This window comes from Lissotriton vulgaris, chromosome 3_1, assembly GCF_964263255.1.
Source record: "Lissotriton vulgaris chromosome 3_1, aLisVul1.2, whole genome shotgun sequence".
Classification (NCBI taxonomy): Eukaryota; Metazoa; Chordata; class Amphibia; order Caudata; family Salamandridae; genus Lissotriton; species Lissotriton vulgaris.
The window spans coordinates 1,506,930,930-1,507,003,018 of NC_141689.1; positions in this window are offsets into that span (position 1 = coordinate 1,506,930,930).

Consider the following 72,089-nt stretch of genomic DNA (forward strand, 5'->3'; position numbering starts at 1 on the left):
CGGTTGATTCCCTAGGTGTATGGGTTCAAAAGTGCATGTAGAAACAGCTGTATGGACAGTTGACTGTGTGCATGAGTATATTAGTGAGTGAATGGATATTTCAGTTCTACATGTCAAAGTAAGTACATATGTAAAGCACACTCCATGTGAGAGTTGACATATATAAATAACTGAACATAAGAGTCAGTGAATGTGAGAGTGGCTGTATGAATCATTGTGAACTTGTATCAAGGATTGTATAAGAGAGTAAATATGTGTTAGTATATGTTTGAATAAGTAAGGTGTGTATAACTGTATAGTTAAGGAAATGGAGATGTGATTGATTCTTTGCATGACTGAATAGGTGTGTGAGTAACTCCATGGATGTGTGACAGTCTGTGAGTGCCTGTTTACACTGAGTGTATCAAAGGTTATATTAGAGTCTGAAGATGTATTATCACATAAATGATATCATCAGTGATGTAATCAGTAATGTCAAATGAGATGTCAGTGATGTCATCAGTGATGTCATTTGAGATGTCATCAGTGATGTCATTTGAGATGTCATCAGTGATGTCATCAGTGATGTCACTGACCATGTCATGAATGATGTAATATGTGACATCATTAGCAGTGGATTGCGGGTCCGCGATATATAGTTAGTACAACTAACTATATATGGAATTTCAATGGTTTTGTGCAAATAAAATAAGGTTTTTTAAATGCTAATCCCTAACTATATATGGTCTATAACCTATGGTTTTTTCAGTGAATATATATATATATATATATATATATATATATATATATATATATATATATATATATATATATATATATATATATATATATATATATATATATTCACTGAAAAAACCATAGGTTTCACACCAGTTATAGTTAGGAATTAGCATTTAAAAAACCTATCAAATTCACTGAAAAAACCATAGGTTTAACACCAGTTATAGTTAGCTGGAAATTTTACTGACATAAAACCATTGAAATTCCCACGTTATAGTTAGTTGGACTCACTATAACTTGCACGTGTAATGCACTGATGACACCATCCAGTGAATGTGTGTCTTTCAGATAAATAAATATGTTTTATATATGTATCTTAAGGTCGATGGAAGAATATTTGTTTAAATTATTGTCTTAATGGATGTTTTTTTTTAAAAAAATGATTGGATATCTGCCTTATTAAGTGTATCTTAGTGAATACATATATTAGCGAGTGAAAGTAGGTCAGTCTCTCTGTCATCAGTGATGTCATGAGTGATGTCACTGACCATATCATGAGTGATGTAATATGTGATGTCATCAGCAGTGCATTACACGTGCAAGTTATAGTGAGTCCAACTAACTATAACGTGGGAATTTCAATGGTTTTATGTCAGTAAAATTTCCAGCTAACTATAACTGGTGTTAAACCTATGGTTTTTTCAGTGAATTTGATAGGTTTTTTAAATGCTAATTCCTAACTATAACTGGTGTGAAACCTATGGTTTTTTCAGTGAATTTCATAGGTTTTTTAAATGCTAATTCCTTTCTATATCGAGTTTCTAACCTTTTTTTTTTTTTACAATTTGCTGTTTTTTTGTAAGTATTCATTTTTTTTTATATAATTTTTTTCTTTTGCGCTCTGGGTGCGCGCTTCGGGAAGCTTTCAGCTAAGCTCTCCGGTAAGCTTTCCGGTGAGCTCACCTGAAAGCGCACCCAGAGCGCTACTGTCGTTCGTGAAAAAAAATATGAATGAAAAGTTAATAATAATGCAAAACATTTCGTACCATACAAATAAAATCTGTTTTTTTTTATAAGGAAAATGATTATGCATTTCTGTAAAAGTTTGATGACGTCACTTCGGCGCGCAACGTAAGTGCCCTCTGAAGCGCCTACGTTCGCGCCGCGTAAAAGCACCCACAAGCGCCTACGATCGCGCCACGTTTGCACCCCGGAAGCGCCTACGATCGCGCCGCGTAAACGCACCCGGAAGTGCTCCGGAGCGCGCAGCGTAAGCGCGTCGGGTCATGTGACCCTAAAATAACACTTTTCATTGGTTGCTAACAGTTTTTTTTTACAAAGAATGAAATCCCCACCCATTTCCTTCACTATTGCTTTGTACTTGGAGAGAGCAAGAGCTGTTCTGTGTACTATCTTCATCTCCTACTTTCCTGATCTACAGCAATGGCTGCAAGAGAGTCATCCAGCAGTGATTCCGAGGCATTTTTAGAGGAGGACCCTCCTAGGCAGAAGAAAAAAATCCATTTCATCTGGAAATTTTATAACATCCCTGAAGGACAAAAAAAAGTCAACTCTCCAAAAGTAACCTGCAAAATATGTGGTAGTACTTTATCCAGAGGCAATCCTCTGAAAAAATATAGTTTTGGAAATGCCAATTTAATCAGGCATGTCAAAAGAAGACACCCAAACAACTTTGCGAGGGAGAGTGTCAGAGAGCTGGCACGGAAATTACCCACAGATGGCGGCAGCACCTCCACTGGTGGATCAACACCTTCGGGACCATCCCGTAGAAGAATGGTCCCTAACATACAGCCAGAGTTTGCAGGCATCAAATTTCTGTGCACGGAGTGTGACGAACTGCTCTGCTATGGGGAGCAGAGTGTTGAACTCATTGCCCTAAAGAAACAGCAACACCGCTGCCCTGACAGTCCCTAAATTTTCACATTTTTGCTCCTGTTGAGCCGCTTTGGAATCCCTGTTTTTTGTTTTTCCCTTGACAAAAATCCCAAAAAATTATAAAATTGTTTTAAAAAGTCAAAAAAAATATAAAACAACAAAATCAAAAAAAAAGTTCTTTTCAGAACTACCTCAAATTTATAAAAAAATGCTATTTTTTTTGTGAAAAAAAATCTGTCATTTTTTATCTCCATGGTACGCTCCCCAGTAAGCTCCCCGGTACGCGTACAGGGTGCGCCCCCCGCGGAAATCGATTTTTTTTTTTTTTTTTTTTTTACCCGCGGGACCCTTTTATGGCCCCCACATCAAAACTAGGGGGTCAGAGGGGGTCTACTCTTCCCCCTTATGGTCATTTGCCCCCTTTTTTTTTCAAACCCCTTGTGTCTCGATTTTACCGAGACACAAGATGGCGGCCGCTCCAGACTGTTTAGAATGTTTACAGACACCCAAGAGCCAATCAGCTTTCTGTGCGCAAGTCGCGTGTCGCGCCTGGAGCGCTCTCCGGTGCGCGCACCGGAGAGCGCCTATAGATATATATATTTTTTTGAACCTAAATTACTCAAAATCCACTGGAGCACATATCTTGAGACATAGCAAAGGCACATCGGGCTACCAGTCCCTACAATTTTGCCAAGTTTGCTGTATATCCATTCAGCCGTTCGAGCTAAAAGTGAAATCGACCGCCCTAAGGAAATTAGCATGGGGAAAACGCGTTTTGGGACCCCCCTTTTATCTCGGCCCCCGCTTGACGTATCCCCCCCAAACTTTCAAGGAAGAACCGGAGCTCAACGAGGCCATTTTCAGGAAATTTTCAGGCAGATTCGTCAACCGGTGCCAAAGTTATTCCAAATAGAATTTTGAGATTTAACATTGAAAAAAATCCTAACTATAACTACCTACTGGCGACCGCCAGTAGGTAATACATATATATATATATATATATATATATATATATATATATATATATATATATATACGAAACACCACCACGCCACTTCCAATCCTTCCCTCGGATCAGCGAAGAGATAACCAGGAGACGGACAACTGGATCAGGTTACAAATTCTTTTTTTAGTTCAGCTGGTAAAAAGTGCATAACGCGTTTCGGGGTAAGCAAGCCCTTGCTCACATGTATATATATATATATATGTACACACATATATACAAACATATATTTGATGTTTTAATAATGTACTTTTACAATGTATATGACTTTACCACACATGCATTGCCATTATAATGGCATGCATGATAAAGTCATATGCGTTGTAAAAGTTTTAGAAATTATGTCTTTGCGGAGTAATAGTACCGCGTTATAAAAATTGTGGAGTGATGGTATGCGGGATGTTGGTTTGCGGAATATCATCACATATTCGTTGTATCCATCTTGGGGTGCCGTCATTTGATGGATACCTGCTGAGTCTTAACTTATTCATTAAATCCCTCATAAATTGTTGTAGGTGAGTCCGTAGGTAGGGTTGAATCTCAAGTTTCTCAAGCGTATTGATAGCATTCACGCATGATTTTTCACCGCTAAGGCCTCTTTATCCAATATAAAAGACAAAAGTTTGTTGATCAATTTAATAGGGACTTAATGGAGGCTTTATTTGCATCCAAAAGTTCAGAAGGCTGAAGGTTAAAAGTATGTAGGCTCTGTGATAAATAAGATCTTCAAACACTTGTAAAATCGTATTTTCTAAGTTCTTGCCAATACAATACGCAAGAGTGCCGGGATCAGATAAAAACAAAGTTTGCAAACTTTTTTTAAAGCGGACTGTCTCGCTACGTTTTGGCAACTCAGGCCAAACTCCAATCAGATTTTCGCATGACCAATGTTATTTGGGAAGTGTGGAAACTTTAATGCATATTGTAACTTTATGCCCAGCTCTGGCAGATGCTCGGAAGTCTATCCTTAAACCGATTTTTAACAAATTGGGAGTGAGAGCATGTAGGAATGCAATTATTGCCTGTTTAAGTGGGGCCGACATTAAACGTATTCATCTCTTTGTTAAGTTCATCAATATTGGGGAAAAAAATGTCATATAATTGATGGTCCAAGCAAATGAATTCTGTGGTATAAGAATTTAGGAAAACAACTGGCTTGGCAATAACGCTTTTACATTTTTTTAATTCTTTTTGAAAAGGGAGATCGTATTAGTTATTCTATAATATAGTATTTAGTATTGCCCTATAACAGTGGATGCTATATTAAGGCATTGCCAGTGTCATTTAAATTCGCTTGTATGAGTTTTAATCAATGTTCACGTTACTTAATTTTGATTGTAAGGATTTTATTTTAGACTGCATAATGCATTTCGTTCTAGATACAAGGGTGAAGGGCTGTTTGAAGAACAATGTTATACGAGTTTAGGGTACTAGTAGCTTAATCTAATCTTAGGAGTCTGTTGATAAGTATTGAAGAAAATTGCATTTTGTTTTGTTGGTGTGAATTGTTAATGGCTAACTACTGATATTATAAATGTGTTTTTACTATAAGCCATTTCAGCTCATAGGTCGTATTACATTAATTGCTGTTGCTGTCATAATATCTGCAGCTAAACACATGTCACTTTAGTTAGGTGCTGCTAAAACAGTATTTGCTACTAGCATATGTCACTTTAGTAAGCATAATATTCTTTATTACCGCTTACGAGTGGACAATAGCAAAACATTTGCAATTATAATATTTGCTGCTAACACATGTCACTTTAGTTGGATGCTGCTAAAATGTTATTCACTGCTAGCATAAGGCACCTTAGTAAGCATAATGTACTTTAATTTTTAATGTAAGGTTTAAAATATTGTGTAAAAAATGTCATTTATCAACTCATAATTGGTGGATCTTCCCAACGATGTTAATAGTTTTGTGTATATATGCTTGTTTGTTTTTGCTTTTTTGTAATGATTTTAATTAATCAACAAATAAATTACTACCTACCTACCTATTTGGGATCTTAAAAATAGATGTAAAAGTTTTGATTTGAAGTTTTTCCAAGAGTTTGGAGTACTCACCTCGAAAGATGACTAATCCATAGGCCAATGAAGGAATCATCTTACCCTTCATGTCTTTTACTAATGGGTCGATTCCCATTCGGGAAAAAAAACGTCCGTACGAATCGTATCCGGAGCCCTCTCCGTACGATTCGTACCCGTTTGTCTGAGTAGCTTAGTACGATCCGTATTTCGTGAATCCGTCCGAATCGTCGCGATCCGTACGTATTGCAAGGCTGAATCCGTGAACTGTACGACTCGTACACATGCCGTACGATCCGACGAGTACGATCCAGAACGGGGTATGAGGACGCGATTCGTACGGCCCACATCAGGTAAGGGCGATTCGTACGGAAAAGCACACAATCACATACACACCGTACGGATTGTGGTATCATCCACATATTGGAAATATCCATTGGATCTATCCGACTTTAAGTAGATATTATCATTTCCTCATTTCTTAGCTCTGTTACCTCTGTTAATGGAGATTTTTCTTTGTGGGGACTTTCATTCCCCATACGATGATAGTTTAGGTCACTTAAAATGGTCATGATTTTCCATTGTTTTTTCTCCTGGATAAATTGCAGGGTGGACCTCATATAGGGCCCAATTCACAAAACTAACTTAAGCCAAATTCCTAAACTTACTACCATTTTGGTATTCACAGAAGGCACTTACTCATTTTGGTATTCACAGAAGCCACTTACTCATTTCGGTATTCACAGAAGTTAGGAGTTCTCATTTTAGGACTCCTAAAAGCCTTCTTTGAATACCGAAAGTCTTATAGTTAGGATTTTTCTCAATTTAGTAGTAGTAAAGTTAAGACTCCTAACTTTAGGACTCCTAAATGCCTTCTGTGAATACCGAAAGTCTTAAAATTAGGATTTTTCCTAATTTAGTAGTAATAAAGTTAGGACTCCAACTTTACTACTACTAAACTGAGAAAATCCTAATTTTAAGACTTTCGGTATTCACAGAAGGCATTTAGGAGTCCTAAAGTTAGGAGTCCTAACTTCTGTGAATACAGAAATGAGTAAGTGTCTTCTGTGAATACCAAAATGAGTAAGTGCCTTCAGTGAATACGAAAATGGTAGTAAGTTTAGGATTTTGTCTTAAGTTAGTTCTGTGAATCGGGCCCAGAGTCCGGAAATAAACATGTTCCAGCCAGATTCGGAGATCTTGGTGCTGTTTGACATACAAATACCATTCTCCAGGTCGTTATTAGTTCCTCAAAATCCTTTTGTATTATTTGTCTTAAATGTGTAGTGTAGCTTTGTCCATATATTCTCATGGTGAGCCTTTTTTTCCTTCCAAATATCCTGTTTGTATACTTTTCTCAAACATTTTAACACCTTCAGCGCGGCGCAGATTCATGCGCTGTGCTGAAAGTTCTAATGAGCCAACGGGCTCATGACGGAACGGTTCCGTCATGAGCACAGGCCAACCGACGCTCATGACGGAACCGTTCCGTCAATAGCATCGAAGGGGTTAATAAACGCTTTCTAGCAAAAATAGAATCTCAGTGTGATTGTTTATATACTGTCCTTATTGCTTTATTAAGAGCCTTCTTTTGCTGATAAGGTTTATGCGAATACCACCTGCTGTATGTGGATTTAATAGGCATGCCCCTAACTATTGTTTTAGCTGGGAATTTTCATATTAAAGAAATGCATAATTGAGACCAAATGTATTTATTTATTTATTTTATGGTTTTATAGAGCGCGTAGTCACCCGGTGGGTATCCCAGCGCTGAACCTTTTACTCGCAAAGGGGAGTAGTCAGGAAAAATGACAGCTTAGGGGAAGAGTAGGTTTTTGAGGGCCTTCCTGAACCGAAGGAGGTTTGGTTCTGCTCTGAGGCTCAGAGGGAGTGCATTCCATTTGTTTCCTGTGTTGACCGAGAAGCGGCGGCCACCTATGCGGGCCTTCTTCACCTTGGGGATCGTGATGAAGTTTCCGTGCTCCGAGCGAAGAGCTCTCGTGGGTCTATAGGGGGTGATCCAGTTGTTTAATATGGGGGGGACGGTGTTGTGGAGTACCTTGTGGGCAAGACAGAGGGCCTTGAAAGTGACCCTTTCCCTGATAGGGAGCCAATGTAGCTTCCTAAGTGCGGGCTTGGCAGATGATCTAGCCGGGGTGTTCGTTAGGAGTCGGGCTGCGGCATTTTGAGCTTTTTGCAGAGTTTGAAGAGTGGATTCTGGGGAGCCCAGGTAAATAGCATTGCTGTAGTCCAGCCTGGATAAAATTAGGCCTTGGATCAGCATGAGACGCGACTGAAAAGGCAGTAGCGGGATTACCTTCCTGCAAGATTTAAGTAGTCCGTAGCATATGCCGGCCGTCTTTCTTGCCTGTGTCCTGAAGGTAAGGTCGGTCTCCAGCCACACTCCGAGACTCTTGACCTCCTTCTTGGGGGTGGGGGGTTCACCCATGCAGGCGGCAGATGTTAGAGGGGAGGTTCGTGGTTTTCTGTCCTAGGAGCAGGATCTCCGTTTTGGAGCCGGTTAATTTCAAGGCAGAGTCACTCATCCACTGATGTACGTTGGAGAGGCAGTCGTGGAGATTGGAGGGCTCTAGCTTGGGGTGGGAAAGTGTCACCACCAGTTGTGTATCGTCAGCATAGCTGACGATAGTGACTCCGAAGGGTGAGACGAGTTCCTCCAGTGGGGCCATGTACACGTTAAACAACGTGGGGCTCAGGGATGAGCCCTGTGGCACGCCGCACTGGAGGGGGATGGAGGGGGAGCGGCTTTCGCCTTCCCATACTTGGTAGGAGTGTCGGGAGAGAAAGGACGAGAGCCATTTCAACGCTCTGTCCTTAACCCCAATATTCTCGAGACGTTGGGTTAAGACCTGGTGACTGACCGTGTCAAAGGCCGCGCTTAGGTCTAGGAGGACCACTGCCACTGATCCTCCTGTATCGATGATTTCTCTAGTTTTTTCTACTGCTGCGAGGAGAGCAGTGTCCGTGCCCTGACCTGGTCTAAAGCCTGTCTGTGAGTCGTTGAGGAGTTGGTTTGACTCTAGGTAGTGTGACAGTTTTTTATTCGCAAGTTTTTCGGCGACTTTACCTATCCAAGGGAGGAGTGAGATAGGTCTATAGTTGGAAAGGTCTGCCGGGTCAAGAGACGGTTTCTTAAGAAGCGCTTTGACGACAGCCTCCTTCCAGTTTGAGGGGACCTCTCCATGTTCCAGCGAGATGTTAATGAGGGCTGTCAATTGGGGAACTATGGTCTGCGGGATGTTTTTAGCGAATCGTATGGGGACTGGGTCGCTAGGGGCTCCGCTCTTGGTTGAAGTGAGTATGGCCCTTACTTCCTCTTCTGTAACTGGGCCAAGCGACTCTAAAAAGGGCTTGTCGGGTGGGGGCAGCTGCTCCTTGGCTCTCTCTATGGAGTCTGAGTTGGCGGCAGGGAGGGAAGTAAGGATTTTTTTGATTTTTTCGTCAAAGTAGGTGGCCAGCTTGACGCATTTTTCCTCCGCTGCTTTGGGGTCCATGGGTTTCTGCGGGGGGTCAGGGACATGGAGGAGTTCTTTGAGGATGGAGAAGGTCTCCTTGGCTGAGCAAGAGGAGCCTTTTATTTTTTCCTCGTAGTAGGCCCTTTTGGCGTCTTGTAGGGCTCGTTTATATGCTTTCATGGAGGATTGATAAGCACTTTTCTCTTCTATTGACTTGTTTTTCCTCCAAGTGCGTTCTGACTTTTTGCATTCTTTTTTAAGGGCAGTGAGGGCGGGTGTGTACCAGGGAGCGGGGTTGATTCTTTTTACATGTTTTAAAGTGCTGGTCAGTGGGATGAAGCTATCTAAGGGTCGGACTAGCCAATCCGCGAATTCTCTGTCCGCGGTGTTTGGGTCCGTGGATAGAGGGGCGATGGTTTCACGTAATTTGGCTTCCCATTCCTCTGGTACTAGCTTGTGCCATCGTCTGGCTTGTATCCTTGTTTTTTGTTTGAGCGCTGGTGTCGTTTTGAGTGACCAGTGCATAAGGATCAGCATATGGTCTGTCCAGGGTAGGGGAGTGGGGTCCTGGGCGTTTAGGTTCTTAATGTTGGATAAGATAGGGTCCAGGAGTTGACCTTTCTCATGGGTGGCTTTGGGATTTTGGAGATGGAGATCGGCTGTGGTGAGGTCAGCAAGCAAGTTGGCTGCGGCATTGTCCGTGGGGTCCAGAAAGTGCATGTTAAGGTCCCCTAGGAGGAGAAAGTTAGAGACTGAGATAGTCTTGAGTGAGATGTGGTCCATTAGAGTACTGGTGAATTCGCCTGGGGAGCCTGGTGGCCGGTACACTAACAGTCCCGAAAGGGTGGTAGATGGTGAGATCTGGATGGTGAAGTAGCAGTTCTCGCAGTCTTTTAACGGTTCCACATTCAATTCTACATTTAAGATGGTCCTTGTAAAGTATGGCTAGGCCGCCACCTCTACCGACTGGTCTATTCAGACAACAAATTTGGTAGCCGGGGGGTGTTGCATTGGCCACGTCGAAGTCACTGTGCGGGGTCAGCCATGTTTCAGTCAGAAACAGTAAATCTAACATCGAATCCTGGACGAGGATGTTAATTTCGTGGGCATGCTTTACTAAGGATCTGCAATTCAGAAGGCCAAGCCGAAGTCCTTGGTGGCGTTCCGTTTCCTCGGGTTTATTGCAGAGGATGCATCCTACGTAGGGCGCGTCTTCCTTGAGGACGTATTTGCACTGGGGATGTTTTTTTGGATTCCAGGCAAGCAGTGAGCCTCGGGTGTATGAGATGCGTTTTTGCAAATTGGGCATAGTGGCTAGGCCTGAGGCCGTCTGGGCCCGGACGGGCCCAGACGGGCTTGCCTTTGGCGCGCCTTCGGCGCGCTGACGGCGCGCCCGCTGCGCCCGTCCGCTGCGCGTCCGGTGATTGCACATCTTTTGAGGGAGAGAAAAGGGGCGGGTGGGCGTGGCCTAGGGTAGGCGTGGCCTCGATTCCTCGCCGTCAATGGCGGCAGGATAGTTTGCTTTTTTCAATTGTTTGTTGCAGCGAAGATCGCTGTTTTAGGCGTTTCGATAGCCCGTTCTGGTGGAGCCAGGCAGGTAGGTGCAATTTAAAATCAAGTATTCAGAAAAATAGTGACACAAGAAATACGGTTTTAAAAAGGGTGATCTCCCGGCTTCCGCCTCAGGAGTAAAGCAAGTTCTGATATCGTGGCGCTGTCAGCAGCGTTTTATACTGAGTTGGGCGGGTGGGCGTGGCCTAGGGTAGGCGTGGCCTCGATTCCTCGCCGTCAATGGCGGCAGGATAGTTTGCTTTTTTTAATTGTTTGTTGCAGCGAAGATCGCTGTTTTAGGCGTTTCGATAGCCCGTTCTGGTGGAGCCAGGCAGGTAGGTGCAATTTAAAATCAAGTATTCAGAAAAATAGTGACACAAGAAATACGGTTTTAAAAAGGGTGATCTCCCGGCTTCCGCCTCAGGAGTAAAGCAAGTTCTGATATCGTGGCGCTGTCAGCAGCGTTTTATACTGAGTTGGACGGGTGGGCGTGGCCTAGGGTAGGCGTGGCCTCGATTCCTCGCCGTCAATGGCGGCAGGATAGTTTGCTTTTTTCAATTGTTTGTTGCAGCGAAGATCGCTGTTTTAGGCGTTTCGATAGCCCGTTCTGGTGGAGCCAGGCAGGTAGGTGCAATTTAAAATCAAGTATTCAGAAAAATAGTGACACAAGAAATACGGTTTTAAAAAGGGTGATCTCCCGGCTTCCGCCTCAGGAGTAAAGCAAGTTCTGATATCGTGGCGCTGTCAGCAGCGTTTTGTACTGAGTTAGGCGGGTGGGCGTGGCCTAGGGTAGGCGTGGCCTCGATTCCTCGCCGTCAATGGCGGCAGGATAGTTTGCTTTTTTCAATTGTTTGTTGCAGCGAAGATCGCTGTTTTAGGCGTTTCGATAGCCCGTTCTGGTGGAGCCAGGCAGGTAGGTGCAATTTAAAATCAAGTATTCAGAAAAATAGTGACAAATGTCCACCATGATGTTCTTTTTCAAGAGTCGTGATGAACAGAATCTATTTGATTCTCCACAAATCTCATTATTTCAAGCTGTGTTGTTGTTTGCCATATCAGCCTTTTCAGTTTAAAAGAGGTTTGCATTTGATGTAGGTTGTTTGACTTCAGGAGATGATGATCTGTTAGCACCAACACTATGATTTGAGGATTGGGATCGCTTTCCACTTGTGGGGCAACACAATACCCACTGATTCCAGATAATAGGTCCTTTGAAATGATAGCATATCCATACTAATATTATAAAGAGAGAGCCCAAACCTTTGAGGCGGGTAATCTCAGTAACCACAGCACCAATCACAACACCCAATACAGCGTTGGAAAGGGCAGTTGCAGCAGAAGGACATAGGCTATGCAGACGGATAAAAAAATGTATAAAACAAATTGCAAAAAACTACATCATCCAGAAGGCCGAGGGCCAAAATAACATCAAACAGGAAATGATGTAATAATGTGACTCACTATATTGAGACTGAGAGCCTGGAGCCAGATTGATCGTGAACAAGGGATATGCTATCCCGAAACGCGTAGATTTGTGCCTGCCTGCTTGAAAAACTCCATGCTGTGAGGATTAAATAAAAAAGCACATTAGTGAAGACAAACGCGAGTTTGTCCCGTTTTTCTCCCAGCTGGGGGAATTGGTTGTGGATTTAAATGCGGCATGGTTCTGCTGTGGAGATTTACGAACCGGGGAGAGAGTGCTGCAAATTCTGGCGAAAAGGAACCCAGGGGTATCAATATATATATATATATATATATATATATATATATATATATATATATATATATATATATATATATATATATATATATATATATATATATATATATATATATATATATATATATATATATATATATCCATACTAATATTATAAAGAGAGAGCCAAATCTTTGAGGCGGGTAATCTCAGTAACCACAGCATCAATCACAACACCCAATACAGCGTTGGAAAGGGCAGTTGCAGCAGAAGGACATAGGATATGCAGACGGCCACCATATACATTTAAAAGGTAAAGGAACTGTGCCAGCAAAGTAGTCCCTTGTGGGCGTGTCTGCGTTCTGCTGTGGGCGTGTGCTGGGGGCGTGACAAACGCTGGGGGCGTGTGTCCGCGCTGTGGGCGTGTGTCCGCCCTTCATGCCATGTGAAGCGCCAATTACCCAATTGCGCCGCATCAAGGTGCAAGCTGGGGGCGTGACAAACGCTGGGGGCATGTGCTACGTTCCGCAGTTCATGCCATCTGGGTCGTACATTAATCAGATCATCTGCTGTGGCCGTGTGCTGGGGACGTCACAAAGGCGTTCACCTCGAAGCGTGGTAAGTAACCATTCGCAAGTCTCCCTTGGGGGACTGCCCGTTGTCTCACACATACTGGAGTGCCGAATGCAGTGTGTGCCTTGGCCTGGGTGCATTTGAAAGGGCCGAACGCAGTGTGTGGCTTGGCCTGGGTGCGTCTAAAAAGCTCTCTGGGCCGAAGAGCATCGGTGTGGGTCATAAAAAAATAAGAACAGCGGGAAACAATCATTCAAGACTCACACAATTCTAATTGTTAGACGGTCGCCGCTGGCCCTCAAGTGGGGGCACAACCGACTGAGCGTGTCTGCGGGGACAATTACTGCAGCCTCTCATGCGCGCTGTTACTGAACTATCACATTAAACCAAATTACACGCGCCTGCTAACATCAGCCAGGGCTGTAGCCAAGCTCAGGCGGCGGATCACTACACTAATTACATGCGCCTGCTAACATGAACCAGGGCTGCAGCTGGGCCTCAAGCGGGGGGACATGCGCCTGCTAACATCAACCAGGGCTGCAGCTGGGTCTCAAGCGGGGGAACACGCGAATGACCGTATCTGAATACACACATTACACATTCTATTTCATACCCGGACAACGTCGGGACGGGCTGCTAGTTCAATTATAAAATGATGGTTAGAATATTTTTCAGGCTATGGCAACCGTTATTGAAATGTTTAATGGGCTTTCTCTCATCATTATTAGGCCCAAATTTTGTAGTTGGACGCAACACGTGTGGCTTATGGCACTGTTTGAGTTATCAGAGGAATTTCTTATGACCATACGCATGTTATAGTCACCAGACATAATTAAGCTTGTTGCCGGATAATGTTGAGAAAGAGTTGACTATTTCCAAGAAGATGGTAAACTGGGTTGTTTTGATTGATCCCTTTGTGCTCAAGTAGACGTTCAATAAAATGATTAGAATTTAGAGATGCATTTTCATGCATTGAAGCAATGGTAATTGTAGATCAATTCCGTGAGGCATAATATCTAATCCCAGTATATATATATATATATATATATATATATATATATATATATATATATATATATATATATATATATATATATATATATATATATATATATATATATATATATATATATTCACTGAAAAAACCATAGGTTTCACACCAGTTATAGTTAGCTGGAAATGTTACTGACATAAAACCATTGAAATTCCACGTTATAGTTAGTTGGACTCACTATAACTTGCGCGTGTAATGCACTGCTGATGACGTCACATATTACATCACTCATGACATGGTCAGTGACATCACTCACGACATCACTGATGACACCATCCAGTGAATGTGTGTCTTTCTGAAAAATAAATATGTTTTATATATGTATATGTAAAGGTAGATGGAAGAATAAATGTTTAAATAAGAGTCTAAATGGATGTTTTTAAAAAAAATTGATTGGTTAACTGGCTTATTAAGTGTATCTTAGTGAATACATATATTAGCGAGTAATGTTTAAATATTTAAATATATGTATCAGTGTTTCACTTTGTGTATAAGTGGCTGCATGGGTTGGTGAGTACCTAAATGTGTGTGTGTATGGGTTATTAGATGTTTATTTTAGTATCAGTATGAGTGTCTGTATGGTTTGGTGGGGCTATTACTTACAACATAGATGCATCAATGACTGACTCACTGTTTGTATGTATTTTGAAGACAGCATATGTGTAGGATTGTAAGGGTGGATGAGTGTCTATATGTGTGTGTTAGTGAGTGAATGACTGTTTCACTAGTGTCTTTATCAGTAACAACATATGTTTTAATCTAGTATATGTGAGTATTGATTTTTATAAGTGAGTATATGTGAGAGTGAGAGATTGTAAGTGTTCCTGTTTAAATAAGTATGTGTTTCTATAAGTGTTTGTTTAAGAGAGTAAGCATGTGTAAGTTTCCTTAGAAGTAAGTTGGTAGTGTGTGTATAGTTGTATATGCAAATAAATGGATGTTCAATAGTTTATTTGCATGTGTGAGTATGTGTGTGAGTAACTTTTGGATGACTGTCGATGTGTTACAGGATGTATAGGTGTATCACTACATATGATGAGAGAGTGTATGTATGAGTGACTACTTAGAACTGTTGGTGAATTAGTGGATGTGTATATAAATGGTGGAATTACTGAATTGGTTGTTGTAACTGGTATGAGTATCTCCTTTTTTTTGAAAATGTTAGTTTCTATTTTTGAATATGTGTTTCAAGGGTTACAGTGAAAGGAGGTCTGTCACTCTGTCACAAGGATGGTGTCATCAGTGATGTCATGAGTGATGTCACTGACCATGTCATGAGTGATGTAATATGTGACGTCATCAGCAGTGCATTACACGCGCAAGTTATAGTGAGTCCAACTAACTATAACGTGGAATTTAAATGGTTTTATGTCAGTAAAATTTCCAGCTAACTATAACTGGTGTGAAACCTATGGTTTTTTCAGTGAATTTAATAGGTTTTTTAAAAGCTAATTCCTAACTATAACTGGTGTGAAACCTATGGTTTTTCAGTGAATTTCAAAGGTTTTTTAAAAGCTAATTCCTTTCTATAACTGGTGTGAAACCTCTGTTTTTTTCAGTGAATTTCATAGTTTTTTTAACTGTTAATTCCTAACTTTTTATAAGGCCTCATACCTATGTGTTTTTTAGTGAATTTCTAAGGTTATTTTTTTGCAAATATCTATAGCTTAGAAAGGTATGTTTTTCTAAAAATGAATCCTATATTGCATATTAATATAATATATATTTTTTTAAAGTATATTAATTTTTCTTTTATATTTCACTCTGAAGCGCTCCCAGTGCGCGTACCGGTGAGCGCCCCGGTGCGCGTACTGGGGCGCGTCCCGTCAGCGCAGCAGAAAAAAAAATAAAAAAAATAATGAAGGAGTGAGCATAAGGAATGGGGACAAAGAGAGTGGTGTAAAGAGAAAGAGAGCTAGAGGGAGAAATACAGAGGGACTGTGTAATAGATAGTAAAACAGAGAAAAGGTATAAGAGGAAGTAACTGAGAAAAGGAAAATGAATAATGGAGCAAAAGAAGAGAAGAAAGAGGAAGAAAACTAAAGCAGAGGTTCTGGGAGAATGTGAATGGGTGATGAAAGTAAAAGGAAGGAGAGTAAAGGATGGGGAATGACAGGTAGTGACGGGACCAGAGAAAAGGAATAGTGGTGACAGAGGGAAAGAAAACAGCAGTGAGTGTAAGTAAAGAGGAGTGAAAGAGGGTGGATTAAAGTGAATAAGGGTAAGACATGGGGAGTGACAGAGAGAAAGAACAGAGAGAGTAAAGGAAGGAGTGTCAGAAAGGGACTAAGTGAACCAGAAAAAAAGGTAAGTGAGGGAGTGTGGATGAGCAGGGGCACTGATAGAAGTTGAATGTGGTAGGAAAGTAAGGAAAAGAGAAGTAAATATGGAGGATAAGAATAAGTGAGGGAAGCAGAGTAAGGAAACAGGGGTGAGGTAGGGTGAGAGAAAAGTAGTGAGGTTAAAGCAAAGGGTGATGACAAACTACATTTTGTAGTCACGCTTACCATATAATTAATGAAAACTTACTTGCATGTTTAAACTACACTTTGTATCTGTGAAAGAAAAAAGAAAAAACAAGTTATAATTAGTAACATATATATTTAAAAAAAGAAGAAACAGGTCAAGAGGTAAAAAATCAAAAAAGTGTACTAAGAAATAAAGCAATAGTGAAGGATACAAAAACAGAAATAAAGTAATGTAGATAGACAAAAAAGAGGGAAAAAGAAATAGAAGGAGAACAAATTACTGAAGATAAGTAAGATACTAAAAGAATGTGAGATACCAAAACAAAATCAGGAAAGAGAAGAAAGTAAAAGGAAAATGAGTGAAAAGGAAAGGAGTCTAAATGAGGGTCCATTAATAAGAGAGAGGAATGGAAGATGACTGAGAGTGAGTGAAGGGGAGTCACAGAGTGAAGGGATGAAAGGAATGAGGTTAATATAGAACGATAGAGGAAAAAGGAGTGAGAAAGTAAGTACACAGAAAGACAAAGGGAAGGACTGAGTGAACTGCAGTACAATGAGTGAAGAAAGGAAAAAGATTAAAGGAGCAAAAGAAGGAAAGAGAGGGGAAGAGAACTAAAGCAGTGGTACTGAGAGAATGTGAGAAAGCTGAAAAGTGGTGCAAGGGAGACAGTTGAAATTGGATTGAGGAGTTGTGAAAGAAGTGGAGTGAAGGAAAAGCGATGAAACAAAGTGAAAGAAAGGCAGTGTAAGTGAGTAAAGAGAGCTAAATAAGGGTGGAAAAAGGAAAATGAGTGTGAGACAATGGGAATACAATATAAATTACACAATGCAAAATATAGAATGACTTATACAATATGTTACATTGTTTATTTTTGCTGTTCTCAGAATATATTAAATTTCACTTAAATTAGTGAGTTCAAACTCTTCATCATATAACAGCGGGAAAAAAAACACAATCTAAAAGATTGTGTTAAAAAAACCTTAAAAACTTACAAATCATATATGTACACTAATCTTTGATTCACTTACCTTTCCTTGAGGCCAAATAGTAGATAGTGAAGGTCCTTTTGGTGGAAAAAAGTCTGCTGTTCTCTATAACTTCCATTTCATCGACTTCCTATGAAAAAAGATCTAAGAACATCATACCTTACACTTTCCATACGGCCATATAGTGTCAGATATATGAGTATTTTTTACTATGAGATCCACTTACAGTACCTATATGAGATAAATAATTTTAAACATTAGACTAACTAACTAACAAACTTTTATTAACTACTCCCGTCTTTAAAGGCCAATTACCTTTACTAAAACTTTGGTTTTAAAAACACTAGGTAAGAATTTTTAAAGTCATAAGGCAAACGCTGTTTATAAGTCAAATGAGAATCATTGCAGTAACTCCAACCTTTTTGACATTTTAAGTAGCATGTATAATGTCCTGATGTTGTCGAAGGACTGTCATGATAAATAATAGCTACAGTTGTAAAGGTTCTTCCTGAAATTGATAACTGAGAAGCCACAACATTTTTGATACAAGTTGTCAATTTAGTTCCATCAGGTCTACATCGTTGGAAAACTAAAATGATATACTGACCATAACTTTGTATAAATAATGTGGATAGCATTGGACACTTACATTGGGTGCACACCATATTATGATCTGCTGCTTTAACTAGATTTTTAAATGACACTGATTTATAGTCTGGTAAAGTCAAATATATAAATCTTTCAGTCTCTATTCTAGTAGTGCTTGATGAACTGCAGTTGTGGTAGGCATGCTGCAATTGATAAGAACGGCTAAAAAGATTATCCACATCTACACCTTCATCTTCCAAAACACCAAACATATACATTAAAAATTCCTGACAATCCTGCTGAATGTCTGTGAAAATGTATCTTGACCAGAACACATATCTAAAATATTTCGAATTTATGTTACACTTTCTATTTTTGCTCTATCACTGCTACATTTCTCAAACACAGAATTCAATAAACCACATAATCTTTGATCCCGATTTTCAACAATCTGTTCTTGTAAAGTTTGAAGAAAAAAAACAACATTAACCACTACATTAGCTTAGCAGTTGACACCAGAACTGTTTTCAAACTGAAATCCAACAACATTTTCATCAGAATCCTTTTTCTTTCTGTTTTGAATTACAGTTTCATCTACTTTTTGTCTTTTTGCTACTACCTCACTACAATTATTCTCATTTCTTCTTTTTTGGCCTACCACACGTTTTTCAAACAGAGGATATTGAGGCAAATGTGGAGCATACTCTCTTCTTAACCTATTGTATTCTTTAACACAATCTAGATCTGCACAAATCTTTGTCTCATCACACTCAATCAAGTACAATCCTGATAAAGTTCTGACTCGTGATAATGCCACATATGCCATACCCTCTTTAAACACAGATCTTCCAATGTTCACCAAAGCACTATCTACACTTAAACCTTGAGATTTATGAATTGTCACCACATATGCCAAACAAACAGGAAACTGTTTTCGGCGAACATATAAGTCTTTTACAAGCAAAAATCTAGCAGAACAACGACTGATTTGTTGTACTTGCTCAATGCCATCAAATTTTATTTTTAAAAATTCAATTCCATCTCTATTTCTATAATTCACAAAATCAACAACATGACCCATTGCTCCATTTACCAGACCTCTTTCAACATTTAAATTCCTTCTCAAAATGATACGACAATTTAAACACACATTCAGAGTCTTTTCAAAACCAGCTGTTTTAGAAATACTTTTCTCTAATGACAAAACAATTGTTGCACCCATATGCTCTATTTTATCTATTGCTTCCAGTTTCACAATTTCTTCATTTTCTAACTTTAACATTTGGTTGTTGAAGATGGAACATTCTTGCAGAGTTGGCATCAAACATATCCCAGATTTCTTCTCAGTCATTTTTTTAAAAATATTCTCTGGAAGAATGTTTTCATTTGGATACAAATTCGAAATTAATCGAGCATGTAAAGCTTCTTTCCCAAGCTCACTTACTTTTCCGATTCTTACATCTTGTAGAATATTTTTATAATCTTCATCCTTTGCCTGTCGCATATTTTGAAGGAGTTCAGCATATTTAAAATTTAACCATATATTAACGTTTCCAATGCTTCCAAGGGACTTCCTGGTATCTTCATGCGTAAGCATTTTAAACACCGGTTTTCCTTTTACTGGAGTCAACTGCAGTAGATCTCCAAAAACAATAATGTGTTTTCCTCCAAATAACACATCATACTCTGTTCTAAGAATTTCTTGCATTCTCAAATGCACAAAAGCAAGCATTAGATTTGAGACCATGCTTACTTCATCAATGATAAGAAGTTTCATGTTCTTCAAGACTCTGGAAACTTCAGAACACGCATCTCCAGATAGCTTGTTGTAATGCAATTTATTATCATGCTCAACTGGCAGCATCAGTAAACGATGTAGAGTAATCCCTTTAATGTAATGTGCTGCCAGTCCAGTTGGAGCAGTTACAACACAAGACAGCGGTGATTCAGTCCTTTTCTGCAAATAAGTTGCAATGGCTTTAATCAGAAAACTTTTTCCTGTTCCCGCTTCTCCACTTACGTACAGTCGAACAGGCTTAAATGATGTAGATGCGTTACAAAAGAAAAGGGTTAAACCCACTAAAGTCAATAGGACCTGGGTAACTATGTAGTACAAAAGGAAGGGGTCCCAGACAAAGAACAAATAATTCAAAATATGACTTAATTGAAAATATAATCGTTTCAAGAAGCAAAATTATTAGATGCAAAAAAGTTTAATTCAGATTTGCATATATTACCTTTCATTGGTTAGAACACATAACAAATATTTCTCTAAATAGCAAGATTTTTTTATATATATGTGCCCACATACACAACGGGGAGGGGGATGAAGTGAGAGAAAGTGTCAACAGACAACCAAACTCCACTTCAGCCGCTAAAGTCTTGTTTGGGGTAGGAGTTGGTGATTGTTGTATGGTCTACGTTTCTACCCAAAATACGTGTAGGAAATTGGTCCTTACAGAACGGGTCTTCTTCAGGACAAAAACAGTTGTGGGTGGGCGACCTCCTAGGGGCAGTTAAAAGAAATCAATTAGCATACACCCATCCTGTTGATTAATATAGGGAAGGCGGGTTTGAGAAAATTATCAGTTAAAAACGTGTTGTTGAAGTACAAAAGACATTACACACATAGTTCCATTATTGCAGGGGATTGTAATCCAGATTTACAAGATCTGGTACAGGCTCACCTATCGCGGAGGGCGAGAGGAACAGAGTCTCCAGGGGGTGATGATATCTCCCGTACCACGTTATAAATTCATGTCTGAAAATTACAAGGAAAGACAGTGTCATCTCTTAGTCTGGTAAAAGTCACACCAAATCCTGTTCTGTATGGGTAATTCAGAAATTTTGTTTATGGACATCTTGTCGCTTGGACTGTAATCGAATAAACATTGGGGCTTTGCCGGCCCCCAATTGGCACGATAACTACCAAATTGTTGGTTGGAAACCGTAGGGCAAAGGTCCTAGCAATTATTCAATGGATAAGAAAAGCTCCCTCAATATAGATACAAGAATGGTCGTGTTTTTTACATATTCGGCCAATCAAGCATATAGGGGAGTCTATTCATGCAAGATCAAAAATGGCATACCTCACATGCGCTTGTGTAATGCCAGGAAGCGCATATATTTCGTGTGCGGTATACACCTAAGTACCGTCTCTCTGCAACCAATTATAATGCAAACATTAGGTCTACCGATAAATGTCAATTTTCTAATTTTTCATTAAAAATAATGCATTTCAAGTGTAAAGATCATACCTTCAACCACTTAGTAAGTTCGTATAATCGACTCGTGGTGGTCGGAAAAACGCCTGTGCATGGGTAACAGAGTGGGAAAATGTGCTATCGGTAAAATGCATTTGCACAGTTCTAAGTAACTCGCTGTTAGCAGAATTAAAGACATACCTCTGAACTCAGATGGGTCCTGGAGGCGTCTCGCCGAAAAACATTGGTTGTTCTATAATTCTGGTGCCTTTGAATATGGAGGATGGCATTTAGTATGGATGCCGTATTACAACATATTACATTAAACCTGCACGATTTCAGACATGGGGCTTACCTCTGGGGCTCTAATATGACGGCAGGGTTAATCGTTTTGTCCGGCACACCTCTCTGTAAAGCAACGAGAACATCAGTGGTTTTTTTTATATTCAAACCCTACGTGCCACGTTCTCACATAGTAACCTCATAGGGCGAAAAAATAGATATGATGTTTGCGCTTACCTTCAGCGCTTCGAATTTGGCTGGAATGTAATCCCGCAGTCCGACATGCACAGGTCTCCGCCAAACCACCGGGGCCTCGTAAACTTCCTGGTTGGGGGCGGGGGGGTGAAGCAAACCACCAAAACCACAGTGAAGGTAGTAGAAAGACTACTCCTCCCCGGCTGATGACGGTAATATTTGCAGATTCGGTACCAAGTAATTTTCTATTTGGAACTTGCCTATTGTGGAAGGTTTTTATGGGCTCAATTTTGGTTGTAAAAAATGGATAATAAAACGAGGTTGTTTAGATTGAATCCGACTAAACCCTCAAAAAGGTATATAGAAAATCCTAACAACTTATTCTAGGCACATGGAGTTAACAGGCCCACAGGCGCGTCGCGCCCCATCTTAATGGATAAATATTCAGACACACATTTTACGTTATTATTCATTGTAGCATCGAATCTATGGCTTACCTGCCAAGAAAGTAATGGAATGTACATGTAGTATATATGCGGGCAGTGTGCACTTCTCTCACAGGATAGTGTAGACCATACCCCTTTCTTGGTTTATAATAGAGTATACACGTGTTATATATATGGGCAGTGTGCACTTATCTCACAGGATAGTGTAAACCATACCCCTTTTCAGGTAACTCTCGTAAACAGTGCACTTATCTCGCAGGGTAGTGTAAACTGTTCAACATATTGCCCTGTAGAAAGGATCAGAGATTAGCCAACTGTACAAAGCTACTTTCAGATTTGTTTAGGCCCTCAACTACAGAATTGAAAATATGGATCCACTTCAGCTCTCTAACATTGAGGATACTGGATAAATCACCACCCCTTGGGCCTAGTGTCACCTGTTCAAAAACCACCCATTTCAATGTTTCAGGCATGTGGTTTTCTTTTTCGCAGTGTTCAACTAGGGGTGCCTTGCATCTAATGAGGCTGCAGTGTGCAAGGAATCTAGCTTTTACACGCTGCTGAGTCTGACCTACATATATAAGGTCACATGGACAGATTATGCCATAAATTACATTCCTGGTGTTACAGTTAGTGTGGCTCTTATGTGTGTGTCGGTGATTTTTAAAAATAAAGTCCTTTGATTGGATAGTGGAAGGGCAAGCCTTGCAGTTGCCACACCTAAAATGTCCCACTACAGGGTTTTTTTTCCAGCATGAAGCCAAGGTAGGTGCTGCCGGGCACTCCAAAAAGGATGATACCACATAGTCTTTTACATTCCTCGCTTTTTTGAAGGCGTGCATGGGTACGTTTGTAATGTCCAAATCATCTGCAATTAAACCCCAGTGTTTGTTGATTGTCTTTCTGATTGCATGACTTTTAGTTGAAAAAGTAGTAACGCAAATCATGCGTTCTTCTTCTTGACAAATGCGTAGGGTAGGTTCCAAGAGTGTTTCACGTTGACTAAACCATGCCCTCTTCCTGGAGCGCTTGATCAACCGTTTGGGGTAACCTCTTTCTATCAAACGTTTCATCAGTATGTCGGATTGTGTCATGTAATCTTCTTTCTTACTACAGTTCCTCCGGACCCGAAGGAACTGGCCATAATGTAAGTTATCCCGAAGACTCCGAGGGTGATGACTTGAATACTGTAACAGCGAGTTACGTTCCGCCTGTTTTCTGAAGATTGTAGTATATAGAGTGCCTTCTTCCGCTACTATCGTGATATCCAAGAAATCAATTCTGCTGTTACTGGCTTGCATCGTGAATTGAATGTCTCGAGACTGCAGATTTAACCAAGAGTGAAAACGTTCAAGTCCACTATCACTACCTTTCCATATGATCAAAACATCATCAATATACCGCATCCACAGTTGTATTTGATGTCGGAATGGGTTGTGGTCACTGATGACAAAAGTGTTTTCATAAAAAGCCATGAATAGAATTGCCAGGTCCAGTGCAAAGGCTGCCCCCATTGCCACGCCTTTAGTTTGCAAGTAAAATACATTTTGGAACATAAAGAAATTCCTCATCATAGCAATCTTTATTAGGAGGATAATGAATGAAGTAGGTACTTGCACCGGGGCTTCTCGACTGTCGAGGGCTGCAGTGGCCACCATGAGGGCCTCCTCCTGGGGGATACTCGTATAGAGCGACATAATGTCGCAGGTTACCAGTACTTCCTCCTCTGGGTTGAATGGTCTCCCATCTACCAAGTTGATGGTGTGTGTGGTGTCTCTCAGATAGGTGGTAGTTGCTTCCGCTAAAGGTTTAAGGAAGAAATTCACATAACGACATAGAGGCTCAAGGATGGATCCACATCCAGAGACGATAGGTCGTCCTGGGGCGTTTTGCATGTCCTTGTGTACCTTAGGTAAGGTATAAATGGTTGGTATGCGTGGATAGCTCTGATTAAGGTACTGATACTCATGGTCCATTAGGAAACCTTGTTGAACTCCTTCCTGCGTGACCCTCTGGATCTCAGCCGCCAAATCTTTTGTTGGGTCAGTCGTCAACTTCTTATAACTGACACCATTGTTTAGTTGCCGCCAGATTTCTTCTTTGTATTTCAAAGCATCCTGGATGATGATGGCCCCACCCTTGTCAGCTGGCTTCACCACGACATTACAATTAGATTTTAAGGTCTCAAGGGCTGCTCTTTTGGTCTTCTTAATATTGTATTTCACATACGTCTTTTCATTCAAGATCTTCTTAACTTCTCCAGTGACAATGCTTTCATACGCCAATATTCGATGACTCATTGCATTGGTTGGAGGTACAAAAGTAGATGGTACCCTAAATCCGGTTACGGATGTAGTCTTGGATGCTGGTCTGTTCTTGAAGAAGAATCGTAATCTTATTTTTCTGAAGAATTTGGAGAGTTCCATTAGTGTATTGAAACATTTGGGGGGTGAAGTTGGAACAAATGACAGGCCCTTGCTCAAAACTCTGAGTTCGTCTTCGGTGAATTGTTGAGATGACAAATTAATCACCGGCGTATCGATATTGTTCACCACCTGTAGTTCTTGCGCCTGGTCGAGCGTTCGCCGTGTTCCTCTGGTTGAAATCGAACCTGTTTCATCCCGCGGCCTCTGCCGCCATTGTTGTCCCACTGCATCGGAGGACCTTGCTGACCACGTCCGGTCCCTCGGTTCCAGTTGTTGCCTCGTCCACGGGGCGGTCTCCATGTTCCTTGTTCTAAAAAAGAATTGGATTGATATTGAGGACGATATGTATCCTGATAGCCGTAAGGCCCACTGGTGCCCGCTTGGTCAGAATCTTCTCCAGAACTGTATGATGAGTCTGAAAACGTGGTAAAACGCCCTCTGGATCTGCCACCTCTGTAGCCACGATTGGTAAAATGGCCCTGTTGATCCTGTCGAAAGTAGTCGTTGGATAGGTAAGGATAGGTTTTCTTTTTGTCATAGAATTTCAGATCTCTGGCTAATTTTTCAAGCTTCTTCTTGATGGTAATGGTTTCGAAATCCTGTAGGGTAGCGACAAGCTTGGATAATGCCTCTTTTGAGTTGGTAAGAGTACTGTCGCCAGAGATGGTTGCTTTCAATTCCGATATCTGTTTAGTAAGGGTCAGGACCTGTTCAGCCGCAGTCTCTATCCCCAGCACCATCCAATGCCGGGAACAATTATTGGCAACAAAACTGAAACCCTCCCGAAATTTCGGAATATCTACAAAGATGGCAGGTTCTACTCTCACTTGCAAGCCTGTCGGTATGATGTTTGATTGAAGGCACAGTGCAAGAAAATGTCCATGTAATTTAGTGCGAATTTACTTCTTCTCTAGCCTCTCGAGCTGGGAGATTTTGTCATTAAGGGTGATGTCAATAATAGGTGTACTAGCTGACAAGAAATTGTTGGCCGGATCATGTAATAATTGATCTATGTAGTCTTCTGTGTAGGTAAGTGTTTCCTTATCTACCATGTTTGTGGATCATGAAAAATTGACAACACGCAAAAACCTCCAGGAGGAGGTAGCGTAACCTCACAGGCCAGCGCCTGTACAGAATGCGTTACAAAAGAACAGGGTCAAACCCACTAAAGTCAATAGGACCTGGGTAACTATGTAGTACAAAAGGAAGGGGTCCCAGACAAAGAACAAATAATTCAAAATATGACTTAATTGAAAATATAATCGTTTCAAGAAGCAAAATTATTAGATGCAAAAAAGTTTAATTCAGATTTGCACATATTACCTTTCATTGGTTAGAACACATAACAAATATTTCTCTAAATAGCAAGATTTTTTTATATATATGTGCCCACATACACAACGGGGAAGGGGTGAAGTGAGGGAAAGTGTCAACAGACAACCAAACTCCACTTCAGCCGCTAATGTCTTGTTTGGGGTAGGAGTTGGTGATTGTTGTATGGTCTACGTTTCGACCCAAAATACGTGTAGGAAATTGGTCCTTACAGAACAGGTCTTCTTCAGGACAAAAACAGTTGTGGGTGGGCGACCTCCTAGGGGCAGTTAAAAGAAATCAATTAGCATAAACCCATCCTGTTGATTAATACAGGGAAGGCGGGTTTGAGAAAATTATCATTAAAAAACGTTTTGTCGAAGTACAAAAGACATTACACACATAGTTCCTTCATTGCAGGGGATTGTATTCCAGATTTACAAGATCTGGTACAGTCTCACATATCGCGGAGGGCGAGAGGAACAGAGTCTCCAGGGGGTGATGATATCTCCCGGACCACGTTATAAATTCATGACTGAAAATTACAAGGAAAGACAGTGTCATCTCTTAGTCTGGTAAAAGTCACACCAAATCCTGTTCTGTATGGGTAATTCAGAAATTTCGCTTATGGACATCTTGTTGCTTGGACTGTAATCGAATACACATTGGGGCTTCGCCGGCCCCCAATTGGCAGGATAACTACCAAATTGTTGGTTGGAAACCGTAGGGCAAAGGTCCTAGCAATTATTCAATGGATAGGAAAAGCTCCCTCAATATACAGGGGCGTAACAAACGCCCACGCAGCCCCCGCAGTGCGGGGGGGCCTCACTCTCTACAGTTAATGAAAGGGGCCCCCACGGGGCCCATCCCCCTCAGCTCTTCTGAGAGTTGTGAGAGAGGTCTGCGCTGAAGCAAGCCTCTCTCCCTCTGCGTCTGAAGCAGGTGCAGCCTGCTCGGAGCCCCTCGCCCCCTCCCTCTGACTGAAGAGAAACAAAGTATCAACATACATTGTTTCTCTTCAGTCAGAGCCAGAGGCAGTCCCGGAAAGAGGATGGGGGCCCCAGAGACAGCAGTCTCCACTGCTCCTCTGAGGCAGCACAGAGCCGGCCCCCACTCTCTTCTCTCGATAAACAAAGCCCACCCCACAAAAATAGAAGAGAAGAGACAGGGACAGGCCCCCATCTGAGAAGAGACAGGGACGAGGATGGGGTGGGGGGCCCACCCCACAAGAGAAGAGAAGAGACAGGGACAAGGATGGGGTGGGGGGCCCACCCCACAAGAGAAGAGAAGGGAAGAGACAGGGACAGGCCCCCATCCGAGAAGAGACAGGGACAAGGATGGGGTGGGGGGCCCACCCTGCAAGAGAAGAGAAGAGAAGAGACAGGGACAGGCCCCCATCCGAGAAGAGACAGGGACAAGGATGGGGTGGGGGGCCCACCCATAAGAGAAGAGAAGAGACAGGGACAAGGATGGGGTGGGGGCCCCATCCCACAAGAGAAGAGAAGAGACAGGGACAAGGATGGGGTGGGGGGCCCACCCCACAAGAGAAGAGAAGAGACAGGGACAGGCCCCCATCCGAGAAGAGACAGGGACAAAGGATGGGGTGTGGGGCCCACCCCACAGGAGAAGAGAAGAGACAGGGACAAGGATGGGGTGGGGGCCCACCCCACAAGAGAAGAGACAGGGACAAGGATGGAGTGGGGGGCCCACCCCACAAGAGAAGAGAAGAGAAGAGACGAGACAGGGACAGGCCCCCATCCGAGAAGAGACAGGGACAAGGATGGGGTGGGGGGCCCACCCACAAGAGAAGAGAAGAGACAGGGACAAGGATGGGGGGGTGGGGAGAAGAGACAGGGACAAGGATGGAGTTGGGGGCCCACCCCACAAGAGAAGAGAAGAGACTGGGACAAGCCCCCATCCGAGAAGAGACAGGGACAAGGATGGGATGGGATGGGGGGCCCACCCACAAGAGAAGAGAAGAGACAGGGACAAGAATGGGGGGGGCCCACCCCACAAGAGAAGAGAAGAGACAGGGACAAGGATGGAGTGGGGGGCCCACCCCACAAGAGAAGAGAAGAGACAGGGACAGGCCCCCATCCGAAAAGAGACAGGGACATGGATGGGGTGTGGGGCCCACCCACAAGAGAAGAGAAGAGACAGGGACAAGGATGGGACAGGGACAAGGATGGGGGGGGGCGGGGGGGCCCACCCCACAAGAGAAGAGAAGAGACAGGGACAAGGATGGAGTTGGGGGCCCACCCCACAAGAGAAGAGAAGAGACAGGGACAGGCCCCCATCCGAGAAGAGACAGGAACAAGGATGGGGTGGGGGGCCCACCCACAAGAGAAGAGAAGAGACAGGGACAAGAATGGGGGGGGGCACCCCACAAGAGAAGAGACAGGGACAAGGATGGAGTGGGGGGCCCACCCCACAAGAGAAGAGAAGAGACAGGGACAGGCCCCCATCTGAAAAGAGACAGGGACAAGGATGGGGTGTGGGGCCCACCCACAAGAGAAGAGAAGAGACAGGGACAAGAATGGGACAGGGACAAGGATGGGGAGGGCGGGGGGCCCACCCCACAAGAGAAGAGAAGAGACAGGGACAAGGATGGAGTTGGGGGCACACCCCACAAGAGAAGAGAAGAGACAGGGACAGGCCCCCATCCGAGAAGAGACAGGGACAAGGATGGGGTGGGGTGGGGGGCCCACCCACAAGAGAAGAGAAGAGACAGGGACAAGGATGGGGGGGGGCCCACCCCACCACACAAGAGAAGAGAAGAGACGAGACAGGGACAGGCCCCCATCCGAGAAGAGACAGGGACAAGGATGGGGTGGGGGGCCCACCCCACAAGAGAAGAGAAGAGACAGGGACAAGGATGGAGTGGGGGGCCCACCCCACAAGAGAAGAGAAGAGACAGGGACAAGGATGGGGGGGGGGGCACCCCACAAGAGAAGAGAAGAGACAGGGACAAGGGTGGGGGCTCCACCCCACAAGAGAAGAGAAGAGACAGGGACAAGGATGGGGTGGGGGCCTCAGAGAGCAAGAGAAAGAGACAGCACAGAGCAGTGCTCGGGACCCTGACAAGGGTGGGAGTGGGGGCCCCCAGACAGAGTATTCTCCAGGGCAAAGCTCACATGAGAAGGGACGAGGCAGCAAAATGGTGCCCTCAGGTAAGCACTCTTGTTAGAACACACCATGGGCGTCCGCAGGGAGAGCAAAAGGGGGGCTGAGAAGGGTGCAAGGCAGAGGGGGAGAAGGGTGCAAGGCAGAGGGGAGAAGGGCGCAAGGGAGAGAAGAGAAGGTTGTAAGGCGGAGGGGAGAAGGGTGCAAGGCATAGGGGAGAAGGGGTGCAAGGCCGAGGGGAAAAGGGTGCAAGGCGGAGGGGAGAAGGGTGCAAGGCATAGGGGAGAAGGGGTGCAAGGCAGAGGGGAGAAGGGTTGCAAGGCAGAGAAGAGAAGGGTGCAAGGCAAAGAGGAGAAGGGTGCAAGGAAGAGAGGAGAAGGGTGCAAGGCAAAGAGGAGAAGGGTGCAAGGAAGAGAGGAGAAGGGTGCAAGGTAGAGAAGGGTGCAAGGCGGAGGGGGAGAAGGGTGCAAGGTAGAGGGGAGAAGGGTGCAAGGTAGAGAAGGGTGCAAGGCGGAAGGAAGGGGAGAAGGGTGCAAGGCAGAGGGGAGAAGGGTGCAAGGCAGAGGGGAGAAGGGCGCAAGGCAGAGGGGAGAAGGGTGCAAGGCAGAGAAGAGAAGGGTGCAAGGCAAAGAGGAGAAGAGTGCAAGGCAAAGAGGAGAAGGGTGCAAGGAAGAGAGGAGAAGGGTGCAAGGTAGAGAAGGGAGCAAGGTAGAGAAGGGTGCAAGGCGGAGGGGGAGAAGGGTGCAAGGTAGAGGGGAGAAGGGTGCAAGGCAGAGAGGAGAAGGGTGCAAGGCAGAGGGGAGAAGGGTGCAAGGCGGAGGGGAGAAGGGTGCAAGGTGGAGGGCAGAAGGGTGCAAGGTGGAGGGGAGAAGGGTGCAAGGCAGAGGGGAGAAGGGTGCAAGGCAGAGGGGAGAAGGGTGCAAGGCGGAGGGGAGAAGGGTGCAAGGTGGAGGGCAGAAGGGTGCAAGGTGGAGGGGAGAAGGGTGCAAGGCAGAGAGGAGAAGGGTGCAAGGAAGGTAGAGAAGGGTGCAAGGTAGAGAAGGGTGCAAGGCGAAAGGGGAGAAGGGTGCATGGCAGATGGGAGAAGGGTGAAAGGCAGAGGGGAGAAGGGTGCAAGGTAGAGGGGAGAAGGGTGCAAGGCAGAGGGGAGAAGGGTGCAAGGCAGAGGGGAGAAGGGTGCAAGGCAGAGGGGAGAAGTGTGCAAGGCAGAGAAGAGAAGGGTGCAAGGCAAAGAGGAGAAGGGTGCAAGGCAAAGAGGAAGGGTGCAAGGAAGAGAGGAGAAGGGTGGAAGGTAGAGAAGGGTGCAAGGCGGAGGGGGAGAAGGGTGCAAGGTAGAGGGGAAAAGGGTGCAAGGCAGAGAGGAGAAGGGTGCAAGGCGGAGGGGAGAAGGGTGCAAGGCGGAGGGGAGAAGGGTGCAAGGTGGAGGGGAGAAGGGTGAAAGGTGGAGGGAAGAAGGGAGCAAGGCAGAGGGGAGAAGGGTGCAAGGCAGAGGGGAGAAGGGTGCAAGGCAGAGGGGAGAAGGGTGCAAGGCAGAGAGGAGAAGGGTGCAAGGTAGAGAAGGGTGCAAGGCGGAGGGGGAGAAGGGTGCATGGCAGATGGGAGAAGGGTGATAGGCAGAGGGGAGAAGGGTGAAAGGAAGAGAGGATAAGGGTGCAAGGAAGAGAGGAGAAGGGTGCAAGGCAGAGGGTAGAAGGGTGCAAGGCAGAGGGGAGAATGGTGCAAGGAAGAGAGAAGAAGGGTGCAAGGCAGAGAAGGGTGCAAGGCGGAGGGGGGAAGGGGTGCAAGGCAGAGAGGAGAAGGGTGAAAGTTAGAGAAGGGTGCAAGGCGGGGGTGGAATAGGGTGCAAGACAGAGGAGAAGGGTGCAAGGCAGAGGGGAGAAGGGTGCAAGGCAGAGGGAGAATGGTGCAAGGTAGAAAAGGGTGCAAGGCGGAGGTGGACTAGGGTGCAAGGAGAAGGGTGCAAGCGGGAGGGGGAGAAAGGTGCAAGAGGGAGGGCAAGAAGGGTGCAAGGCAGAGGGGAGAAGGGTACAAGGGGGATGGTGATGAAGTTAAAAATGTGCCCCCCCTGGAAACATTTCTGCGGACACCCATGGAACGCACACTACTTTGTGAGGGAGAGTGGGAGAGAGTGGAGAGAAACAGTGGAGAGAAACAGTGGAGAGAGAGAGTGGCTAGAGAGAGAGAGAGTGGAGAGAGACAGTGGAGACAGAGTAGACAGTGGAGAGAGAGTGGAGATAGACAGTGGAGAGACCGAGAGTGGAGGGAGAGAGAGTGGAAAGAGCATGGAGAGACACTGGAGAGAGTGGAGAGAGAGAGAGTGGAGAGAGAGAGAGTGGAGGGAGAGCGAGTGGAGAGAGCGAGTGGAGAGAGCGAGTGGAGCGAGCGAGTAGAGAGAGTGGAGAGAGAGAGTGGAGAGAGAGCGTGGAGAGAGAGAGAGCGTGGAGAGAGAGAGAGTGGAAAGAGAGAGAAAGAGTGGAGAGAGTGGAGAGTGGAGAGTAGAGAGAGACAGTGGAGAGAGAGACAGTGGAGAGAGAGACAGTGGAGAGAGAGACAGTGGAGGGAGAGTGAGTGGAGAGAGAGTGAGTGGAGAGAGAGTGAGTGGAGAGAGAGGAGCGAGAGAGTGGAGAGAGAGAGAGTGGAGAGAGAGAGTGGAGAGAGAGAGTGGAGAGAGAGAGTGGAGAGAGAGAGTGGAGAGAGAGTAGAGAGAGAGAGAAGGGAGAGAGGGTGGAGAGAGAGAGTGGAGGGAGACAGTGGAGGGAGACAGTGGAGGGAGACAGTGGAGAGAGAGACAAAGGAGAGACCGTGGAGAGAGAGACAGTAGAGATAGAGTGGACAGAGTTGAGAGAGAGAATGGAGAGAGTGGAGAGAGAGTAGAGACTGACTGACTGACTCAGAGACTGAATACTGACTGACCGAGAGACTGACTGACTGAGAAACTGACTGAGAGAGAGAGTGACTGACTGACAGAGAGAGAGAGACTGATTGAGAGTGAGACTGACTGACAGAGAGATAGACTGATTGACTGTGAGAGAGACTGACTGACTGAGAGAGACTGCCTGAGAGAGAGACTGACTGAGAGAGAGACTGACTGAGAGAGAGACTGACTGAGAGAGAGACTGACTGAGAGACTGACTGAGAGAGAGACTGACTGAGAGAGAGACTGACTCGGAGAGAGACTGACAGAGAGAGAGACTGACTAAATGAGAGACTAACAGAGAGAGAGACTGACAGAGAGAGACTGACTGACAGAGACTGACTGACAGAGAGAGAGAGACTGACTGACTGGGGTAGAGAGAGAATGACTGACTGAGAGAGACTGACTGACTGGGAGAGAGAGAGACTGACTGAGAGAGAGAGGGACTGACTGACTGAGAGAGAGACTCACTGACTGAGAGAGAGACTGACTGACAGAGACTGACAGAGAGAGAAAGAGACTGACAGAGAAAGAGAGACTGACCAACAGAGAAAGAGAGGCTGACTGACAGAGACTGACTGATAGAGAGACTCACAGAGACAGACGGACTGACAGAGAGAGAGACTGAGACTCTGACAGAGAGAGAGACTGACTGACAGAGAGAGAGACTGACTAAGAGAGACTGACAGAGAGACTGACAGAGAGAGACTGACTGACAGAGAGAGAGCGAGAGACTGACTGACTGACAGAGAGAGAGACTGACTGACAGAGAGAGACTGACTGGCTGACAGGCTGACAGAGAGAGAGAGAGAGAGACTGACTGACTGACAGGGAGAGTGACTGACTAAGAGAGACTGAATGACAGAGAGAGATAGACTGACTGACTGAAAGAGAGATACTGACTGACAGAGAGAGAGAGAGAGAGACTGTGATGGAATTGGGGTCAAAGTGTGTATGAAGCTATGCAATGCCTCTTAAGATTGCTATTGTCTAATAAAAATAAAAATGTATTATCAAAATGTGCTCTTTGTGGTTACATCTGCTTTTGAAATACTGCATTGAAGCTTTGTCCAATGTCTTAAAACGGAAACGAGAAGGAGCAGTGGATGCACTTTTGTCAAAACTAAACGATGAGTGGGCCCGATGTTGTATATCATGACAGGAGTCTGCATCAGGAAACCCACCTAAAATTGGGCAAACTTCCCCGGCGTACTGATGGCAGGGACCCTGTAATGAATGGACCACCACCTATGATAGCCTGCGGGCAGACTAAGCCCAACCTTTAACTCCACCATCCAGTGTTACTTATAACGGCTGGATTGGTGACAGTGGCGTAACGATCAACCCGCATCTCCTTCAGTATGGCGGGTCGCTGGCCTGGGAGCTCTAGACTGGCATGGAGAATGGGGGGGGCCCCCTCCATGTAGTTTGCAGGGGGGCCCCCTCATGTTTCGTTACGCCACTGTCAATATAGATACAAGAATGGTCGTGTTTTTTACTTATTCGGCCAATCAAGCATATAGGGGTGTCTATTCATGCAAGATCAAAAATGGCATACCTCACATGCGCTGTGTATTGCCAGGAAGCGCGTATATTTCGTGTGCGGTATACACCTAAGTACCGTCTCTCTGCAACCAATTATAATGCAAACATTAGGTCTACCGATAAATGTCAATTTTCTAATTTTTCATTAAAAATAATAAATTTCAAGTGTAAAGATCATACCTTCAACCACTTAGTAAGTTCGTATAATCGACTCGTGGTGGTCGGAAAAACGCCTGTGCATGGGAAACAGAGTGAGAAAATGTGCTATCGGTAAAATGCATTTGCACAGTTCTAAGTAACTCGCTGTTAGCAGAATTAAAGACATACCTCTGAACTCAGATGGGTCCTGGAGGCGTCTCGCCGAAAAACATTGGTTGTTCTATAATTCTGGTGCCTTTGAATATGGAGGATGGCATTTAGTATGGATGCCGTATTACAACATATTACATTAAACCTGCACGATTTCAGACATGGGGCTTACCTCTGGGGCTCTAATATGACAGCAGGGTTAATCGTATTTGTCCGGCACACCTCTCCGTAAAGCAACAAGAACATCGGTGTTTTTTTTTATATTCAAACCCTACGTGCCACGTTCTCACATAGTAACCTCATAGGGCGAAAAAATAGATATGATGTTTGCGCTTACCTTCAGCGCTTCGAATTTGGCTGGAATGTAATTCCGCAGTCCGACATGCACAGGTCTCCGCCAAACCACCGGGGCCTCGTAAACTTCCTGGTTGGGGGCGGGGGTGGAGCAAACCACCAAAACCGCAGTGAAGGTAGTAGAAAGACTACTCCTCCCCGGCTGATCACGGTAATATTTGCCGATTCGGTACCAAGTAATTTTCTATTTGGAACTTTCCTATTGTGGAAGATTTTTATGGGCTCAATTTTGGTTGTAAAAAATGGATAATAAATTGAGGTTGTTTAGATTGAATCCGACTAAACCCTCAAAAAGGTATATAGAAAATCCTAACAACTTATTCTAGGCACATGGAGTTAACAGGCCCACAGGCGCGTCGCGCCCCATCTTAATGGATAAATATTCAGACACACATTTTACGTTATTATTCATTGTAGCATCGAATCTATGGCTTACCTGCCAAGAAAGTAATGGAATGTACATGTAGTATATATGCGGGCAGTGTGCACTTATCTCACAGGATAGTGTAGACCATACCCCTTTCTTGGTTTATAATAGAGTATACACGTGTTATATATACGGGCAGTGTGCACTTATCTCACAGGATAGTGTAAACCATACCCCTTTTCAGGTAACTCTCGTAAACAGTGCACTTATCTCGCAGGGTAGTGTAAACTGTTCAGCATATTGCCCTGTACAAAGGATCAGAGATTAGCCAACTGTATTATTATTATTATTATATTCTTATATAGCGCCAGAATCGACCCCCGAAGGGGTATCTCCGCGCTTGCCTTGGGAACCCGTCCTGGCTTTTCCCTGTGAGATAGCCCCTACAGGGCATCCCCAAGGTGAAAGCCAGGCATCCCGCCGCGGGGGGCCGTTGTGGAGATTAAGCAAGCTTAATGCCCAGAGTTGCAGAGTGTGAACCCATGATTAGGTCAGGCACCGAAGCGAGAATTATCGAGTCCATGGACATTTGAGCTCAAGACCCTGCCGCGTTGGGAATTGAACCCTGGTCCTGGGTCTGACCTCTGCTTCAGGGTCTGCCTGCTCTAACCAGTGAGCCACACTTCTCTGTACAAAGCTACTTTCAGATTCGTTTAGGCCCTCAACTACAGAATTGAAAATATGGATCCACTTCAGCTCTCTAACATTGAGGATACTGGATAAATCACCACCCCTTGGGCCTAGTGTCACCTGTTCCGAAACCACCCATTTCAATGTTTCAGGCATGTGGTTTTCTTTTTCGCAGTGTTCAACTAGGGGTGCCCCGGGTTCCTTGCATCTAATGCGGCTGCAGTGTGCAAGGAATCTAGCTTTTACACGCTGCTGAGTTGACCTACATATATAAGGTCACATGGACAGATTATGCCATAAATTACATTCCTGGTGTTACAGTTAGAGTGGCTCTTATGTGTGTGTCGGTGATTTTTAAAAATAAAGTCCTTTGATTGGATAGTGGAAGGGCAAGCCTTTCCGTTGCCACACCTAAAATGTCCCACTACAGGGGGTTGTTTCCAGCATGAAGCCAAGGTAGGTGCTGTCGGGCACTCCAAAATATGGATCCACTTCAGCTCTCTAACATTGAGGTAAGCCCCATGTCTGAAATCGTGCAGGTTTAATGTAATATGTTGTAATACGGCATCCATACTAAATGCCATCCTCCATATTCAAATGTATGTAAATCAAAGGCACCAGAATTATAGAACAACCAATGTTTTTCGGCGAGACGCCTCCAGGACCCATCTGAGTTCAGAGGTATGTCTTTAATTCTGCTAACAGCGAGTTACTTAGAACTGTGCAAATGCATTTGACCGATAGCGCATTTTCCCACTCTGTTTCCCATGCACAGGCGTTTTTCGGACCACCACGAGTCGATTATACGAACTTACTAAGTGGTTGAAGGTATGATCTTTACACTTGAAATGCATTATTTTTAATGAAAAATTTGAAAATTGACATTTATCGGCCGACCTAATGTTTGCATTATAATTGGTTGCAGAGAGACGGTACTTAGGTGTATACCGCACATGAAATATACGCGCTTCCTGGCATTACACAAGCGCATGTGAGGTATGCCATTTTTGATCTTGCATGAATAGACACCCCTATATGCTTGATTGGCCGAATATGTAAAAAACACGACCATTCTTGTATCTATATTGATGGAGCTTTTCTTATCCATTGAATAATTGCTAGGACCTTTACCCTACGGTTTCCAACCAACAATTTGGTAGTTATCCTGCCAATTGGGGGCCGGCGAAGCCCCAATGTGTATTCGATTACAGTCCAAGCGACAAGATGTCCATAAACGAAATTTCTGAATTACCCATACAGAACAGGATTTGGTGTGACTTTTACCAGACTAAGAGATGACACTGTCTTTCCTTGTAATTTTCAGTCATGCATTTATAACGTGGTCCGGGAGATATCATCACCCCCTGGAGACTCTGTTCCTCTCGCCCTCCGCGATAGGTGAGCCTGTACCAGATCTTGTAAATCTGGATTACAATCCCCTGCAATAATGGAACTATGTGTGTAATGTCTTTTGTACTTCGTCAACACGTTTTTAACTGATAATTTTCTCAAACCCGCCTTCCCTGTATTAATCAACAGGATGGGTGTATGCTAATTGATTTCTTTTAACTGCCCCTAGCTGGTCGCCCACCCACAACTGTTTTTGTCCTGAAGAAGACCCATTCTGTAAGGACCAATTTCCTACATGTATTTTGGGTCGAAACGTAGACCATACAACAATCACCAACTCCTACACCAAACAAGACATTAGCGGCTGAAGTGGAGTTTGGTTGTCTGTTGACACTTTACCTCACTTCACCCCTTCCCCGTTGTGTATGTGGGCACATATATATAAAAAAATCTTGCTATTTAGAGAAATATTTGTTATGTGTTCTAACCAATGAAAGGTAATACGTGCAAATCTGAATTAAACTTTTTTGCATCTAATAATTTTGCTTCTTGAAACGATTATATTTTCAATTAAGTCATATTTTGAATTATTTGTTCTTTGTCTGGGACCCCTTCCTTTTGTACTAAATGATGGATACCTTTCTGCTCCTTTTCCAGTTGAACTGCACCTGTGTCAAGCATTGGAGGACTGACACGGCGCTTTGTGTTGTTGCTGAAGCGCATTTGTAAGCGCTACTTTCCGCCGGACCCGCTCCGCGGGTCCCGCTTCACCGGAGAAGCTCCCTGCTGTAACTGACATCTGTGGACTAAGGGCTTGAGGCAAGTAGGGCTGCGAGCGGGCAGACTGCTGGACTCCAACTCCCAAGAGTCCCAGCAGCTGCCTCACCGATCCCACCTGGTGACGCTCTCCCTCAAGGCCACGCCCCCTTCTCTCCAGCAAAAGGCGCCGGATTTCCACCAACAGCGGATACCTTTCTGCTCCTTTTCCAGTTGAACTGCACCTGTGTCAAGCATTGGAGGACTGACACAGCGCTTTGTGTTGTTGCAGAAGCGCATTTGTAAGCGCTACTTTCCGCCGGACCCGCTCCGCGGGTCCCGCTTCACCGGAGAAGCTCCCTGCTGTAACTGACATCTGTGGACTAAGGGCTTGAGGCAAGTAGGGCTGCGAGCGGGCAGACTGCTGGACTCCAACTCCCAAGAGTCCCAGCAGCTGCCTCACCGATCCCACCTGGTGACGCTCTCCCTCAAGGCCACGCCCCCTTCTCTCCAGCAAAAGGCGCCGGATTTCCACCAACAGCGGATACCTTTCTGCTCCTTTTCCAGTTGAACTGCACCTGTGTCAAGCATTGGAGGACTGACACGGCGCTTTGTGTTGTTGCAGAAGCGCATTTGTAAGCGCTACTTTCCGCCGGACCCGCTCCGCGGGTCCCGCTTCACCGGAGAAGCTCCCTGCTGTAACTGACATCTGTGGACTAAGGGCTTGAGGCAAGTAGGGCTGCGAGCGGGCAGACTGCTGGACTCCAACTCCCAAGAGTCCCAGCAGCTGCCTCACCGATCCCACCTGGTGACGCTCTCCCTCAAGGCCACGCCCCCTTCTCTCCAGCAAAAGGCGCCGGATTTCCACCAACAGCGGATACCTTTCTGCTCCTTTTCCAGTTGAACTGCACCTGTGTCAAGCATTGGAGGACTGACACGGCGCTTTGTGTTGTTGCAGAAGCGCATTTGTAAGCGCTACTTTCCGCCGGACCCGCTCCGCGGGTCCCGCTTCACCGGAGAAGCTCCCTGCTGTAACTGACATCTGTGGACTAAGGGCTTGAGGCAAGTAGGGCTGCGAGCGGGCAGACTGCTGGACTCCAACTCCCAAGAGTCCCAGCAGCTGCCTCACCGATCCCACCTGGTGACGCTCTCCCTCAAGGCCACGCCCCCTCCTAAGGTCAGTCAATAAATAGAGTATCTGTACTCCGCTGCGCGGGAGCGCGCGGGTAGCGCCCGGGAGAAGCCCGGGACAAGGGCGGGCCCTCTGAGGCCCTCAGAGGCACGAGTAGGCCAGGCTAGGCCCACTCCCTTAGCCCCGGTACGTCATACTTCAATCCAAACTACCTGTGAGACCGCTCTTATAGCCAGTCTGCAACCGGGTAGGTATTCTTGCTCTTTTCTTTAGAAACATTTACCTACAGCATAATACCAGAGTCCCCTATCGATATTGAATACGCTTTTTCACAGCGCATTCACGATAGTATTCCCCGGTCAAGATGACAAAGAAACTAAGATCTGGTAAAATAATAGTAGGAAGATCTAGCTCCAAAACTAAATCAAATCCCCTCCGAAATAAACATAGCCAATTATCCAACATGAAAAGTACCTGCCAGCTTTTTAACTTTTGGGAAAAGGGTAAAAATGAAGCCTTAGGGTTGGACAATAAAGTAACGGACCCAAAAGATCTTGGAGTCATCCATTTAGACTCTGCCCTAAATGATGCTCCAGAAAACCCTGAAATTAAAAAAGCAAAGGCAGATTCAAGTCCAGCTAGGACGCCACAATCCCCCCCCAAGAGTGAGTTCTCACCCCCTTTGTTTTCTACTTTGAAAAATAATATTGACCTAGCACCAGAGGTAATCATAAAAACAAAAAAAGATATAGAGCAAGATAATATAAACTTCATGGCAATTCCTGTCGATGAAGCTACCCAGCTTGCAAATAGTTCTCCAATCAAAACGTCTTTTCACAACGGTTTGTCCCCAATGATTCTAGACGAAGCCCTTTGTCAACGGTATTTAGAATCTGATCCCACAATTGTTGAGTTACCCCAGAACACCCCGTTAATGTTAAACCATGCCGGCCTACAACTTTACAGCAGTACCCCGTCCAAAACCTCACACTCTCACTTTTCCTCTAGCCCAAATCTAAATTTGACTGGAATAAATTCCTTCCAATGTAAGGGGTCCGGTAAACCGTTTTCTGACTCCCTCCACATCTTAGAACATTTATTGGCCTCTATTTTACATCTATTGGAAAAATTTGTGGGGGGATCTGATTGTGTGCTGGATACAGTGACCCAAATTCTAAAAGTTCTGCTGAAGTCCCAAAAAGAGAGGGAAGTGGACGGGAAGGGGCCCTCCTTCCCCCCTACGGTCCCAGATCAAACTGGCATAAATGAGCAACCCCCAGTAGCTACAACTACTTTAAAAATTGTACAAGAGAAAACTGGTGCTCCCCAACCATTATCCAACTTAAATGGCTCAGTAAATCACGATTTTGTAATAAAACCTCAGGGGGAAACCCCGCTAAATACTGGAAATAACCTATTCCCAATATTTAAGAAACAGAAGGGGGACGGGGAAACAGCGGAGGAAGGTATTCAGGGGGAAACTGATAATAGAGGGAAAATTGTGCCATTAAAAAAGAACGGTAAGCACAAGAGGAAACTGTTAAGACGGATAGATAAAAATAGGCGGAGGAAAATTTTATTTAGGAAACATTTAAGCTCTCCCCTACTGGAAGCGTCACCTCAAGCACAGATGGCAGTGGGAAATAATAAAAACCCTGTCAATATGTCAGCCAAAGAAAATACCTCCTTAACAACCAAGGTTAAATTACCTTTCTTACCTACTCATACATCCCCCTTGTCAGCAATTACTAACATATTCACCTTTGGTCAACAAAGTAATAATACTAGGGATATAAAAGTGGCACATAAATCGACCTCCCCAGGTCAGGTTCTAAAGCCACTCACCCAAGCACCCATGCTACTTAATCCCTTCGCACCTGCCTATCAGGGTGTAATAGCTCAGGGTGCTCCTCCCCAAGGCTCTACGTACCAAGAAGCAGTTAAACCAACCCCATTAGAGCAAGAGCATAATGACCCTGCACAAAATATGTTCTCTTTCAATCCTTTTGTAATTGCTCCCAAGGAAGCTCCTGCAAAGGTTTCCACGGGCAAAGAAAACGTAGAAAATAACATAGATACTGTATGGGTAGATTTCTTTCCCCTTTTTGAACCTGACTGCATCCTGAACAGATCCCTCTTGTTGAAATACTTCCAAGAATCTGCCAATCTGAAACTTATTCAATCAGCCGACCTAGATATAGTTCTGCAACGAAAGTCTGAAGTGGGGACGGGCACGAGGGTGAAGTTCCACTCTAAACTGGTAGCTAACCTCATCCTCCAACGGGCAGAAGACCTCCAGAGTAGGGGAATAGATGTAATTCCTGTACTATTGCCCTCCAGTCGGAATATTGCCGTTAAAATGGTAAACCAACGGAATCCCTCCTCTTCCCTGCTGCTAGCCGCAGCAGGCAATATAAATAACTTGGGTGAAATAAAAGAATTAAAAATAAGCAAGTCCAGTGATTCTCGAGTGGTATCATATGCTCAACCCTCTTTTTTAACTCACACTACCCTCAGAGAGGAAATGGATCACTGGAACTGGCTGCCCAAAGTATTAGCTGACAAATCCTCGGGAAAATCATTACCAAATCAGTTCCTTTAGCACGGACTTATCTATAATATCGTGGAATTCAGCAGGCATAAAAAACAATACGGAGAAATTACATTTTCTCCTATCCCTGGAGGCAAATATCATATGCCTCCAGGAGACATGGTGCAATGAAAATATCCAAATAGGGAAGGACTATTTTGCTTTAGAAGGCAGTGCTACTGCGAATAAAAAAGGCCACGCCAGCGGGGGCATAGCCTGCCTACTATCCAACCGTATAAACTGGGATTACAACCACTTCCTGGACCCGAGTAAACTTTTTCAGGTAGTTACCTTGTTTGGGTCAGGCATCTTCTCAGCTGGAACCCGCCTGGCCTTGATAAATGCCTATATCCCTCCTGAAGCGGGTTTTAATACAATTTTAAACAAAATCTCTCTCCATATACAGAGCATCAAGGAGAAAGATCCTGGAATGGTTATTATCCTAACCGGGGACTTGAATTGTAAAATCTCCAATTTTAGTTTAAATCTGTTTTCTGACAAAATAAGAGAAGAAACGCTCCATATCCCTCGGGCAATATTCCCTGAGAATATATTAACAAATAAACGGGGTAAACTATTACTAAATGAGTTGGCGGAAATCGATGGGATAATCGCAAATGGGCGTCTCCCCTCGGACTCTCCGGCAAACTTTACCCATAGATCGTATCAAGGGGAATCGATTCTTGATTACGTTATAATAGGGTCTCATTCATTTGAGTTATTAAAGGACATCGTTGTAATCGATACCATTTTCAGCGATCATAAAATTATTTCCATCTCAATGAATATACATCCCCCTAAATGTGATCAATGGTCCTTGAACAGTAGCCAAATAAATTTTGGTAACAGTTCGGGAAGGTGTTATTGGAATGCAAGGGCTCACCGTTACCTGGAGGATATGCTAGATACGGCAATCTCCGAGCTCCCCTCTTGGCATGGTCGCGAAAATGAGCTTTTTTCCTTATTTTTGAACTCAATAATAACAGGGGCTCAAAAACAGAACAAGAAAAAATCCATCAAAACAATCCATTGTCCTCTGAAATTACTCAATGTAGACCTGAATAAACTTACAAGGGCCCAATACTTAAATAGAACTGAGGATAAATCCCGACAAATAACAACACTAAAAAGGAGAAGGAGGCGACTCTTATACGCTCTTCGAAAAGAAAAAGAGGATACCATCTGGGTAAAAATAAGGGAAGCTGCAACCAATGGAGAATTGAGACAATTTTGGTCCCTTATAGGTGAAGGGTGCGGAACGAGAACCACTCCGCTGCCTATCCCTATCGAGGAACATATATGGAGGGATTTTGTCTCAAGCCTCTATGCCAGCAACCTCCCAGTTTCTCCCCAAGTTCGGTTTTTAGACATTAGCCAACCGATAGAGTCTTTTTCAGAGAAAGACATAGAACTTGCCATTGGGGAAATGAGACGCTCAGGAGCCATGGGTCCCGATGAAGTCCCAATTAATGTGTTAAAGCAGAACAGGGTCAAATGGAGCAAGCTTTTATGCCCTATCTTTAATTCCTGCATATTAAGCGGAAAGGTCCTACCTTCCTGGAAGGGAAGTATCCTGGTCCCATTGTACAAAAAGGGTGATCGTCTCCTCCCCCAGAATTATCGCCAGATTGCATTGCTGGATGCAATCGGCAAAGTTTTTACTAGATGCCTGCTCAAAAGGATAAATGCTTGGGTTGAATCTGCAAATATCCTTCCACTTGAACAGACAGGCTTTAGAAAAAACCACGGGACCTTGGATAATCTAACTGCCCTCCAGGTAATAGTTGACAAGTACATAAGAGCGAGGAAGGGGAGAGTCTATGTGGCTTTCATAGATTTCTCCACGGCCTTTGATAAGGTCGACCGTCAGGTATTGTGGAGAAAGCTACACATCTTAGGAATGCCACATAGCCTCTTACGCTTGGTCCAGGATCTGCATGATGATACATGGTGCAAGGTCCTGTTGGGAGGAGAAAGAGGTCTCTCTCGGCTCATTCCATCTGCAAATGGCCTCAAACAGGGCTGCCTGCTAGCGCCCCTCCTATTTTCCCTTTATGTCTGTGACCTTCCCCTTACTTTATCAACATGTGTAGGAATTGCCCCACGCCTAGGCGAAAGATACATCCCCTGCTTAATGTATGCAGACGACATTTTAATATTAGACCTCTCCCCTAAGGGCCTTAATAACCGTCTGCATGCACTATACACCTTCTCTGAAGAGCACTTTTTGAAAATAAATATTTCTAAAAGTAAGATAATGTGCTTGGAGGGACGAAACAAACTAAAACTGGACCATATTAGTTGGGAATTGGGAGGTCAGAAATTAGAAAGAGTAAAATCGTACGTCTTTCTAGGTATGGTAGTCACTAGTAACTTAAGTAATAAATTACACATAGAAAGCAGTTCCCGAAAAGCAAAGTCACAGGGTAAAGGCCTAAGATCATTATACAAATCAACAGGCCAGAGACACTTTGTTCATCTGTTGGAGGCCTTTCGGGCAAAAGTTCCCCCGACTCTGCTTTACGGGGTAGAATTAATTGACCTAGCAGAATGGGGCTTTTTAAACACAGTGGAGGGCTCCCTACTGAGAAATTTAACCTCGGTTAATAATAGTTGTAGCTCTGCAACCCTGCGTCTTGAACTTGGCCTTAGGAGTAGCTGGGCTCAGGGACTTGCAGGAGTGATTCGTTGGGTTATTAGTCTGATTAAAGGAAAGCCATCTACTCTCAGATCTCTAATTACAAAAGAGTTGATGGGCCCCCTAAATGCTTACTCAATCCTAATAAAGAACTATAGGAAAGCTATCACTCTTTTAGAGTCGGAGGAAGCATCCATCTTAGAACTCTCCATGACCCAATTGAAATTACAACTAAAGCAAGCTACATGGAAGCTAAGTTATGAGAGGGACCGGAAATTAATAACACAAAAAAAGGGAGTCACACAAGTTGCTGATTCCTATTTGATCAGACAGATACAACCCTACCTGTCATGGAACATCCCGCACGGCTTACGCCGTTTTTGGCTGCTTCTCAGGCAGGACTTGCTCCCCCTGAACAAGTTGTTGGCCAAATGGTACGGAATATCCAACGTATGTAATTTCTGTAACCTAGCAACTCAAGACTCCAAACATGCCCTGCTAGTTTGTCCTGCATTATTGACCTACCGGCGCCTTTGGATAAAACCGGCTTGTATTCAGTTTGGTATTTCTTCTGCAACAGCTCTGTTGGATGCTATTCTTAGCCCCCCAAATGGAATTTTTTGCAACAAAATTTTTAATTTTTTTAAATGTTTCTTAGAACTTTATTAGCAGGATGGTAAATTGCTTTTGTATAATCACTGTCTGTATGAGTTGTTTTATATGGTCAAAATTTTATACTGTGTTTTGTAATTGTATAATATGTGGATCTCCACGGAGTTCCAAAACATATTCAATAAAAATTGAATTGAATACTAAATGATGTACATGAGCACACTTTTTTCTCATGTCTGAATCCATGTTCAATCTGTTCTGTAACTTCGTCATATATCTTTTTCTGCTCAACGTTTAGTTGCTTTACCAAATCTTTTAAGTTAACTCCATCCTCTTGAGCTTGTTCCATAGCTCTTTCCACCTCATCCATGGCAGTTGCAGCTTCATTTTGGATAATTGGTCCTCCTAGTGGATCCTGACTCAATGAAGTAGAGCTCTGACTGTCTTAAGAACTGTCTCTAGCAATCTCTTCAGCAATTGTGGTTTCTTGCTCTATTTCTTCGTTCAACATTTGCAGATAATGTGGAAAAACAGGACATTCTATGGTATCCTTAGTTGCATTAAAAGAGTCTTCATAACAGAGAAAATCTCCAAGTAGTTCCTCTTCTGTACGCCATGGCTTACAGAGTTGCAAACGAGCTAAATAGTAAAATTCTCTTTTGTCTGGAGCTTCGCAACTCAATTTTCGATGATTAATCAAATGGCCTTTTCTCTGCTTCACTAGACATCCTTCATACCCAATGATAGCATATTTTCCATTATTGATATCTTCTGTGATGTTCCTCTTATAACTGTAGTTTTGCAGAACTTCATACAAACAAGTGTTCTCAAGGTGAGTACTTCTATTTGGATAGTATGTATCCAACATGTTTGTCTTCAAAATATCTGTACTGTTTGGTTCTTTCTCCGCCAAATATTCAATTTCTTGTACAGATTTCAAAACTCGGTTTTGTGTTGCAGCAAGACCTAGACTCACCCAAATGATTGTTCTTGATTTGGCATAGAGACTTGCTGATGATAACCGATCAGAACATTCATATGCTCCAATTTCTCGATGCGACAACATCTTCAGACTGAAACTGTATAATTTCTTGCTTAGACTCTTTTCATGTGAAATGTCCTCCCACATTTCCTTCAGTTATGTCTTTTCTTTTTTTGTGATGTAAGATGTCACATATCGAGCCACAGCAATAGAGTTGTCAGCAACGAACTGAAAATCCATGTTAGCATTCCACATGGACAAAATCACTGGGGTGTAGTCGTTGATGTACTTGGACTCTTCGTTTCTTTTTAAATTATATGTATTTTTGGGTGATTTCCTCGTCACAGTACGTCGTAGAGATGACATCAAATTATTTACTCTTCCCTTAGAAATCACTGGTCGTGGAAACGCAAAACGACATTTCGTGTAGTACTTTTCCTTGTTTTTGAATTTTCGACGACAGTACTTTCCACAACGATGAGATTGAAAATGTAAAACTTGTTGCCTTAAACTGTTTTCTTCAGTAGTTTTCGGAACAGCACATGTTGAATACTCTTCAATGAAACTCCTCACTGTTTCATCCGAATCTGATCCAAATTTGGGTGCATCTTTAATCCATAACAACATATGTATATGAGGAGCACCTCTCGCTTGATATTCCTTCCTCCAAAAGAAATCCAAAACCTCTCCAAGGGGAGGATTTTTTTTGTTGGTGATAAAAGACATCATAGCTTCAAATCTATGATTAAAATATCTGCAAACATTCACTGGATCCAAAGAACACAGTTCTCCAGGTGTTTACAATTCTATATTTTGTATGTTTCCATTTGCCTCTCGTAGAAATTGAAGTAAGTCGTCCCATGCATACTCAGCACAGCTAAGAGTGAGGAACCATGTAGGAGTTCCTAAGTTTCTTAGCATACACTTCAATTCCCCATGACGACGGAACCAATACTCGTTTGTTACACGCTGACATGCCATGAGATTGATTAGCTGAGATTCCAAAATACTGTCTTGCAGATTGACTTTCTCCATAAAGTCCCTTGCCGAAACATTTTGCAGATGAGCTCCACTTTTCAATATATGATTAACTGCATAAGAAAGCCCGGACAAATCACTTTCATACAGTAAATAAAACAAATACGGAATGCATTGACGAAACCTTGGATCTTCAGCATATAATCTTTAAGTCCGGTATTCAGCTGCAGGAATTTGAACTGGTCGATCGTCATATCGTCCACCTTGACCTGTTGGAAATAACTGTGGAAAACAACGAGCTTCCAAACTTTTTTCCCATATACTTATAGGACTTCCTTTTGCTGCTTTCATTTGAAACAAGTCAATTGCATTCCCCATTACTTCTTTGGAATGCAAAGGATGAACAGTATAATGTTCATATATTTCTTCACTTCTAGACACATCAACTTTTTCAATTTGGCCAACTGAACACTCACTGTCTTCTTCTGTAGCTGTTTCCTCTGCTCCAACACTTACATCTTTATAGTACTCATTGTTTTTGACCAAATACAACGTTGCCTTTTTGACTTTCCTAACATCCACTAAATCTTGCCAGATTTTCTTACTCTTTGTCGGAACCCCATTAACTAGAATAACCAGAGGATCCTCTTCTACTCTTTCTACACCAAATGTATCAATATTTTTCTTGACATCTAGAGGCAAATAAACAACTCTTCCCTTTAATCCTCTTTGTAAATCTGTAGGAGGTAATTTCCCTATCTTAGGCTCCATGCGAACAATAGCTTGAAAAGGATGGACACATTGAATCAAAATTGATTCATAAGCATTTAAATCCATCAATTCAGAAGGAATATCTATCAACTGAAGATTATTATGAGCAGCTCTAGCAGGCATTCTATATTCATTTAATTTTTTCAAACAATAATTCCAAATACGCTGATCAAAACTCAAATCAAAAGAATTCTCCACCAACAAATAACTTACAAAATCCTTCCATTCACTATTATTTTCCAATTCACATTTTGCATATAAATCAACTAACCTAGTCTGAATCTTATAATGAGTCAGTCAACAACACACACAAGTTAAATTAGGCCTTTCACTTGATTTCACCTTAAACTTGGTAATTTCCTCGTCAAACTTTTCTGTACTTGAAATCTGTACATTGTCTTCCACATTACCATCCATTACTATATCCATTTCTACACTGTCCTCTTTGTTCCCAAAATAACAAAACTCAATTTCTTCACAAATAGTCTTCACATCTACTTCAGATCCATGCAAAAGAGCACTGTTTAATTGTTTAAGCTTAAGTGCTGGACTTTTTGCAAAATACAACCTTCACAATAATCTCCTCACCTTATTATGATGCACTGCTAACATCCTAAAATGATGAAAAACACTCTGACATACTTTTCTAGAAAGACAAGCCAGTGAATGCCCATGCAAACCTGTGTTTTCTCTCACTCTGCAAGGATCTAACTCTTGCAAGATCTTCATTTTTTGTTTTAGACTTTTCTTACTATATGTACGTAAGAAATTTCGAAGCAAATCGATTGAATCCTGTCGCACACTACAAATACTACTGCACTTCCATGTGTACACTGGACCCTTAGTACGTCTCCCTAAAACTCAATCAGCTAACACCTCTTCTGCATCTCTAGACACACGTTTCTCTTTTTCCATCACACAACCATCTTTCACCTCATATGCTCGACCACTGGTGTCAACTGCATGCACCAAATCATTTTCCTGAAAGTAACTCTCCTCATTAAAAAATGGCTCAGAACTTGAACTATGCATCCATTCTCCAGAAAATACTTCACAAAAATTAGTCTGATTAATTATTCTTTTCCATCTACTGTTCGATTTGAAAACATCAATTGCCTTATTAAGTATCCTAGTTCTATTGATGACTAAAATAAATACTTTTTTCTTAACTTCAAAAGCCTGATCAACAATCTTCTCTACATTTTTCTTTTTCTTGTAAAAAGCAGCTCTCTGTTTACCTTTCTTTTCATTTTTTAGCAAATTTAAAACTACCCTATTGCGAAACATTCGTCTACGAATGTCCCTAAATTGATTTACCTTCTATTGCTATCCATATTCTTCTCTCCTGCTCCAATAGAGACATTTTTTGAGGGCCTCTCCTTCCTTTTCAAATTTGCTCTTTCCTTCTGGATCTTCACATTACCGTTAACATTTGTTTTTGTTTTACATATGTTGCGGAAAAAAGACTTAGTTGTCTTACCAGGACCTTTTTGGGTGTTTTTGAAGTGTTTGTTGTAGAGGATTCCTTTACTTCCGTTGCTAATTTTGTAATTTTCCGTATGGTATTTTTTCTTCTCCTTTGCCTTGACAGCATTTTTGCTTACTTTGTAAATGTTGATTTCAATCTGTTGTAAAGAAAAAAATAACAAATTATAGACCACTATTAGCAAACCACGAAGCAATCACAATAAGCAAACGATATAAACACTAATTTGCAACATATCTAAGTTTATACCACAGCAACAATATAACTAGGAGTAAGACACAAGCCAACAGCAAAGAAACTCAGGGCCTTATTTATGGAGGCATTGCGCCACCGGTGCGTCACTTTTGTCCCATGTTAAAAGTGACGCACTGGCGCCACAAGGCAATCATAAATAACACCCAAATGTAAATACCATTGATTTGCCCCCAAAATCGTTTTTTGAATAACATTTTAGAAACACAGCACAGGACCTATGTACAAGCATTCAATTTCACTACTGAAACCTCACTGTTTCACAAAATACAAATCCTCTATCTTGCAAATGTTCATAGCAAGCATTATCAAAAAGCAAGACAGAAATCAACAGCAAAGAAACTCAGGACCTTATTTATGAAGGCCTTCCACCACCGGTGCATTACTTTTTTCCCATGTTAAAAGTGACGCTCCAGCGCCACAACGCAATCATAAATAAGGCCCAAATGTAAATACCATTGATTTGCCACCAAAATCGTTTTTGGAATAACATTTAAAAAACACAGCGCAGGACCTATGTACAAGCATTCAATTTCACTACTGAAACATCACTGTTTCACAAAATACAAATCCCCTATCTTACAAATGTTCATAGCAAGCATTATCAAAAAGCAAGACACAAACCAACAGCAAAGAAACTCAGGGCCTTATTTATGAAGGCCTTCCGCCACCGGTGCGTCATTTTTTCCCATAAAAGTGACGCACCGGCACCACAAGGCAATCATAAATAAGGCCCAAATGTAAATGCCATTGATTTGCCACCAAAATCGTTTTTGGAATAACTTTTAAAAAACACAGCGCAGGACCTATGTACAAGCATTCAATTTCACTACTGAAACCTCACTGTTTCACAAAATACAAATCCCATATCTTACAAATGTTCATAGCAAACATTATCAAAAAGCAAGACACAAACCAACAGCAAAGAAACTCAGGGCCTTATTTATGGAGGCCTTGCGCCACCGGTGCGTCACTTTTGTCCCATGTTAAAAGTGACACACCGGCGCCACAGGGCAATCATAAATAACACCCAAATGTAAATACCATTGATTTGCCCCCAAAATCGTTTTTTGAATAACATTTAAGAAACACAGAGCAGGACCTATGTACAAGCATTCAATTTCACTTCTGAAACCTCACTATTTCACAAAATACAAATCCCCTATCTTGCAAATATACATAGCAGGCATTATCAAAAATCAAGACACAAACCAACAGCAAAGAAACTCAGGGCCTTATTTATGGAGGCCTTGCGCCACCGGTGCGTCACTTGTGTCCCATGGTAAAAGTGACGCACTGGCGCCACAAGGCAATCATAAATAACACCCAAATGTAAATACCATTGATTTGCCCCCAAAATCGTTTTTTGAATAACATTTTAGAAACACAGCGCAGGACCTATGTACAAGCATTCAATTTCACTACTGAAACCTCACTGTTTCACAAAATACAAATCCTCTATCTTGCAAATGTTCATAGCAAGCATTATCAAAAAGCAAGACAGAAATCAACAGCAAAGAAACTCAGGACCTTATTTATAAAGGCCTTCCACCACTGGTGCATCACTTTTTTCCCATGTTAAAAGTGACGCTCCAGTGCCACAACGCAATCATAAATAAGGCCCAAATGTAAATACCATTGATTTGCCCCCAAAATAGTTTTTTGAATAACATTTAAAAAACACAGCGCAGGACCTATGTACAAGCATTCAATTTCACTACTGAAACCTCACTGTTTCACAAAATACAAATCCCCTATCTTACAAATGTTCATAGCAAACATTATCAAAAAGCAAGACACAAACCAACAGCAAAGAAACTCAGGGCCATATTTATGGAGGCCTTGCGCCACCGGTGCGTCACTTTTGTCCCATGTTAAAAGTGATGCACCGGCGCCACAAGGCAATCATAAATAACACCCATATGTAAATACCATTGATTTGCCCCCAAAATGGTTTTTTGAATAACATTTTAGAAACACAGCGCAGGACCTATGTACAAGCATTCAATTTCACTACTGAAACCTCACTGTTTCACAAAATACAAATCCTCTATCTTGCAAATGTTCATAGCAAGCTTATTCAAAAAGCAAGACAGAAATCAACAGCAAAGAAACTCAGGACCTTATTTATGAAGGCCTTCCACCACCGGTGCATCACTTTTTTCCCATGTTAAAAGTGACGCTCCAGCGCCACAACGCAATCATAAATAAGGCCCAAATGTAAATACCATTGATTTGCCTCCAAAATCGTTTTTGGAATAACATTTAAAAAACACAGCGCAGGACCTATGTACAAGCATTCAATTTCACTACTGAAACCTCACTGTTTCACAAAATACAAATCCCCTATCTTACAAATGTTCATAGCAAGCATTATCAAAAAGCAAGATACAAACCAACAGCAAAGAAACTAAGGGCCTTATTTATGAAGGTCTTGCACCACCGGTGCGTCACTTTTTTCCCATGATAAAAGTGATGCACCGGCGCCACAAGGCAATCATAAACAACACCCAAATGTAAATACCATTGATTTGCCCCCAAAATCATTTTTAGAATAACATTTTACAAACACAGCGCAGGTCCTATGTACAAGCATTTCATTTCACTCCTGAAACCTCACTGTTTCACAAAAGACAATTCCTCTATCTTGCATATTTTAATATCAAGCATTTCCAAAAAACATGCCACAAACCAACAAGAAAAAATCTCAATCTGCTTCCTGCTTCCTAATTTGAGGTAACGCAAGTGACATAATTCTAAAACATTCAAATATATTTCTTTACAGAGGCAGACACTATTAATTGGGAGACCGATTGTCTCAGGGATCGACTCCGTATTGGAGCCACTGTCACAATTTTGTGACCATTTCCTGCAACCACTCGTGAAATGTATTCCCTCATATATTCAAGACACCACAGATGTCTTACGTATTTTGAATTCCATCCAGGACATAGGACAGATTGATCTCTTGATTACCCTAGATGTAGAGGCCCTCTACACGAGCATTCCTCAGAGGGCCACTCTAGAGGTGATAGAGGAAAGACTGGGTTTAGAAGCTTGGAATAACACTCCGCAGGCTTTCATTATGGAATGCGCCACCTTAGCCCTTACCGAGAATTACTTCGAGTACAGAGGACAATACTATCACCAGACCCAAGGCACATCAATGGGCAGTACCTTTGCCCCTTCGGTGGCCTGTCTGTACATGGCGGACTTTGAAGGAAAACACATACACCATCAGTCTAATCCCTTTCGAGACAACATCAAAATGTGGAGACGCTTTATAGATGACATCCTAATCCTGTGGATAGGCCCGCCGACATCCCACGAGGCTTTCTTTGAATGGGTCAACACATTGAACCCTTACCTACATTTCACCATGGCCTCTTCACCAACTGAGATCTCCTTCCTCGACCTGACAATAAAACTGGAAGAAGGGTCCCTTAGTACCACCATGTACAGAAAACCCACAGACCGAAATAGCCTACTCCACTATAAGAGCCATCATCCAAGGGCCTTACGTACTAACCTACCATTCGGACAATTCCTCCGGATAAGGCGCAATTGCAATGAAGTGGCCAATTACAAGAAGGAGTCCACAATCCTCTCCAGGAACCTACTTGATAGAGGCTACCCTAAAAGCGATGTCTCAAAAGCCAGAAAACGGGCCAGGAATAACAACCGAGAAGCTCTACTTGAACGACAGGAAAGAACTGCGGTTGAGAATCAACCGATCACTTGTGTGACTACCTTCACCCCTTTGTCTAATAAAATCAAGAATACAATCAAACGCCATTGGGGGATCCTTAATACAGGCAATATGGTTCTGGAACAACCGAGGTTTGCTTTCAAAAGATCACAGAACTTGAAAGATATCCTGATTAGCAACAGACCCAAGAGTGCTAGGAAAGAGACCCAACAAACCTTATGGCATCTACCCACCGTTATGGGCCATTACCCTTGTGGCACATGTGGGGTGTGTAGATACACTATGACTCTCAAGACCATACAACTCTCCGAGACCTTTAAATGGGAGCTCAGGAATCACACCAATTGTAACACGACACACTGTATTTACATGTTGGTTTGCCCGTGTGGTCTACAGTACATCGGGATGACAACCCGTCCCATCAAAACTCGCATAATCGAACACCGCAGCAATTTCCGCTGTAAAAAAACCCATACAAAAATGTGTAAACATTATGTGGAATCCAACCACAATGAAGACTCTTTGAAGTGGGTAGTTTTAGAATCCAGTCCTAACTGCGCCAAAAACGCCCTATTCCGGAAGGAACAAAGATGGGTTCATCGACTATCTTCTGATAGCCAGGGCCTCAACGAGGACATTCCCTGGCACTCTCTTTGAATCAGCTGTTTCATTAATTGTATTTAATTTGTTCCCAGCATCCACCCTCGGCCAAGGCAATATACCCGGGTTAGCTCTATGCAACACGCATTTGACCGATAAACCCCCCCCTTGTTTTTGCCAGCATGTTCATATACATCCCGTGCCATTGAACACCCCAGGTTCTGCAACAACTTTTGCCACATTACATCATGGCCGACATGGACATTCTATGCAATGCGTGCCACACTCGAGGGAAGACTACCGATGGCATCTCCTGGCCGTAGTGCGTGTGCACACTATTACACATCTCGCCCACATAATGGCCCTTGACTAACCACTCCGATATGGGATTAGGTGCAGCACTTTGCGCCAACTAGCTCTCATTCAATGGCCATTAACTCCTTGCCCATTACATCATGGCCGCCATAGTCAGTGTTTACATCACGTGACTTTTTTATAAAGCGACAATATTCTTACAAACGCCGGTGTTCTGCAATAATGCTTACCAACAATCAGGGACTATCCCTTTGTCCTTTTAGGTTATGTGCACCTAATGTAGCTCTTCATTTTAGCAAGCCTACGTTAAGAGGTCCGTGCGGACCGGGTTACCTTACTTCTTGTACATTACAGTATGGCCGCCACAATTAATGTTTACATCACGTGACCTTACACGAAAGGCGGTGACGATTTCACTAACGCCGGTCCCCTTAAATAACACTTGCCGCCGAGCTCATTTATCTACTCGAGCTCGGCGGAGATGGGTAGGTGCTTCCACGCGGACACGGGCAGATTGAGGTGAGATATACCTTCCTAGCGCCACACAGGAGGTTGCAGTCACTTGCATCAGGCCATTATATATCTTTTGAATCAACTCGGGGGTAATACTTATATCCTCCCTATAGTTACATCTAATAGGCTCGACCCCGATGTTCTGACCCGCCGATCCCTCATGTGGCAAGTAGTCCCCGACCATTAGGTGAGTAGGGAGCTTGTTCATTTCCACACCACCAATTGTCTAGCCACATTGAGATATAGCCGGTGTCATTTTCACTATTACTGTTCAACAAGCCACATTGTGTGTCGATTATGTCTCTCATAAGACTGCTGTTTTTAACCACTGTTTTTAAACCACTCCTTTCTTTAAATCACCATTTCCCTCACTTATATAGTGTGAGTGTGTGAGTTTTACACTGCACGCTGCATGCTAAAACCACTCAGGCATGTTCTGGTTGTGCTCATTGATTTACATTACCACTAGCATGCCACACCATGTTCATGCCCTGGCGTTGACTTTTCATATGGTTTACAAGAAATGATATAACCATTCTTTGTTTATTTTTTCTGTGTTTAGGCATAGGATTATCCACAGAGGTAATTTACACCACATACATGACACGAGCATGTTGTTGATTCTATCTTTTCAATTTTCACTTTGATGAGGTCCTGATGAATCGCGGGTGATTTTCCCCAGTGCGAGAAACATGTCGACCAGTCTTTCTTCTAGTCTCCTCTAGGGTCACTCAACCTAACCTGTTGATACCTAGCGAGCTAGCATCACGTTTTTATTTGCAGTAAGGGGACCTCCAGAATAAAGTGATTTCCGGTACCCCTTGCTACATTTTAATCACTTTACCAGGCAACTTGCTACCCCGCCCACACACCCGCACTTCACCATAAGGCAGTTGGATATAAAAGATCTCCGCCAAAGAGCCCCTCTCTGAGGTGAGCCCGTCGGGGGTTGCACCGCCTCCCCGACGAGGAGCAAACGCCTATGATGAAGCATGACACCCTTCTGGGTGTGTGAGGCAACTACATCCAACAAAATGGATGCCCAAGGGTGTCATACATACACCTTCGGTCACGCCAGCTAACCTACTTTTCTCTGTCCATAGGAACAGTTCAGCAACTCCTCTTTTGCGTTATCTGTACTTGATACGGACACATGCTGATACTGGACCTTCCACCCTATTGAGTGGTAAGTGGTGTCCGTAGATCGATAGATCACTCTCTCCCCCCTCTTTGATAAATACTATTAATTGCTTCTCAAAAAAATAAAAGCCATTCTTATACCCCAGGATCGTTTTTTAAACAAACACCGCACAAGTCCTATGTACAAGCATTCAATTTTACTACTGAAACTTCACTATCTGCTTCCAAATCTTCTCCATGGAGCAAATAAGTCTATATCTAAATTAAATTAATCATTACTTACCTTTACAAATGCTTTGGGAGATTAAGAACAGTGTCAGACACACACACCAATTTTTCTTTAGCAGAGCAAAAGGTGTGCACTCAATACACTGAAACCAAGACTGGCAGAGAAAACCTCTAATTCTACACACATATGCCTCATTTCAACCAATCAAAACTCTTCCCTCACTTTTTTCAAACCAACAGACCTTTCTATCTGTTACCATAGCAACTCCCTCCTAACTGAACTCTTAGGTTCAAAAGTTTATTCTACAATGTTGCAAATTAAGTCAGCAAGGATGTTTGACCTCTCAATACACCAGCTTATCCAGGGCATTTTTGCTTTTAGTAACTTTTTCTTAACCATTCAAATTGCTTCTTTCACACAACACAAACATGCACCCTAACTTTCAGTTTTCAACTATCTGAATCCACCAATCATTGCTTGTGATTCAAGAGCAGAGAAACTCCACAATTATTTTTTTGTAAACTCCTACTGTTCCAACTGCCATTTCATTCCCACACTTCATCTGACTGCACCAGAACCTTCTCTCTCCATGTATTCTGTTTGGATTATTGGACATAGCTACATCCACTGGGCTCAAAGGTATGCAGCTTGCAGAAATTTTCACAACCTTGATTTACCAAATGTGGAAATCAAGTGGATTGGCCAGAGAGGATTGAGATGTCACCAATTGATACCATTGGTGAAAACCTTTTTGCATCTGCCAAACCCTGACCTCTTAATAGTGCTCTGTGGAGGAAATGACTTGGGCACTTTAACTGGGGTAGGTCTGGAAATGCTTTTAAAGGACACCTTTGATCAATTGATGACACTTTTTCCACAAACTGCCTTGGTATATTCCAATATATGCAAAAGACAGAAATGGAACTGGTCCAACCAATTTTGTCCACAATTTGAGAAAGCACAGAAACATGTGAATAAATATGTTTCTGCTTACATGAGAGACTGTGGAATGGGTTCAATATACAATAATAACTTGCGTTACAACATGCAAGACATCTACAGAGGAGATGGTGTGCACTTCTCAGATGAGGGGAATAGAATATTCCTCCTGAATTTAAGACTGTGCATTGGAATCTACTTGTAGGTACTTAAATCAGCCACAGAACCCAAAAGCTCTTTTCAGGGCTACCCTACCTCTGATCACTCATAATGATTTTCTTTTTCTAACTTTTTTCACTATTTTTCACTAAAGTACGCTCCCCGGTACGCTTCCCGGTGCGCGTACCGGGCGCTTCCCGCAAATTTTTTTTTAAAAAAATTATTTTTTGGGCCTATATGAGCCTCCTAAGCCCCCCTCAGAAAACCTAGGGGGTCAGGGGCTGTCTACCGTGCCCCCTTCTACCCATTCCCAACGTTGTTTGTCCTCCATCTTGTGTCTCGATTGTACTGAAACACAAAATGGCGGACTCCCATAACGCTGCCGGTGCGCGTACCGGGGCGCGCACCGGTAAGCGCTCCCTAAAAAAAGGTGGGAAAGTAATTTACATTAAAACCACTGGAGACACTTTCATCAAATATAGAATAGGCCCTACTACATAGCAGTCCCTACCATTTACCCAAATTTGGTGGAATTCCATTGAGACATTTAGGCTGTAGACCTGTCTAAATATCCTGGGGTAAATGACATGACAAAAACACATATGAAGTGTTAGAATTTACAACCAATTAAAAAGTTTCTTTCATTTTCTATGATTATTTCCTGACATTTGATTGGTTATGTACATGAATATATATAAAAAAAAGAGAGAGAAACACAGCCATTTTGACTACTACTTCCTGAAGTACATTTGAAAAGGAATTACACTGAGAACTTCAACTGCTTTCTCAAAGGTAAGTTGTTATTTTGGAAAGTGAAGTATGTTGTGCACTTTAAGTTAATTTGAGAAAAAATATTCTGATAGGTATGTAATATCCCTCTGTAATAGTTATAGATTGAGATAGGCTTCTCTGTTATAGTTATAGATTGAGTTAGGCTTCTCTTGTATAATTATAAATTTACTTAGGCTTTATCACATACACTTTTTTATATTTCTAATTCCAGCCTGATACCATACACTGCCCAAAGATAACTTCACTGTTAAAAAATCCAAACTACCTGTCTGAACTTAAACCCAACAGTGCCCTATCTCTACTGATATATTTATTTTTTATGCAATTTACAGGAACAAAATGGAAGGAGAACAGAATATTTCTTTTGAAATTGTTTTGGACAAAAACCCTGAAGAAAAAATTGCTGAAAATGATAACTTTGATTTTATGGATGAGTCTCTGGACCATGAATTAGTTCAGTGTGTGGAATCAATGGAATCACAGAATGAAAATGAGGACATTCCAGACAATATATTGTTAGAAGTTTTATTAAATTATGAAAAAGAATCAGAAGAATAAATGTATATTTAATAATCAAAAATTGTTCGAGACATTATTCATTTTTATATGTAATTCATCAAGTAGTTCCAAAATGTTTATAATATAAAGTGAGACTTATAGTATACTGTGCAACTTTTTTGTGTTACATAGTAAGTTTGCTCATAGTTACTTCCTTTCTCCCACTATATTATCTCCAATGTGTATTTAACATCTCTTTATCATCTCCTGCCTCCATGTTGTTTCTGCTTTCCTGACAGACTATGGTATGAATTCCATATACCACAATAACTTCTGTAACAACATGCAAGATATCTACAAAGGAGACGGTGTATATTAAAGTTTATACTCTGCGTTGGTATCTACATGTTGGTACTTAATAAAACAAAAAACAACAAAAAGAACAATTAATAAACATACAATTTTTGAAAAGTCTGTCATTCTTTTTTCCCCATAGTACGCTCCCCGGTACGCTCCCCAGTCCGCTCCCCGGTGCGTGTACTGGGCGCTCCCCCCGCTCAAAGCGAAAAAAAAATATTTTTTTTGCCTCGCGGGGCCCTTTTATAGCCCCCACATCAAACCTATGGGCTCAGGGGGGGTCTATCCCTGCCCCCTTATGGTCATTTCCCCCTTTGTTTTGGCCACCTCTTGTGTCTCGATCCTACCGAGACACAAGATGGCGGCCGCTCCGGACTGTTTGGAATGTTTACAGACACCCGGGAGCCAATCAGCTTTCCGTGCGCAAGTCGCGTGGCGCGCCCGGTGCGCTCCCCGGTGCGCGTACCATAGATATATATATTTTTTTGAACCTAAATTACTCAAAATCCACTGGGGCACATATCTTGAGACATAGCAAAGGCACATCGGGCTACCAGTCCCTACAATTTTGCCAAGTTTGGTGGAAATCCATTCAGCCGTTCGGGCTAAAAGTGATTTCGACCGCCCTATGGAAATTAACATGGGGAAAACATGTTTTGGGACCCCCCTTTTATCTCGGACCCCGTTTGACGAATCCCCCCCAAACTTTCAGTGAAGGACCGGAGCTTGACGAGGCGAATTTGAGGAAATTTTCAGGCACATTCGTCAACCGGCGCCAAAGTTATTCCAAATAGAATTTTGAGATTTTGCATTGAAAAACATCCTAACTATAACTACCTACTGGCGACCGCTAGTAGGTAATATAAACTTTTCCTCATCACAATGAAACACGGGCCGCACTCCCGAAGTGGGGTTTAACACTTTCTTTTATTAGTTACATAAATTGAAGGGGCTGATAGCGTATTTGATCAACGCGTTTCGGTGTTTCACCACACCTTGGTCACGATCAACTAGCCCCCCCATCGGCTTACAATTTAAAACATTTACAAATTTTATTACATCATTTCCTGCCATTCATTCAGCCTCGGGAATTATGGTCTTTGTAGTTCCATTTTAAATTCATGGTTACAAATCGGACTTTTGATGTTTTACACTTAGTATTGGATTCTTTCTGTCCATTATTATTCTTCTGTCCATTATCATTATTATTATTATTATTTCTGTCCATTATTATTCTGTCCCGGTGGCCTCGGTAAAAAGTCTTGGGGTCACCATTGACTCTGGGCTATCCCTTGGGCCCCAGGTGGGGACGGTGGTCTCCTCCTGTATGTTCCAGCTGCGCAGGATCAGGAAGGTGGCTTACCTCCTGACTCCTGATGCCTTGCTCCAAGTTATTATGGCCCTTGTCCTCTCCCGCTTGGATTTTTCGAATTCCATCTACTATGGTTTGCCTAAATCCTCCCTCCTTAGGCTGCAAATCATCCAAAACCAAGCGGCGAGACTGGCCCTCGGGATACCGAAATGGCAGTCTGCCAAACCCCTCCTCATCAAATTGCACTGGCTCCCTGTCAGCTTGAGGGCAGCCTTCAAGCTCGGCTGCCTCATTTTCAAATCTCTTTCTGGTTCTCGCCCCGCTTTCTTGAAATCTCTCATCAGGCCCTACTGTCCCTCACGCAATCTCAGATCATCACACCTACACCTCCTGGTTGTCCCCCCCATCAAACTCTGCAGATCTGGCGGTCGGAGATTTGCATACCTTGGTCCTAAATTCTGGAACTCTCTCCCTGCCTCAGTCAAGACCACCAACACCCTCATCCAATTCCGTAAATCATTAAAAACCTGGCTCTTTCCACAGCCCAGCTAAAGTCCCTCTGTCCCCTCAGCATCCAATCAGCGCCAGGAAACCCACGGTGACAGTGCGCTTTACAAGCACCCCTTAACATAACATAACATAACATAACATAATATAACATAACATAACATAACATAACATAACATAACATAACATAACATTATTTGATTTATTTTTATATTTCAACAAGAATCTAATTTGTTTCAAAGTTATTCCAAATAGAATTTTGAGATTTTGCATTGAAAAAAATCCTAACTATAACTACCTACTGGCGACCGCCAGTAGGTAATATAAACTTTTCCTCATCACAATGAAACACGGGCCGCACTCCCGAAGTGGGGTTTAACACTTTCTTTTATTAGTTACATAAATTGAAGGGGCTGATAGCGTATTTGATCAACGCGTTTCGGTGTTTCACCACACCTTGGTCACGATCAACTAGCCCCCCCATCGGCTCACAATTTAAAACATTTCCAAATTTTATTACATCATTTCCTGTCATTCATTCAGCCTCGGGAATTATGGTCTTTGTAGTTCCATTTTAAATTCATGGTTACAAATTGGACTTTTGATGTTTTACACTTAGTATTGGATTCTTTCTGTCCATTATTATTCTTCTGTCCATTATTATTATTATTATTATTATTTCTGTCCATTATTATTCCGTCCCGGTGGCCTCGGTAAAAAGTCTTGGGGTCACCATTGACTCTGGGCTATCCCTTGGGCCCCAGGTGGGGACGGTGGTCTCCTCCTGTATGTTCCAGCTGCGCAGGATCAGGAAGGTGGCTTACCTCCTGACTCCTGATGCCTTGCTCCAAGTTATTATGGCCCTTGTCCTCTCCCGCTAGGATTTTTCGAATTCCATCTACTATGGTTTGCCTAAATCCTCCCTCCTTAGGCTGCAAATCATCTAAAACCAAGCGGCGAGACTGGCCCTCTGGATACCGAAATGGCAGTCTGCCAAACCCCTCCTCATCAAATTGCACTGGCTCCCTGTCAGCTTGAGGGCAGCCTTCAAGCTCGGCTGCCTCATTTTCAAATCTCTTTCTGGTTCTCGCCCCGCTTTCTTGAAATCTCTCATCAGGCCCTACTGTCCCTCACGCAATCTCAGATCATCACACCTACACCTCCTGGTTGTCCCCCCCATCAAACTCTGCAGATCTGGCGGTCGGAGATTTGCATACCTTGGTCCTAAATTCTGGAACTCTCTCCCTGCCTCAGTCAAGACCGCCAACACCCTCATCCAATTCCGTAAATCATTAAAAACCTGGCTCTTCCCACAGCCCAGCTAAAGTCCCTCTGTCCCCTCAGCATCCAATCAGCGCCAGGAAACCCACGGTGACAGTGCGCTTTACAAGCACCCCTTAACATAACATAACATAACATAACATAACATAACATAACATAACATAACATAACATAACATAACATAACATTATTTGAAATTATTTTTATATTTCAACAAGAATCTAATTTGTTTCACGATCATTTCATTCACACCTTCAGTTTTTATCTCAAGAGTATTTCCCTCCAGTGGGGCTTGTCCGTTTTTTCCTTGAATAGACCCCATTTAGAGTGTACACCTTTTTGATTCTTGCTTTCCAGAAATGGAAATTGAAATTTTCAATGAAAACTTTATTGTCCACATTTTTCTCTTCTCCTTCTCCTTCTACATACATATATATATATATTTTCATTGAAAAAAAACACAGGTTTCAGGGACGTTATAGTTAGAAATTAGCATTTAAAAAACCTTTTTTATCATTGATGCCACTGACCATGTCATGAATGATGTAATATGTGACATCATCAGCAGTGCATTGCAGGGGCGTGAGTTATAGTTAGCTCAACTAACCATAACACCCGAATTTCTCTGGTTTTGTACGAGTGAAATGTCCAACTAACTATAACGTCCCTAAAACCTATGGTTTTTTTCAGTGAATTTCAAAGGTTTTTTAAATGCTAATTTCTAACTTTAACTTCCCTGAAACCTGTGTGTTTTTCAGTGAATTTCAAAGGTTTTTTAAATGCTTATTTCTAACTATAACGTCCCTAAAACCTATGTTTTTTTCAGTGAAATTTTAAGGTTTTTTAAATGCTAATTTCTAACTATGCCTACAGAGGTAGGACATGTGCGGAACTAGGAAAAAAGGTACTGAAAGAAGCAAGAGAAATGAAGAAAGAGGCAACAGAAGTCCAGAAAGATGGAGAAATGTGCAGAAAGAACCAAGAGATATGCAGAAAGAGCCACCATAGGTACAGAAAGAGTCCTTGTTGCAAAGTTATCCTGTGCCCCCAACTTTTTGCTGACTAGTACTGATGGCAATTGACTCTGACTAACCAGGCCCGGAGTCAGTGCTATGCTGAAAGACACTTAGAATACAGTGAAAACACCTACATATACTAGGGCACGCTATGAGTTGGGGTATCCCTGTGATTCGCCTGGCCTCCCCTATAAGGCTCTAGTGCATAATAGGGCAGGGGGATTAAAACTACCTCTAACTCAGAGGTGCAGAATGAGGCAAGAGTGGTGCAGACAGAGGGAAGAGAGGTGTAGAAAGAGGCAAGAGAGTTGCACAAATGAGAAGAGGGCTGCAGAAAGAAGCAGGAGGAGTGCAGAAAGAATTAACAGAGATGTCAAGAGAGGTGCAGAAAGAAGCAGGTGAAGTGCAGACACAGGCAACAGGGTTGCAGAAAGATGCAAAAGAGGTGCAGAAAGAACCAACAGTGGTGCAAAAAGAGGCAAGGGGTACAGAAAGAAGTAGGAGAGGTGTACAAAGAGGCAAGAGAGGTACATGAAGAGGTCAGAGGGGTGCAGAAAGAAGGAAGAGAAGTGCAGTAAGAGGCAAGAGAATTGCTGAAAGAAGCAACAGAGGTGTAGAAAGAAGCAAGAGAAGTACAGAAAGAGTCAAATGAGGTGCAGAAAAGTGCAGAAAGGACCAACAGAAGTGTTGAAAGAGGCGCAAAAGTTACAGAAAGAGCAAGAGAAGTTCAGAAACAGGCAGGAAAGGTACAGAAACAGGAAACATGGGCGCAGAAAGAAGCAAGAGAGGTGCAGAAAGAGAAAGAAGGGGTACAGAAAGGGGCAAGAGATCTGCACAAAGAAGCAACAGAGGTGCAGAAAGCTGCAAGTGAGGTGCAGAAAGAGGCAAGAGATCTGCTGAGAAAAGCAACAGAGGTTCTGAAAGAGGCACGTGAGGTTCAGAAAGAAGCAAGAGAGGTGCAGAAGAGGCAATAGAAGTACAGAAAGTAGCAACAGAGGTGCAGAAAGAGGCATTAGGGGTACAGAAAGAAGTGAGAGAAGTGCAGAAAGAAGCAAAAGAGATGCTCAAAGAGGCAAGAGGAATGCAGAAAGAGGCAAGCCTAGTGCAGAAATAAACAAGAGAAGTAGAGAAAGAAGCAACAGAGGGGTAAAGGAGGCACAAGGAGTGTAGAAAGAAGGAAGAGAAGTGCAGAAAGAAGCAACGATGATTCTGAAAGAGGCACAAAGGGTGCAGAAAGAGGCAAGAGAGGTGCAGAAAGAAGCAAGTGAGGTTCAGAAAGAGGCAAGAGTGGTGCAGAAAGAAGCAAGTGAGGTTCAGAAAGAGGCAAGAGAGGTGCAGAAACAAGCAAGAGAAATGCATAAAGAGGAAAGAGAAATGCTGAAAGTTGCAACAGAGGTTTAGAAAGAAGCAAGAGGGATGCAGAAAGAGGTAGGAGAGGTGCACAAAGAGGCAAGAGAGGTACACAGAGAGGCAGGAGGGGTGCAAAAAGAAGGAAGAGAAGTGCAGTAAGAGGTAAGAGAATTGCTGAAAGAAGCAGAAGTGTAGAAAGAAGCAAGAGAAGTGCAGAACGAGGCAAGTGAGATGCAGAAAGAAGCAAGACCAGTGCAGAAAGAACCAACAGAGGTGCAAAAAGAGGCAAGAGGGGTGAAGAAAAAGGTAGTAGGTGTGCACAAAGAGGCGGTAGAAGTACAGAAAGAGGCAGGAGGGGGCAGAAAGAAGTAGGAAAAGTACAGACAGAAAGAGAATTTCTGAAAGAAGTAACAGAGGTGTAGAAAGAAGCAAGAGAAGTGCAGAAAGAGGCAAGTGAGGTGCAGAAAGAATAATGAGCAGTGCAGAAAGAAAGAATCAACAGATGTGCTGAAAGAGGCAAGTGAGGTGCAGAAAGAGGCAAGAGATCTGCAGAAAAAAATAACAGAGGTGCTGAAAGAGGCAATTGAGGTGCTGAAAGAAGCAAGAGAGGTGCAGAAAGAAGGAAGAGAAGTGCAGAAAGAAGTAACAGAGGTGCAGAAAGAGGCAAAAAGGCACAGAAAGACATAAGAGGGATACAGAAAAAGGCAAGAGAGGTGCAGAAAGAGGGAAGAAGGGTGCAGAAAGAAGCAAGAGGGTACAGGAAGAAGCAAATGAGGCAACAGACATGCAGAAAGAGGGAAGAGAGGTGCAGAAAGTAGATGAGATTTACAGAAAGAGGCAAGAGAAGTGCAGAAAAAGAAAGAATTGTGCAGAAAGAAGCCACAGAAATGCAGCGAGAGGCAAGAGGCGCAGAAGAAAGCAAGAGTGGCATGCACACCATTAATACCAATTTAACACCCACATTTAGCAATAAGTATCAGGTGACCATTCTAGGCTTGCCAAGGGTCTTCCACCACGCTGTAACACTTGTCACTGCATTTTTGGTAACATTTGAGACGTTTAAGCTAGAAACAAGGCTTTTTTGTTCAAATCTGCAGATTAGGGAGCAGATGATGAATTATGTGGCTATTGCAGAAAATGAATATTTGTGCGAAAGTCGGTACAGCCAAACAGTCGCATAATTCCAGTGGCCCTGCTCATACCTCTGACTAGGTCCACAAGTGCTCCTCAGTAATTCCTTATTTTTTGTCTCACTGACTTCATAATTGAGCTTCTATGGAAATGAGGAAGACTAAATCTGAGGTTACCACTCCACAACACAGACTACCATACCACATGTTTACTCTCCATAACACATAATACCACTCTACATAATTCCTATACACTAAATACAACATACTTTCTATCCACATAATTTCACTGCACAACATACCAAATAATTCCACTACACACAACATACATCCACTCCACTCCAAAAACATTAGTAAAAAACGTTTGCATTTACAATGCCAATAGCTCAAACTCTCGTAAATGTGAAACCTATTACATTGCAAACACTTTTTTAACTAGTAGTCGCGTTTGCAGAGTGGTGCAAAAAGGGTTCAGGGCCTCCAACAAGTGCTCAGGAATTCCACTGAGTAGGATTTACAGGAGGTACCAGAAAGGTTTCTTGGCCCCCAAATTCAGTCAGGAGTAAAGTGGACTTCATCCCCCATCCCGTAGTCTGCCAGGAGGCACATTTGCAGAGTGGTGGAGAAAGGGGGCATCCGAAGAAATCTTAGCAATCCTACTGTGTTGGACTTACTGGAGGTAACAGGAGGGGAACTTGGCCCCCAAGGACATCCTTGGGGGCCAACTACCCCTCCTATTACCTCCAGTAAGTACCACACAGCAGGATTGCTAAGTTCTCATAACAGGTCACGCCCACCTTCTCCACCACTCTGCAAACGCGCCCCCCTGGTGCATTCTAAGTTGAGGGATTAAGTCCCCTTGAATACTGAGGGTCCCTGGGGGCCAACTAGCCCACCAGGTACCTCCAGTAAGTGCCAGACAGCTGGATTGCAGAGAGGTGGTCCAAGGCACGCCCCCTTTTTATACTACTCTGCAAACCAGCTTCTTGGCGCACTGCTGCTCAGGGGATGAAGTCCACTTGTGTCCCGAGGTCCTCAGGACACAAGAGGACCTCATCACCCCACCAGCAGTGCGCCAAGATGCACGTTTGCAGAGTGGTGTAAAAAGGAGCATGGTAAGTAACCATTCGCAAGTTTCCCTTGGGGGAAATACATTGACCTTCTTTCCAGGGTTTGTTTTTATCGTTGTACTCAACGGTTCTCTCATCTTCATATCAGTGCTAGGGATTAATAAGGATGGATAGTTTGCATTGTTACAAATCCTGATCTCTATCCCCCACTCTGCAAAATACGGGGCACTTTCAATAATTTTATCAACAATATCTTTATTACGCCATGTGGTACAGGTAATTTCTCATGGAGAAATAGTGGGGTCATGTCTAAATTGAACAGATTCTAAGGTATCAAGCATTAGGTGAGCGAGCACTGGGATTGAGGCTATTAGTTGCCACAATTAGGAATATCTTGTGGACCCCTTGAATCATGCCAGGGGAGAAAAAATATCTTTGCAAGTTAGGAAGGAAATTTATACTGATTTGTACTTATGGTTTGCCTAACAGGGTAGTTAGGGCTTGATTTCATTCTTTGTGTCACCAAGCGCGTGAAGGGATCTCCTGTTAAGGAGGATACATGGATGGTGCTCTGGTTTACTCCACAATCTTTTTGCAATTGCACTGGGCTCGTTGTTGGTAGATAGGTGTAATGCATTGTTGATTTTGTTAATGTGTTCTGATGTAATATTAACTATGTCTTTCCTTCAGAATAAGGTGCCGCCATATCTTGGCATTGCCCTTGTTAAATTTCCTATACCCGAGGAGTGGTTAGACAAGGCTCCAACATTATAATTTTCAAGTCCTTCTGTTTCATCCACCGGGGAAATTAACTGGATACTATTGGATGGAGCTTCAACCAACTCCATCTCTATAGATTTTACTTGTCGTGTTTCCAATTGAACAGGTTTGATGATTGGGTAACAAACTTCCAATCTCTCAGCCGTTCCCATCTTGACTGATCGTTTAGTTTTATTACATGCTGTTTTTAATCTTTTCCTTGCTCTTTTAGTTAGCTCATTTGTTTTGGAAGAGGTGGATGAATTTGTAATATTTAATACATGGATGACTTCACTTTCTTGTGTTGATACTATTTGCATATTTTCAATCTTGTTTATTTTCTTAGGCACCAAAAGGTCCTGTACATTATGAAATATTCTTAGTCCTGCTATTGAGGTTTTAACACTGAGCTTTCAGGATAAATTGAGTTGCTGATTGTTGTTGATCGTCATGGGCTTGTCATTTGATTTATCTAGGCCCCACTGACTCAATCACCTGTAAGACATGTGCTTTACACAATTTTCCTTGTCCAGCCATGCAGATTTCATCACTGGACTTGCTGCATTGTGCGGGAGATTGATTCTGCTAGGACTTGGTACATGTATTGTCTAAGACCTAATGGAACAGCAGGCTCAGTATTTTGCTATGAGGATATAATTCTAACGTCATCTACAAGCGCCCTAACCATGCTCAGGATATTTGAGATTTTGTCTATAATATGAGCACATGTACAAGTGATCATTTGATTGTTTCCATCGTTTTGAGCCTTTACAACTTTAGAGTTTCAGTAACTTAAAATCGATCCCAGCAACATAGAGAGCGAGTGTATTGAGCAGCTCCACTTGTATATTCAATTTGTCAGAGTGATAATTTAGAGCTGTGGTTATAGCATCCATGGTATTAAGCATATTCCTCCAAATTCCAGTGTGAACCTGGGGAGGATCCTTAAAGGGTTGACCTCCACAGAGTTATTTACATCATATTTTGCCAGGAGAGAAAGTTTGGCTGACTTGAGGGAGTTATTCATAAAATCCACATTATTTTGCTCACATTGACCGTGTACCAAGAGAGCATTCTCAAGGTTGATTGACTCAGGAGTGAGTGTCCGTTTCAAATCAACCTGATTTCTTCCAAATACAGACACTGGAGTAAAGGTATCTATTTCTGCACTATCCTTCAGCCAATTGGGGCTTATTATGTCTTGTATTTCTTGATCATTAATCTTACCTATTATATTCTTAATGTCCAGGTCTGCTTTTGATGACGTCAACGACAACCGCATTGCCACGGGTAAGAGTATCCCTCGGCTTGTATTTGAAACAGTGGTAGATGGTAGATCAATACCATAGTATTTATGTTCATACTTAGATCCACCAGCACACCAGCACACTGGCACTTGTACACTTCCGACTTTCGAATAGGCCTTGCCTGGGCACAGTGCTGGTGCTGCGTTCCCCCGAGGTGCCAAAAGAGTGTATTCAGGACGTGGCGCAGCAACATGGGGGAGGCACGAGCAGACCAATACACTGCCACTTGAATGCTTTTCACTTCTCGTGGGCCAAGAGATGAGGATTGCAGCCTGGAGAGTGCCTAATATGACTATATAGATCATCTATAACTCAGTCATACAGACGATCAGGCAATATCAGCAACAGTGGTTGACATATATCAGACGATTCGGTCACAGTAAGCGACGTTTTTTTTGATAAAATTTCATTACTCAGCTTTTGGTTGGCTGAATCTAGGAAATACCAGGCAATATCAGGCCAAATGTTTGATGTTAATAGGTAGCGCTTGTGTTTAGCCCTTCTTTAGCGTCTATAACCAAATGATGAGGGAGCAGGAGGGAGCACGCCTGGTGCTGCAAGCCGCACCCGATTCAAGATTGGGCCGCTTCTGCAGCACTCAGGGCTCAACTTGTGCCACTGACAGCCCCCGGGGGAAGTGAAAGTCACAGACCAGTCTTCCCTGGGACTATTCGCGTAATGGCCGGAAGAACAAGGTGGGGGAGGGATTAGAAGAGTAGAGGAAGGGGCGGGAGTTGGGAAGGGATATTAGGTGGTGCTCAGAGAGAAAGTTTGTCCACCCACCCACCCTACAGGTCTTAGGCAAAGGGCATGGGGTTGGATTGGTCTTAGCATGCCAGTTTAGGGCAGGTTTCAGAGTAGCGATGTTACGGTACTTTGGATGGGTGCTGAGTCACATACGGGCGGATCCACTGCTCGGGGTGGAGAACGGTACACAGGTGACTGATAGTGGGGCGCGGGAGGCCATGAGCGATGAAGGAAATGCAACAGAGGATGCTTGAAGGGCAAGTGAAGGTGAGAATGGGGAGAGGAAGGAGGTCTCCGAGTGAATGGGGAAGAGTCAAACAGGTGAGATGGTTTTGAGAAGGCTGAAGGGAGAATGAGTCGGTATAGGATGGGAAAAGTATATTTCTTGCATTTATGTACTGTTAATAAAGTCTAAATGATTGCAACCTTGTCCTAATAAAATGGCCTTTTACGCTTCAAGTAACTGCGTTGAGTGTAGTTATTGCGCGATGTCTGCAGTACCCCTGTTGCCCCATATGCCTAACAACATTTTTCTGTTTCTGCCTGTGCACCACTCACTGCGAATGCGGTGTGGCGAAGCAGGACTTGAGCCCTGCCAAACTGTAGAGGAAGAGAGAAAGCGCTGACACAGGTGCAGCAACCAGAGCACCCAAGCACTCCCAGGCGTACTTCCAGGTGAGTGGCACTCATAGCCCAATGCTGCTGCGCCACTGACCTTGTAGACCCAGGAACCAGGCTCCGTTCACGGCCCCTCATGGCCCCTCATGTCCGGAAGAACAACTAGGATCACAGTGCAACTCCCTCCATACTCCTCCACCAAGCTACTGCAACTGTTGCTCTGCCGATACGTCGGATTGGTGTCAGTGCAACGCGATGTATTACAACGCGTTCCGTTACAACGCGATTTTTACAACGCAAAAACCATTACAATGCATGCCATTACAACGCATGGCATTACATAGCAGATACTTTTACAACGCATGGCATTACATCGTAAGTATAGGTAAGTATATCTTTTTTAAAAAAAATGTAATAAAGTTAATTAAATTAATTTAAAATAATAAAAATAATATAACATTTTTAAAACAGTAATTAATTTAATTATAGTAATTTAATTAATATTAAAATTGATATTAATTTAATATATTTAAAATAATATAATTAATGAAATATAAAAAATTTATAAATAGTAAATAATATAATGTAATTAATTACAATAAATATAATTATAATTTAATTAAATTATAAATAATACATAATATAATTATATTTAATAAAATTAAAAGAATTTAATTAATTAAACATTTTTAAATAATATAATTTAATTATAACCGTTTATTAATACAATTAAATTAATAATTGTAAATATAGTTATTAATGTAATTAAATTAAATAAAATTAATTTAAATAATTTAATTTATATAAAGTCGTAATACCCCTGTACCCCAAAAAACAAACCCAGCCCTAAAACCTAAAAACACCCCTGTACCCCAAAACCCAAACCCTGCCCTAAAACCTAAAAACACCCCTGTACCCCAAAACCCAAACCCTGCCCTAAAACCTAAAAACACCCCTGTACCCCAAAACCCAAACCCTGCCCTAAAACCTAAAAACACCCCTGTACCCCAAAACCCAAACCCTGCCCTAAAACCTAAAAACACCCCTGTACCCCAAAACCCAAACCCTGCCCTAAAACCTAAAAACACCCCTGTACCCCAAAACCCAAACCCTGCCCTAAAACCTAAAAACACCCCTGTACCCCAAAACCCAAACCCTGCCCTAAAACCTAAAAACACCCCTGTACCCCAAAACCCAAACCCTGCCCTAAAACCTAAAAACACCCCTGTACCCCAAAACCTAAACCCTGCCCTAAAACTTAAAAACACCCCTGTACCCCAAAACCCAAACACTGCCCTAAAACCTAAAAATACCCAAACACCCCAAAACATATACATCAGTACCCCAAAACATATACTCCTATACTCATACTTATTTTAAAAAATACTTAAATTAATATATTTAATTTATAATATTTAAAAACGAAATAAATATTTTTTTATAATTAATAATAATTAAATCAATTATAAAATATTAAATAAAATAAAAAAAAAAATTAAATACTTACCAATACTTACGATGTAATGGTATGCGTTGTAATAGCATCTGCTATGTAATGCCATGCGTTGTAATGGCATGCATTGTAATGGTATTTGCGATGTAATAGCTGCGTTGTAACAGCATTACGTTGTAAAAGATGCGTTGTAGCAGTAACACACCGATACGTCACGTCCACTTCCACAAGTGGTTTCAATCAAGTTTCAAATTGGAATAATTTGGTGTGTCGTTCTAGCCCCAGCAGTTCAGCTCAGGCTTTATAGCATCATATGAAATAATGAGTATTCAAGCCACATCAAGACAGGGCCCAACGCCCTCGCGCCACCATCCACCCACCACCACCTGACACCAGTTACACTGAATTTGGTATTGTTTCACGTTGGGGCACACAGCCATGAGATGCACACAAAAAAATGTCAGTGAGTAAGCCATGCAGGAAAGTAACCCCTCCCTGCTACCTCAATTAAAATGATGTAACCTTGCATTCCTTTGTGCCTGGCAGTCAGGCACTAAAATAATGTAAGATACCCACAGCCAGACTGGGCACTGAACCCGAAGGGTCCAAAACTGTCCCCCACCCTGGCGGCCCAATTGGGGAAATGTCCGGTGCCCGCTACAGCCAGTCAGGCCTTGAAGATACTAGTGACCAGGACGTAGTACACAGATCAGAGGACAGCTCAGTATGTAAGAAGTCCTATGGCATTGCCAGACCTAAACAAGAGGACTTTAATGCTCAGTAAATCAGACAGCAGAGGTTTTTTTAGCATCATCGGAGATAGAAAGAGAACTGTATGTACACCCAAAAATGGAAATACACCTTAAAGTCAGACATTAAGAACATACTTCAATGTGGTCTGCATGCTAGCAGTTTAAATCCATACCTTACATTCATAGGGGCTTATTTACAAGCCCCTTGCGCTACCTTTGCGTCACTTTTCCCATATAAAAGTGACGCACGGGCGGCGCCAGGGGCTTGTAAATAAGTTATAGTAATAGTGTTTTGAATACAGACCCCGACTTGCGCAGTACAATTTTCCAGCCATTTATTACCTTATAGCCATGGATTCATAGCTTAGGCTATGTGCTTTTGAAATTAATAACCATGTTATCTCTTACTGGAGCAGTTTTATGAAACAACCTGGAAAGCTCAAGACAATCAGAACATTTTCTATCACGGACGGGATTTTTTTTAATTAATATACTGCGTGTTATCTTATCTTTGCATTAGTATAGCATTTACACAAAGGTCAGAGTAAACACAGCATATTTTTTCAGCTGGTAAAATAAACGTAAGAGGGTTAACGACAACCCTTAAAACTCTTGACCGTCTCCAGTCGCCATGATAGTTATCATTAAATATTTTGAAAAGTTGGCAGTTGAACACCCAATATACACACACTGCAATACAAAGCAGTAGTGCGTAGATTAAGAAAAGAAAAAGAAAAAAACCAGCACCATGGTTTGCGGTTGGATACTAATGCTCTGCAGC